This window comes from Pipra filicauda, unplaced genomic scaffold (genome assembly GCF_003945595.2).
Source record: "Pipra filicauda isolate LSUMZ 115617 unplaced genomic scaffold, ASM394559v2 scaffold291_size933811_pilon, whole genome shotgun sequence".
Classification (NCBI taxonomy): domain Eukaryota; kingdom Metazoa; phylum Chordata; class Aves; order Passeriformes; family Pipridae; genus Pipra; species Pipra filicauda.
Window position 1 is genome coordinate 286,960 of NW_024104411.1, and position 68,678 is coordinate 355,637.

At 49.0% G+C, this 68,678-nt stretch overlaps 3 protein-coding genes and 1 non-coding gene across 30 annotated transcripts; 3 read left to right on the forward strand and 1 right to left on the reverse strand.

Annotated features, from left to right (window-relative positions):
- Positions 1–11,309: 11,309 nt before the first annotated feature.
- Positions 11,310–27,277, forward strand: TPD52L2 (TPD52 like 2). 23 transcript variants are annotated; one of them, XM_027710539.2, is made up of 11 exons: positions 11,598–11,724; positions 11,845–11,984; positions 13,159–13,307; positions 14,136–14,195; positions 15,669–15,728; positions 19,581–19,682; positions 23,533–23,559; positions 23,940–23,981; positions 25,255–25,303; positions 25,385–25,433; positions 25,519–25,607. In XM_027710539.2, the coding sequence occupies exons 1-10, from the start codon at positions 11,658–11,660 to the stop codon at positions 25,418–25,420; spliced, it is 732 nt and encodes a 243-aa protein (XP_027566340.1). In that variant the 5' UTR covers positions 11,598–11,657; the 3' UTR covers positions 25,421–25,433; positions 25,519–25,607. The 23 variants fall into 23 exon arrangements, with proteins under 23 accessions (XP_027566345.1, XP_027566356.1, XP_027566337.1 ...); XM_027710536.2 differs by lacking the exons at positions 11,598–11,724; positions 25,385–25,433 and adding an exon at positions 11,311–11,429 and having other exon boundaries at positions 25,519–27,277; XM_027710541.2 differs by lacking the exons at positions 11,598–11,724; positions 25,385–25,433 and adding an exon at positions 11,311–11,429 and having other exon boundaries at positions 11,872–11,984; positions 25,519–27,277.
- A 2,635-nt stretch (positions 27,278–29,912) lies between these two features.
- On the forward strand, positions 29,913–56,390 carry DNAJC5 (DnaJ heat shock protein family (Hsp40) member C5). 5 transcript variants are annotated; one of them, XM_039382946.1, is made up of 7 exons: positions 29,913–30,008; positions 38,719–38,812; positions 46,147–46,209; positions 51,021–51,157; positions 53,477–53,690; positions 54,738–54,909; positions 55,629–56,390. In XM_039382946.1, the coding sequence occupies exons 4-7, from the start codon at positions 51,051–51,053 to the stop codon at positions 55,730–55,732; spliced, it is 597 nt and encodes a 198-aa protein (XP_039238880.1). In that variant the 5' UTR covers positions 29,913–30,008; positions 38,719–38,812; positions 46,147–46,209; positions 51,021–51,050; the 3' UTR covers positions 55,733–56,390. The 5 variants fall into 5 exon arrangements, with proteins under 5 accessions (XP_039238880.1, XP_039238881.1, XP_027566366.1 ...); XM_039382947.1 differs by having other exon boundaries at positions 38,719–38,790; XM_027710565.2 differs by lacking the exons at positions 29,913–30,008; positions 38,719–38,812 and adding an exon at positions 30,476–30,509.
- On the forward strand, positions 30,029–30,100 carry TRNAE-CUC. The gene has a single exon. It is a non-coding gene; the product is annotated as a tRNA-Glu (tRNA).
- Positions 56,391–64,208: 7,818 nt separating the features above from the next.
- On the reverse strand, positions 64,209–65,369 carry LOC113982386 (corticoliberin-like). Its single transcript, XM_027710571.2, has 2 exons — positions 65,279–65,369; positions 64,209–64,812 (listed from the first exon to the last, which is right to left on the reverse strand). Exon 2 carries the CDS (start codon positions 64,786–64,788, stop codon positions 64,396–64,398), a length of 393 nt encoding a protein of 130 aa, XP_027566372.1. The 5' UTR covers positions 64,789–64,812; positions 65,279–65,369; the 3' UTR covers positions 64,209–64,395.
- Between the last annotated feature and the right edge of the window lie 3,309 nt (positions 65,370–68,678).

Sequence of the window (68,678 nt, forward strand, 5' to 3'; positions counted from 1 at the left end):
TGACCCCCCAGGATTTATCCCAGCTGGCTCCCAGCCTAGCCAGTCTCCTCCCAGCATGTCCCAGCTAGGACAGCGCCCTTGGATCCCTCACCCCATCTGTCTTCTCCCCAGGATGGGACTCCCAGTGACTCCTGGCACCCACCACACTGCCTGCTCGGCCCATCCTGCCCAGGCAGGGGGTGCTCGGGTGGGACTTCATCCAGGGTGTCCCCCGGGACTTGGGGCGCACTCCCACCCACGGCCATGGCTTCATGCCCAGGGTTGGGTGGGGAACCACAGATCCTATTTCTGGTTTTCTGCCTGGGAGGTGCTCCAGGAGGGAGGACGGGAACACCCTGACCTGGTCCCCGAGGTCCTCGAGGTCTTGTGTCTGGAATAGGTTGAACACACCCATGCCCAGGGGACGGCTGTGCTGGGAATGGGGAAGGGAGGGATGTTCTGCACCTCTTCACTTGCCCATCCCTCCTCCCTGCGGTCGGTACCCTCCCTGTCCCCATCCCTGTGCCGGTGCCTGGCTGAAGGAACCAAGGCCCTGCAGCACTGGGAGGCTCCTTGGTGCGGGGGCATGGAGGGATGCAGGGGCACAGAGGGATGCGGGGGCATGGAGGGATGCGGAGGCCGAGCTCATCCAGGGTTACCTTGGAAACAGCGCCCGAGCCACACATCCCTGTCACCACTGAGGGACTGAGCCACCGCAGTGGTGAGGCCAAACCCCACTCACCAGCTCGGGATGACAGCAGGGATTTCAGGAATTGCGCTGACCATCCCACTCGACAGCCGGTGCCAGACAGGGGGAGAGGTGGCTGCAAAGGGGGCTGTACCCTCCCCCAGGCAGGGGAAAATGCAGGGAGAAAAGCCCCCACAAGGGTGTTTGGTGGCCAATGTCCCTCCTGGCAGCTGGATCCCTCCCCAGCAGCCAGATCCCACCCTGGCAGGTGGATCTGTCCCTGGCAGCCGGATCCCTCCTGCAGGACAGGCTCTCCCCGCAAAGATGGAGCTTTAAATAAATAACGAGTTGCCGACATCTCCTGGCTCTGCTGGCAGCACCACGCTGGGAGCACTCCCTGGCAGCCACCACACTCCAGAACACAACAGGAATGAGGACAGTGCTGCTGGAAGCTCGGCCTGGGGTGAGGTTGGTGCAGAGGATCTAGGGAAAGGGGCTAGGGGTGTCCTGGGGTGTCCCTGGCAGGGTCAGCACTGGCTGATGGCTCTCCCAACCTTCTCCTCAAAGCCTCCTGTGATGGATCATCACAGTCTTGCAGTGGGAATGCGATTTAACAACTGAGAGTTGTCTGAGGGAGAGGCCCTTGGTGCTTCCCGGGGTGCTGGGATGGATGATGTGGGGATGCAGGCAGGATGCAGTGATGCACCAGTCAGGGTGTAGGAATGCGGGCAGGGCAAGACAGGGCAAGGGGATGTGACCCATCAGTTTTTCCTTGGTGGAAGATGCTTCCTTGCAAACTGGTTTGCAGGGTGGAGCGTTCCAGAAGGCACTGCCAGCTGGGGGAGGCAGGCCAGGCACAGGCAGAGCCCGCAGGCAGGGTTCAGGCAGAGGCCAGGCAGTGCAGGCAGCGCAGGGAGGGAGCGGCCAACGAGCCAGGGAGCCTGGCAGGGCAGCACAGGCTGCAATTAGCTGAGGAGCGACAGCAGATCCTGCCTTAATTAGAGCCTCCATGCCCCACCAGTGGGCAGGGAACTGTGCCCATGGGCAGCACGTCCTGGCACCCCACGCTGCCCACACCCAGCAGCCGGCACTCGGCATCGCCTGCCGGGCCCCGGTCAGGGTGTTGAGGGGACACTGGGGATGTGAGTGGGCAGGGGGTGGCGTGGCTGGGGTGGGGGCTGCCAGGGGGCAGCGGGGCCGGACTCTGCTCCGAAAGCAGCTGAGAGGAAGGAAGAAGCAGCTAAAATAAGCAGGTGGGTGGACAGGGAGGAAATGATAGTGAGGCTGATAACGAATGGGCTGGGGAAGGGGGACAAGAACCAAAAGGTCCCCAGGAAACGGGAACCGGTCCCTGGGTAGCAGAGGGAGGTCACGACGGGCAGCAGCACAGAGGAGGCATCCTGGGGGAGGAGGAATTGAGGGAAACTGGGGGAACTGGTGGGTCTGTGCTCCAGGGTGGTGTGTGTGGGCAGGGAATGGGCAGGATCCTTCAGCAGCATGGGGAGTGCCAGTCAGGAGTGGGGTCAGTCCTGTCCCCCCATCCTGCTTTAGGCAGGAGGACAGCATCCTGGGCATTGCAGCATTCCAGGGCTCCTGCAGCATCCCAGGCACTCTTACAGAATCCCAGGGATCTCACAGCATCCTAGGGCTCCCATGGCATCCTGGGGGATCCCACAGCATCCCACCTCCCCCTGTGTAATGCAGGTGGGGAGGATGGTACTGTGGAGGGTGTGGAGACATGGGGCTGGGGTCAGGGCAAACCCAGGGGCTTGGGCAGAGGGGTCAGGGTGCTGTGGGCAGTCTGGGGGAGGCTGTAGCCCTGCTGTATAATCATGGAATGCTTTGGGTTTGACAGTAAAGTCACCTCATTCCAAATCCCTGCCATGGGCAGAGACACTTTCCACTAGACCAGGTTGCTCCAAGTCCTGTCCGACCTTGGCCATGGGGAGCAGGCAGAGGCAGTTGGCCGGAGCTGTGGCTGCTGTCCTGGGAGTTTCCACAAGAACCACACACTGTTCGCATCTGAGCCTTCTCCCCGTCCAGGGCAGCCGCTGCCGGGGGTTATTTCCTGCCCTCCGCGCTCTCCCCCCGCCGCCCCAGCCTGCCCCAGCCCGCCCCAGCCCGGCTGCTTCCTCTCGGCCGCCCCGGGGGCTTTCCATGCTGCCAGAAAATAAATCTCAGGCTATTTTTAACAGAGGGGAAAACGCCAAGGTCTCCTCCAGCCTGGGCTGCCGTGGCGCTGAGCGCGGACGGGCACCCCCGGAGAGATGAAGGAGGGAGAGGAATGTGCGGGAAGGATGTGGGCAGGCAGGGCAGCATGACCCCGCTTTCATCTCCATGCCTTCAGGCTGGATTTTGGGGAAGGCAGAGAGGAGGGCGCTGGGAAGGGGGCACTGGCTGGGTGCTGTGGGACCCCTTTCCCCCCTTTGAAGCAGAGAGCAGCCCCCACCATGCCCCCCCCAGCCCAGCACCCATAAATATCACCCATCACCCATGAAGGGAGGGAGAGGGTGATGGGGGGAGTTACCCCACATGTACTTCCCCTGTCCCATCTGAGAGGGATGGGGTGACCAGGAGCAACTGGAATGCAGTGGGACACACACCCACGCGGGGGGATGGCCACAGTGCCCACCCTGCTTCAGGTCAGTGCCAGCACCCCGCGGGAGCTGGGGACTCAGAGGGTCCCCTGGGGTCAGGGCTGGGACAGTTGCTGTTTTTAACCCCTGTAAGTGCCTTAGGGAGGCTGCGAGCGGGATCAGCTGGATAATGCTGGCGGGGGCAGAGGGGGGCTGTGGAACGGATAGAACTGATGATAACGGGGGGCACGGAGAGGTCCCCCCACCCTGCTGTGCCCCGAGGGCAGCTGTCCCCGCTACAGACTGGGACACTGCCATTCCCTGCCAGCTGTCCCCACTGTCACTCCACACACATCTTTCTGGCTGCAGCGACATGATCCAGGTGACTCGCCCTCTCCTGGGACTCCAGGAGCTGAGGATTTATTCCTTGCACAGCTTCTGCTAAAATCTCTCCACCTGCGGGACTCTCACCAGCCCCTGCACCCCCCATCCTCCCACTGGAGTGGGAGGAATTCTCCGCTCTCCTTCTCCCACCGGGAGATGTGCAAAGACCACAGCCAGCGGAAATGCGGGAAGAAAAGCAGGGAGAGAAAGAGGAGCCGTTTCCAAGCACTGGGTGGGAGGAGAGCAGAAAACAGGAGGCGGAGGTGAAAATGTCAAGCCAGCCTCCACTCCTCCCCACAGGACTGGCTGTGTGGGGACACGGTGCTCGCCGCTGGCTTTTGGTCCTTGTCCCTCTTCACCGAGAAACCTTTGCCTCCTGTCCCCAACGTGGTGGTGATGCCGGCGGCTGCCTCCCTGCCAGCACTGTGGCACGGCCATAGCTGCCAGCACCCAGGGCTCAGCCTGAGCCAGAGCTTTCAGGGAAAACCTGAGCACCACATTCCCAGCTCAGGTGCTGCTGAACACCTTTGATGCCACTTTCCTGTGACACGGAGTAGAAACCCCCAGGGCTGGCTGGGATCTGGAGGGCCTGGCCATGTCCCAGCATCACCTCAGGCTCAGGGTTTCCAGTGCCAGGGATCTGGGGCAGTGGGGCAGTCCCCATGCCGTGGGACACCCACAGAACTCTAAACTGGACTTCACCTTTACCTGCCCACATCCAGCCCACAGGGAAAACCCTGCTCTGTGCCATGGGACTGCCCAAAACATGCCTAGGGACTTCACAGAATCACAGAATGCCTTGGCTTGGAAGGGACCTTAAAGCTCATCTTGTTCCAACCCCCTGCCGTGGGCAGGGACACCTTCCACTAGACCAGGTTGCTCCAAGCCTCATCCAGCCTGACCTTGAACACTTCCAGGCAGCCATAGGTTCTCTGGGCAACCTATGCCAGGGCCTCACCACCCTCACAGGGAATAATTTCTTCTTAATATCCAATCTAACACTGTCCTCTGGCAGTGTGAAGACATTCCCCCTTGTCCTGTCACTCCAGGCCCTTGTCCAAAGTCCCTCTCCAGCTCTCTTAGAGCCCCTTGAGGTACTGGAAGGTGCTCTAAGGTCTTCCCCAAGCTGAACAGCCTCAACTCTCTCAGCCTCTCTCCATAGCAGAGGGGTTCCACTCCTTGGAGCATCTCTGTGACCTCCTCTGGACTCACTCCAGGAGTTCCGTGTACTTCTGATGTTTGGAGCCCCAGAGCTGGAGGCAGCACTGCAGGTGGGGTCTGATCAGAGTGGAGCAGGGGGGCAGAATCCTCTCCTCTCCTGCCCACGGTGCTGGGGATGTAGCCCAGGACATGGTTGGTTTCTGGGCTGCCAGTGCCCACAGCTGGGGCATGTCCAGCTTCTCACCCACTGACACCCCTAAGTCCTTCTCCCCAGGGCTGCCCTTGATCCATTGTTTCCTCAGCCTGTATTTGTGCTTGGGATTGCCCTGACCCAGGGCAGCACCTTGCACTTGTCCTTGTTGAACTTCATGAGGTTCACACAGGCCACCCTCCCTCTGGGTGCCATCCCTTCCCTCCAGCATGTCATCTGCGTCACACAGCTTGTCCTGGGAAGGGGATAACCACGATTTGGGGGCCATTCTCACCATGGGACTTGCTGGGATCACCTGGGGGGGCCTGACCCTGCCACAGGGACGGTGCCGAGGGGCTCTGTCTGTGGCCAGATGGCTCTGAGCAGCCCTAAGCTCCCCGTAATGCCCCTAATTGTCCCCTGGTGGGGGAGCAGGCAGCTCGGCCCAGCTGGTGCCTGTGTCCCCCTGCAGCCAGGGCTCTGGGACCTCTGACTATTTTTAATCCCAGGAAGCTATTTTTGAAGGGAGAGGCTATTTTCCCTGCCCGCGGCTAATCCTGTCTTGCTGTTCAACCTTACCCAGCTATTTGCCGGGGCCAGGCAATGGGCAGCTCCCTGCCCCGGGCAGTCTGCATCCAGAGGGACTGAGGGCAGGAGGGATTGGGTGGGAATTGCTGGCTAGGATAAGGTGGTCCTACACCCTGTGCCCTGCTCTGCCGGGGCTGGGGCTGCTGGGCACCTGGTCTGGCTCTGGGCAAGGGCACCACAGTGCCACGGAGGGGGGACGTTTGGGGACACACACACTGATAGTTCCCCCCAGCCCGACCCGCGGGAGCCAGGAAGGCCATCAGAGGATGGGGATGCCAGAGGTGACGGGGCCGTGTGTCCCCTGGGCGTTACGGGGACCGCGGGGTCCTGGGAGCGCCGGCGAACTGGGACTGAACTGGAAGCAGGTGTTGGGCACGTCCCGGAGGGGAGGAAGGGAGGGGGTGCAGGGCCGGGGGGAGCGGGGTGCACATCTGGCAGCGGGGGGGTGGCAGGAAGCGTCGCGCTGGCTCGGCCCCCCCGTGCTCTGCTGCCTCGGGGTCCCGGGGGGCCGCGCCGCTGCCAGATGTTGTGCAGCTGTCTCCGGCGCTTCCTCTCCCCCCATGCCCTGCATCCTCCGGGAAGCTCTCCCCTGCGCTTCCTCGGCGGGGTGAGCGGGGGGAGACTCCCCCCGACCCCCCACTCCTCCGGTCCCGGCTTCCTGAGCCGCCGGGTCTCTCTGCTCCCGCGTTCGGCTCTTTCACTCCCGGGCTCACCCCCCACATCTCCCCTCCCACCTCTCCCTGGCCCCTCGCTCCCTTTCTTCTCCTGCCAGCTGACCCCCAGCTCCCGATCCCCGGGGATCTCTCCCCTCTGCTGCCTCCCGATCCCAGGCTGCATCCTGCGCTCCAGCCTCCTGCCCTGGCTGAGAGCTCGCCCCGCTCCCAGGGCAGGGAAGGGCAGGAGGCAGCAGTGTCGGACATCACATACTGCTTTTCTTCTCGTTTCTCTCAGCATTTCCCATTTTCTCGCAGCGCAGGGACTGGGCTGGGCCGGATCCTACCCAACGCCCAACCAGCCCCAGGATCATGGGCAGGGAAAAGCCAGGAGAGCCGCAGGGAGCGTGGCCGTGGGCTGCGGGAGCGGGGGCTGCGGATGCCGGGGAGATGCTCGTTGCCGGCAGCTCACACCGACTGCGGGGCGCAGATAGGATTCGGGGATTAGAGCAGCTTAGGGAACAGGGCTCTTCCAAGCGGCAGATGGTGCTGGATGGATCCCAGGGCAGGGTTAGAGGGGTGGGAAGCAGGTCCCCGAGCAGCCTTGGGCAGGGCAGCGGGAATCAGGCAGAAGGAGGAGGAGGGGTTTTGCCCAGCCCGTTTCCGGAGTGCGAGGGAGGGCTGGAGGGACGGATCCTTCCCCCGGCTCCCAGGAATGCCAGCTGACGCCCAGAGCCGGTCACAGCCGCAGCGGTAGTAGTGTGGATGTTGCACCCCATGTCCCCAGGAAGCATCCCAGAGTGTCCCAGACAGGCTGTAGGGCTCAAGGTCCCGGTTTTGGGACGTGGCTCTGTCACCCACTGGGTCTTTCAGCTGCCCATGTCCCTTGACCCCATGAGTGCACGTGTCCCCATGGGAGTGCAGGCTCCTGGGTGTGCACATCATTCCGGGGAGTGAGTGGAAAGCCCTGGGACAAGCAGCTCCACCCCACATCCCCACATGCCCCTGCATCCCCCTGGAGAGTTCTTGGCCACAGGGATGGGGTTCATGGGCCACAGGGTGCTGGAGTGGGACAATCCCTCCTTCCCCACAGCACTGGTGGCTCCCTGGGCTCTGCTGCAACTGCAGAGATGAGCAACCTCACCCCAGCTGCTGCTGGGGGAATTCCCCGTGACGAGGGTGGAAACAAGAGGTGACGAGGTGGGGACTGGAGAGAAACCTGGGTGTCCCCAGGAGCTGCTTTGGAGCTGAGAGCAGCCAAATGAGCCAGGATAATGAAGCAGAAATTTAGGGACCCATTTCCAGGCAGAGGGGTGTGATGAGAGGCTCCAGAACTGGCCTCAAGGAGAAGAGTCTGACTTGCTCCTGCTGGAATTGGTCTCATGGCTCCTGAAGGCATTTTGGGGTGGGAGCAGGGGGACTCCAGCAGGGAAGCCCAGCCTTTGGCTGGGGAATCACCAATACTTTCCAGGAAAGAGAGGGACCTCGGCGGGAACCCCTTGGGCAGCCCATGGGTGTGTGGAGTTTTCTGTTCAGGGTAGGAAGGTGGGTATGGGGAACCCCAGGGGATGCTGTGACTCCAGCTCAGCCCAGGCTGCTCCATGGGATGCAGCCGTGTGGCCCGAGTGTCTGCACCAAGCCCCCCACACCGGCGTGAGGAAGGCAAGGTGGGTTGGGGGATGTTGGGGTGGTCTTGGCAATGAGCCAGGCATCTGCAGAGGATGCTCTGGACCCACACCTGGTGTCAGCCCCGGCAGCTGCGCCCACGTCCCCTCAGCTCATCCCCGCTCGGGAGTCCCTGTACCTTCCCCAGCAGCCACAGTGGCGTCTCAGAAAGAGGAAGTGTCACCACCGGCGTCCCCCCACCGGCATCTGGGGGCTATTTTGGGTCTGGAGAAAAGCGGAAGGCAGCAGCGGGGGGCAGGGGGTGATGCCCCACAGCATGCAGGAGCCAGTGGTGGACAGGGAAAGAGGAACCTCCCACTCCCACCTGTGGGACTGGGAAAGAGGATTTGTCTCACCTGAAGTATAAAAGGGCTTTTTGGGGGCACACAAGGGGGGCTTGGGCAGCAGGGGATCCCCTGCTCCCAGCTTGTAACTCCTGCTTTTGTTTCCCAGGATGCAGGAGTGGGTGGGAGCTGGTGCACACACTGTTTTTTAATGCTGCTTTGTGCTCTCCAGTGTGTGCTCTGCCAGTGCCCAGGTAAATGCTATCCCGTGCAGCTGCTGGTGCAGCAGTGCAGCAGTGGCAGTTCCCCAAGGGACGGTTGGGGATACAACCACCAGTGGGGGTGGACTCTGATGGGGAGATTTGGATGGACGGATGGAAGGAAGGAGGGATGGACAAATGGGTGGATGGATGGATGGACAGGACAGAAAGATAGATGCATGAATGGACAGATAGATGGACAGACAGGGTCCTGCTGCACACACACTCTGATGAAGGCCATCTAGCTGTGCTCTCTTCCCATTGCACCCCCGGGTGATGCTGCATCCCCCGTGGCAGCCCAGGCCAGGGCCGAGGGGTGGGACATGCTAGGGGTCCAATGGGAACGGGGGGCACTGTCCTAGGGGGAACAGGCTGGCCGTGGGCCATCAGCGCTGCATCTGGGCACCCATCTGCAGAGCAGAGATATCCCCACCGCCCGCCCCTCCTGCACGGGAATCGCGGAGGGCCGGGAAAAGGGCGATAGGGCTCTATCAGCCGGCGCAGGCTCGCTCCCCGCTCCCGCCGGGGCGGATGCCGCTGGCGTATGGAGCAGGAGCCCAGAGCGGATCCGAAAGCTCCACTGGGCCCCTTCCAGCCGCAAGGAGGAGCGGCGGGGGAGCAGAGCCCAGTGGCTGTGCACGGGCAGGGAAATCTAGGTCAGGGCTTGCTTTAAAAGGGGGCACCGAGCCCAGATCGCGGCGGCTTCCAGCGAAGCCACGGAGCAGCAGCGCCTGCCCGAGCCCGGCGCGGACACCGGGAACGGGCAACTGAGGAATGTCGGTACCGGCTGGAGCATCCCCATCCCGGGAGCTGCGGCGCCGAGGGCGCCCACGGGTGCTGCTTCCCGTCTGCGTGGCCCTTCACGCAATTCCTTGCTTTGCTGGGAAACAGTTATTTGTAGCTTTGGCTCTGCCAGGGCTGGAAAACAACGTGGTGCCCGGGGACATGCGCGTTCCAGAGATACGGATACCCGGGCACAGGGAGATGCCACTCACATCACAAATGAGACATCCCCCCGCCCACCAAAGTTGGCCCCTTCCCTCACCTCCGCCTCCACACGCCTGGAAGGGCATCAGCGAAGGGAACTGGCCCCAGGTCTGACATTTCAGCTTTCGCCAGCAAATGGCCAGAAAAAAAAAGTCCCAACCGAGCGAAAATCCCGGCGGCAGCAAAAGGGGAACCGGGGGGACATGGAGGGTGAAGAACTGCGGCTGTCAGGCTGAGAAAACGCCCCTGTAGACATTTTGCCCCCGAATTACTGCCCAGCCCCAGCAGAGCCATAGCAAGTCTTAAAGAAATGAACCTCCATAAAAAGAATTTTATTTTTTCCCCCTCTCCAAACGCACGATTGCTCTGCACTTCCCAACACCCTTCAAGGGCTTGGGATGGGGAATGATTAAGTTGGCAGCATGATGCATTTAATTAAAAGGCAGTGCCTGAAGGTAGAGGGAAATCAGCTGCTGGAGCAGTGGATCTTTGGAGGGCGATCCTGCGAGGCACAGCCTGATCCCTGGCTGTTCAGGGAGGTTGGACTTGGCAGTGGGCTTTGTGCCTGGCAGAGCTGGCAGAGGCCACAGCAGTCCCTGCAAGCCTCAGCCTTCCCGGCTCCTCCTGCCGCAGCCACCTCTCAGGGCCAGATTTTCAGGAATCTGGGCTCTGGTGAGCTCGGAAAAATCCAGATTTTTCACATGGGCTCAGCATTTGGCCATTCCCTGGGTTTCCACTGAGCTCAGCTTTGAAATGAGACATGCATTGAAGCTCCAAACTTCACAATAACCCCTCAAAAAATCCCCCAATAAAAAGTTGAGCTGTTAAAGGGCTCCCTGTCCTTCCCAGGCCAACCAGCCAAGCAGGCAGATGTTGGTCATGTGCTGTGCTCCAGGAAGGGCATTTCCAGCAGTGCTTGTGGGTGCAATCCCTCTGCTTGGGCGGCCGAGGTGCTGACGGGAAGGGCTCTGACAAATTCCATTTCCCCATCTATATTCGCTTCCCTTTTCACGCCTCATCCTGGGCAACTCAAAGAGACCTAAGGGAAAAGGCTCTGAAAATGAAACAAGACCTCAACCCAGCGGGGTTTCCAGGGAGGGAGGGGTTGCAAAACAAATGAAAGTGGAGCAGCCCAGGGCTTCCCCGTGCCCAGATGCAGGTCTCAAACACAGGTGGAACCGCAGCTGCGCTGCCAGGGAGTTTGGGCTCCTGCTCCACTCCCAGACCCTCCAAAGAGAATGTCACCCGGGCTGAGCTGTGCCTGCAGCAGGGACAGGCCAGACTCCCCCTCTCCTGCCACTGTTTCCCCTTCTGTGCTGCTGCAGGTGGCACCGGGGCAGGGGCAGGCAGGGCAGTCACCAGTACCCCATGCCGGTGCTGCCCGGTGTTCCATGCCGGTGCTGCCCAGAGGCTCGGGCCGTGCCCGCTCTCCTGGTGACCCTGGTATCCCATGCTGGTGCTGCCCGGTGCCCCGGGCCGTGCCCGGTAATCCCGGTGCCCCGGGCCATGCCCGGTGATCCCGGTATCCCATGGCGGTGCTGCCCGGTGCCCCGGGCCGTGCCGGGTGATCCCGGTGTCCCGGTATCCCATGGCGGTGCTGCCCGGTGCCCCGGGCCGTGCCGGGTGATCCCGGTGTCCCGGTATCCCATGGCGGTGCTGCCCGGTGCCCCGGGCCGTGCCGGGTGATCCCGGTGTCCCGGTATCCCATGGCGGTGCTGCCCCCTGCCCTCCGGCCGCGCTCACGGCACCGCCGGCACCGCCCGGCCGCGCTGCCCCCCGTGACGTCACCGCCCGTGTCCGGTGTCGCGGGGGGGGTACAGGGGACACACAGACACACACACACAGACACACACACACACACACGTGTGTCACCGTCACCGTGGCGACGCGGCGGGTGACGCGCTGTGCCCGCGGCCCTCCCCGGAACGGGCGGGCGGCGCGCGCTGAGCGCGTCACCGGGGGCGGCGGCGGCTGTGACGGGCCCGGGGCGCTGCCATGGAGAGCGCGAACCAGGGTACGGCCCGGGGAGGGCGAGGGGAAGGGGGGGGTTCGCTCCGGGACGCGGCGTCTTTGTGCCGGGGGCATCCCGGGGGCGGGAGGTGCCGCTGCCGTGATGGGGGGGCGCGGCCCCGGCGGTGGGAGCGGCCCCGGGGATGGGCAGCGGCCGGGGCTCGCTCCCCACCCCCAGACTCGTTCCCCCTTCCCCGGGACTCGTGCCCTCCCCCGGTGCCGGGCCCGCGGAATGCCCGCGGTGCTGCCCTGGATTGCGGGAGATGCCCGTGTAGGAAACTCCAGGGGAGGGCTCTCAGGTTTCTCTTCCCCTTTCCCCCCGCGGCCCCTTCCCCGCACCCCTCCCGTCCCGCCGCCCCCCTGCTTTGCATAACGCGCCGACCGCTTATTCAGTGCCCTCTGCTCCTTGTCTGCGACAGATATCAACCTTAACTCTCCCAACAAAGGTCTGCTGGCCGATGCCATGACAGATGTTCCCGTGGATAACGCGGCCCGGAGCGCTGCGCCCGAGGGATTGACCCTGGCCGAGGAGGAGGAGCTGAGGTCCGAGCTTGCCAAGGTAAGGGTTGGTCCCAGTTGTGTTCTGCTGGGAAGGAACAAACAGGAGCCACAGGAGTGGCACTGGTTGTTTTGTTTGATTGGTTTTTTGTTTGGTTGGTTGTCTGTTTGGGTTTTTTTGTTGTTTTTTTTTGTTTGGTTTTTTTTTTTGCTGTTGTTGTCTTTTTTGGTTTTTAATTTTGCAGTGTTACCTTTGGGTCTCTCAGCGAATTGTTAAAAGGCACGAAGCTGGCAGATACTTCAAACGCTCTGGTGTGTTGTTTGCTCTTTCCCAGAACAGTCTAATTTAGGGCTTGAAGGAAATAGGGCTTGAAAAGCTCACGGCTTTTGATGCCGTGAGCTTGGTGTAGGCTTTTAGCTCCACTTGAAGCAGGAAAACACTTTAGGCAAATGCTATGCAAAAGAAACTCGTTTTTCCTTAGGAAACTGACACAATGGAGCACTTAATATGCCTTTTTCCTACCTTTTTCTCTCAGATATTTACTACACTTTATAGTCACCTAAAATAGTTGCCAATATGCTTTCGAAGAGCTGAGACTTTGTCCTGTAATACCCCAAAGTCTGAGCACCTTTTTGGGTTTAAAGGTCAGTTTATAATTTCTATCTGAAACGTGGCTGAAGATAATTGCAGCTCTTTCTTTCTTGTCCTCTCCTGCATTTGAGATTCTCTTGGTGGTTCTTTGACTGGCATATTTTGGCAAGGGAGGACTTTGCTGCTCTGGGTGGTCACACAGAGCTTGGTGAGCTGCAGTTTAAGTAGAAATGAACCCTCTCTGCCTGGAAACAGCTCCAGAGTGCTTTGAAAGTGTTGCAAGAGAGATCTCTGAGGAAAAACTCCTTGCTTTGACGACATCGGAGGAAAAGAATCATAAGATAAAACCTTAATTCATAAGGTTTGGCAGCTGAATTGCATCTGCTGTTGAAATTACAACACAAAGAATGGGCTCTGTTAATCTCTGTGCCACTAAGTCACCACTCCAGTGACTCGTATGGATGTTTTCCCAGTTGAAGTTTGATCTGTAAGCCTCCCATTCCAATACAGTTCATGTCGAGTTGAATTGCTCTTCGTGCACCTGACGTTCTTCCCAATTTTTAAAATTCACGTTTACAAGTTGGCTTAATTTCCAGGGTTTTCCTAAATTGTGATTTAAGGCAAACCTCTGCCTCTCTCTAAGGTTGAAGAAGAAATTGGTACTCTCAGGCAAGTTCTGGCAGCTAAAGAGAGGCACTGTGGAGAGCTGAAGAGGAAGCTGGGTCTGACTCCCTTGGATGGGTTAAAGCAAAACCTGTCCAAAAGCTGGCACGATGTCCAGGTCTCCAACGCGTAAGTGTTGCTTGTGATCCACATGTGTTTAAATAAGACTATGTATGACACTTCCCAGCAGCGTATTTCAGAGCTCTTCCTTCTCCTCTGGTGGGTATGTAGGGTAAAAGGCACTTAAAAAAAATCATTGCTGTTTTATGTCTGCGGAAATGGAATTTTTGTATGTGTGATCTGCATAAATTGTTGCTGGATGCTCTTTCCCGTGGGGTTAGCGATCTGGATCATCACTTAAACAGTCCAGTTTGCCCATTTCTGCCCATTTTTTGAGGCAGAGGCAGCTGCTACCTTGCCCTGAACTCAGGCTCAAAGGGAAGTGCCAGGAGTTTCACAGCTGTGCTGCACAGTGCTAGTTCAGAGCGTTTCCTGGGTCAGACAGCCTGAATTAAAAGCCTGCATTTCCTAGGAAGAAAATCTGTGATATTAGTGTCCATTGCCAGAGTCATTTCTGCCTGAAGAAGGTGTGAAGTGAGACTGACTGTTCCTGAACAGGTATTAAGGGTACGGTCACTGCTGTGCTTGACAGACCCAAAAGTAGAGTCCAAGAGGTAAGTTTGACCCTGCAGTGGGTGTCAGGGACTCTGGGTGCCCATAGAGGCATCATTCAGGCTAAAAGGTCTCCTCCAACTGGGATTTGGAGTTACTGACAGTGATACTGCAGAGCAGATCATTGAGCTGTTCATCTCACTGTTTATTCTTTCCCTTTTCCTCATCTTCCCTCCTCCATCCCTGCCCCATTTCTGTTATTCCTTTGTCACTGAAATCTGTGTCATTGTCTTCTAAAAAAAAATGAATATTAAAGTTATATTCATTAACACTTTCTGTTTCTAGTTATGTGAAAACATCTGAGAAACTTGGAGAGTGGAATGACAAAGTGACACAGTCTGACTTGTGAGTGCCTCGGGTTCCTCAGCATCGCCTCCTTGCTGCCTCCCCCGATTTGTGCTGCTCCTTGTTCTCACAGGCCTCAGGGCTTGGTTGGGAGCTGGAGGCCTGCTGAAGCAGGATTGTTACTTCCAGCATGCCTGGCTTCCAGCTAGAAACATCCCTCAGTTGCAGAGGAGATGAGTAAATGTTACTGCCATCAACTCTCTCACGGTCTTGCTGTTGCAGAAGCAAAATTCCAATCAGTTACCAGACCACATTTTATCTAAAAAAAAGAGAGGGGACAAAAGTTTAACCACAGCTTCCTTTCAGCTGGTAATTGGTAGGTCAGTGTGGTGTTATCAGATGTCTTATTAGTGAACCTCTATCTTTACTGTGAAACCGTTTCTCTTCTCATCATCAGATGTGGTAGGAATCGGTTTGACTGTTGCCTTTCTGTATGGCCACCTGGGAGGGAAGGGGCTGGAGGTGTTTCCCTGGAGCTGGAAATAGGGGCTGTGCAACTGCCAGTGTGTTCATGAGCTTCTGAAATCTTCTGCATTGATGTGTGAACCTTTTCCTGGTGTCAGCACTAGAAAGCCATGAATTTTAGTCTTTTCTGTATATCCGAGCAGGTGACAAATGCAGACAAAGAGCATCTGGCTACTTCTGCTTCTGGAAGATATTCTTTAATTATATTAGACCTCTGTTCATGTTAGACACGAATCATTGATTCCTGCTTCGTAGCTGAACCTATGGGAGCCCTTTAATGTTTTCTGCACTGAAGTTTTTCTCTCTCTGTCCTCTGTTGAAGGAGATGATGATTTAGCTAAGAGGAAAATGTGGATTGGGAGCATCCCATCATTAGGCAAGGTGGCAGTGGTCTAGTTGGAGCAAGTCAATCCTGAGTGATGTGAACTGCCTGTGATATCTCACCTCTGAGCTGTCTGAGCTGGGAACAGCCACATTCTGTAGTGTTTATGTGTGTTTTGTACCCCCAGTGTTAGTTCTCACAACCCCTAAGGTACTGTTTTGTGGGTAGAGAAACATGTTTTCTAAATATTAGAAAACAAAAGTTTTGAGTGTTTGTCCAGGTCATGCTGTATTGGTAAAATAGAGCTTTGTGTGTGGCAGTCAGATTTTTTTGGCCCGGAGCTCAGTTCACTGCTCTGTGCTTTTAATACAGAGCTGCCACAGCATGTAGGAAGGGAGCAGAAGATGCAAAGTCTTTCAATTCCTGACACCTTCTGAACTGCAGGCTTTGTTTCTTTGTGCTCAGTGTTTGAACATGCTTAAATAAAAGAAACTGGGGCTTAGGTGTCTCCCTGCCTCTCAAACAGCTCTTTTCCTTCTGGCTGTAACAGAGAGGCTGAAGCTGTTGTCAGAGAAGTAAAGCCCTTGATACTGTAAGTGTAAAGAGTCACTAATAATGTGGAAAGCATCAAAAGAAGCATCTGCAGTGAATCTTGGTGCTGCCTCTAACCTCCATTGTGTTTGTAGATATCTTTCAGCCAGCAGCACACTGGAGGACTGGAATGAAAAATTAACTCAATCAGAAGCGTGAGTGTCTTAACCTTCAGCATTACCAATGCCTTCCTGACAATGCTGCCACTAACATGCTGTGCCCCTTCTCTCAGTCCTCTGCTTTCACTAGAGCTATTTAGACATTTGTCTTTCCCAGCTTTCACTTTTTTAACCCAATAAATGCCTCTTCTGGGAGAGGGAGCTTTTCTTCAAGCCAATATTCAGACTATTTCATTGTAGTCCAAGTGATACTTCACAAATTCCTGCCTGCTCCCAGGAACTAGCTGAAACCCCTGGGTAGGTGAGACCTGTGTGCCACAGGTTATACCTTGAGCTGAGAAGCTGTGGAATAACCAAACTGATCTCTTTTTGTGCTCTGCAGAAAACAGGGGATTTTTTTTTTTTTTTGCTGTGGTACCTGATGAGAACAGATAGAGCTGTAGTGTCCAGGGCAGCTCTTCTGGCACGTTGGGGCCACAAATGCACTCAACCAGCTTAAACCTCACAGCTGTTCTACTCCAGTTGTTGACTGCAAAGCTCTTTTAGCCATGTTTTTATTAAATGCCTGAAATTAAATTCTCATCTGGACTAAATTATGGAAGGATATTAAGGAAGTTGCCCTTTGTCCTTCTCGTTGTGCCTTTCCCACAGTATGTAGGGCAGTCCCTTACAGTGCTGCAGTGGGAACAGGTAGGTCATGTCACTGTTTTCTGAGCTGATTTAAACCATGGTAAGGTAGGTCTTAAGTGGGAGCCAGCTTTTCCTGTTCTCTGGAGAGGGTATGAAATGCAGTCCTTGAAGCTGGCTGGTTATCACCGTTGTGTGTGAATAGACAGTTTTCTTCCTAAGATGGTTCAAAGAGGAGCAGAGATAAAAAGTAGGAATAGCAGAAAAAACTTTCAAGTATGCAGGTCTACTTTCAACGTTCCCTGGGTGTTTTCTAGATTAAGAAGCTGTAAACTGTCAGTATTTCACTTGCTAAGTAGAATGACCTTGGTTTTTATGCTTGCTGACAGTGTGGCTGAGTCCAGGGGTGTTTAATCAGGGTTCCTCCCTGGGTGTGCCTGCTAGAATAGAAAACTTCTGGTTGTATCTGTTTCCTTGTACTTCATAAGCACCAGAAATGTGGCGGAAACGTGCTTTTGTGGAGCACTTAGGGCCTGAATAGCTGGGGCACGTTAGTTTTCCTGCTTGCTTTGGCACTAGGCAGCGACAGTCAGTGCTGGCAAGGTGGAGGCTGATTGAAATGGAGAGGTGAGGGGGATTGAAAGGTGAAATTCCAGCAGTGCTTCAGAAATCAATCAGAATTTCTGCTTCTCAGTCTGAAGTTCAGCAAGTGCAAAGAGGCAAGTTCGAGAAGCCCAAGGATGAGGTTTTATTCATACGTTTTGGGGTTTTTATGCAAATGAATCGTCTTTCCTGTTTCAGAGCTACTCTGCATTGTAACTAACAGGACTGAACTGGGACTGGGCCTAACTGCCAACCTCACAGTGCTTTCGTGTGCTGTGGAATTTCCTGGTAGTGGCAAATCCTGGCCACAGACTTGCCCTCTGCATAGACAGGGCAAAAACCATCCCAGTGTGTTCCTAGATCCGGTTTCACTGTAGCCAGGGCATGAGATGACTTAGATGGTTTGTGTCTTTAGCCAGACAGCTCAAATGGTGATTGCTGTATAAAAGCAAGTGAGAGGAAGCTGCTGTTAATGGATAAAGGAGGATTTGTGGGGGCAGGTCTTGCTCTTTCTTCCCTGTGGGGTTTATAGGAGAGGGGTGCAATGAAATGTTGAAATACCACGGGATGAATAGCACAGGGCAGAGATCTTTTCTGCAGCTTGTGCTGCAGCCAATTGCCTGTTAGTAAAGCAGGGTATTAACCAGAGCTTATATTTATTACTCACAGAGTTGGATTATTCCATTGTGCTTTGTGCTGGTGCTAAGGGAAGAAAGTGAGTGCTTGTGAATTTAAACCCATGGAAAACCTGGCCATGGTGCTTGCAGGAGAAGAGTTGCAACTTCTAGGTCAGGGCTGGGCGTAGTTAAGTTGCATTAACGTCTTGTATAAGCTGATCCCTGGCTGTCACAGATGCAGCTCCACATGTGTGGCTGGTGGCAGTTCTGGGTTAGAGCTTCTCATCCCCCTGTGCCTCCCTGGCTCTCCTCCTGCCTGGCAGTGGAGAGGTGTGTACGTGTGTGTGGGAGCTGTGGATGCAGGACTAGGCTGGCCATCTGATCCAGCTGCTGCTTTTTTGTTCTTCCAAGTTTATGTTTAATCCAGGCAGTTTCCTTGATCTAAATTGCTGTGCCAGCACAAACAGTTGTGCTGGAGGAAGGAGCAAACTGGGGCAGAAGCAGCAGCACCTGAGTGCTCCATCTTCAGTGATATAAGAAATTTTGCTGTCAGGTGTGGAAAATACAGTTGGAAAATCTCTGGTCTTTATCTGCTGAAGCTGGACATAATACCTGGAAGCTTGCAGCATGTGCATGGTGTGATGGTGTCCCTTGAGGCTATGAACCCTTCCCCAGTGCTGAGCTCTGGGACCCAAGTGCCAAACAGACCCGGAGTCAGCACTGCATACTTTGGTGAGCACGAGGTCTTCCACATTTGTTAGGCAGCTGTAAATCAAGTCCCATGACAGGGCTCAGCCAGGGAGGAGCCTGGCTGCTGAAGGCAGGTTCTTCTGGATTCAAGAGGAATTTGTCTGAAAAATATGTAGGTTATAGGAATTCTCTTTTAGGAGCAGGAAGAGAGAAGGAAAAGCTGATGCAGTTTTGCCCTGCTCTGCATAAGTCTCGTGTACATTTGTTATTCAGAAATACTCGTCTGTGGTTCTTAAAAAAAAATCCCAACAAACCATCATGTTGTAGTTGGAATTGCTCAAATCCAGTTTGGGTGCTGTGGTGCTGTCCACACACTTCTGTCTGGAGAGAAGGAGCTGTGAGTAAGTCAGCTGTCACTGTGGTGTTTGTAGCCAGGGGAGCTCAGGCATGAGAGAACTTTAGGCTGTTTATAATGCCCATCTCCTAAATGTCCTCATCAGGCAAAAAAATAATCTCAAGCTGAAGTATTTGGAATAAGAAAACGTGGCTTAAAATGTTGAACTTGTTTTCCAGCCTGAGTATTTTCTTTATAGTTTCAAGAGTGACATGAATCTAGATGTTAATCACCAACTGGGGAACAGTTTAGAGAGAAATCAGTTAATGAAAGTGGCTCAAAGAATCTTTGTTCCAGAGATTAGTCTCATCTGAGGGAAACAAAGGTTCTCAAGTGTCTGTCTTCTCCATCTCAGGTATAAGGTCAAATAATCAGCTGACAAATACAAGCTGTCAGACTTCTTACCTACTGTGGTTAATGGTAACTGATAGGAAACTTCTCTACCATTTATTTCTAAACTGCAGTTGTAGAGATAATGCTGATTCCTGCATTTCTTCTCTGTATAGTGATGCTGGTCTTGCCTCTTGCCACTTTCCTCCAAAACCTAACACAACAACAAATGCTGTAACTTCCTCAAGGCTGCAAGGATGATATGGAATAGGTTCCTAGACTTATTTTTCCCAAGAAGTCCAAAAGATAGTTGAGCTATTGGGCTACAATGCTGTGGTGTTACAGCTTCCACATGGAAAGTTGGTTTTGCTTTGCTTTTTTTGCAAATGTTTGTGTCAGATTTAAGAACATACAGTCAAAATGGTAAAGTGAGTGTATGGAAAGGTTAATCCTACACTTCCAGCTTTTTTAAAAACTTAAAATATTTGAATATATGCAAATCAGTGAAGTCAGTGCAGCTCACTAATCTAGCTTCTTTGCTTTAATACGGGGTCCTTTTTCAAAACTGGGGGGGACACTTTCAGATTCGACCCAGTAGTTCAATTTATGATGTTTTTTTCTACTTAGTTACAAGAAGACCCAGGAAACCCTTTCCCAGGCAGGACAGAAGACTTCAGCAGCCCTTTCCAATGTAGGTTCTGTTATCAGCAGGAAGCTTGGTGACATGAGGTAAGATTTCTGGTTTGCACTCCAGTGCTTTGATCTTGGTTTCAAACAGGAATGAGACTTTAGACAATGACCAGGCTTATTTTCATTTTTCTGCTTAGTTGGCAGCACACTGCTGTTGATGTACTATTCCCCTGTGTGTGGCCCTGTGCATTGTAGTTTAGGACAGATTAAACACTTATCAAAGAGTTACTGGTGATATAAAGCCTGTTCTAAGGCATTTTAAGTTTGATTTGGTTTAGGAGAACTGACTGAACATTTTTAGAAGCCTTCCCCCTTTTACTGTCATATGGTTTCTCTGCAGATTTTATGTCGTATGTACAAAACTAGTATTAAAGTTTCCCTTTTCCATTCCTTACTGGATTATGGAGGTGTGTTTTCTCAGTGTTATTTTTTCAGATTAGAGAGGGGTCATCCCTCCTGTGCTGTGTTATGATTTAAAACAGGGCAAAGTCTGGATGCTGCATTCCATGTGGTTTCCAGCCCCGTGTGTTGACATTCTGTGGAAAAGGGCAGCATGTCTTCCAGGCAGTTATATCATGTTGGTTGGAAAATACCAGTTGATTCAGAAGATTATGACAACATTAAAAATTTGTTGCTGTGGGTGGTGATTATCTCGATTCACCTTAAGCGGATGACCACTGGAGTAACCACAAATTTAAACCTCTCCAAATTGGGAAGAGAGGCTGGTTCCCCTGGCTGAGGTTCTTGTTCTGTGATATTCTCAGCTGTACAAGTTCAAGGTTAAAATTGGTGATTTACCTGCTCTTCAGGACTTTAAGCTGGAGCCCCACTAGTGGCAACATCCAAATTTTTCATGAAGAATCCCTTGACCATGTTTTCCTGGATTTGAGAGTTAATTCTGAATATACAGCCTATCAAGGTTAATAAGGAAGGATTCTTAGAGCTTGTATTTAACATGCTGTATCAGACCTTGGATTGAACGGGTAGCTGTCATTCTTTGTAGGGAATTTCCTATTCCACTGTGGCTGTGAGTATCCAAGTGGTAAGAACTTGTTGGCCTCTGATCACATAGTACTCTGTCCTCAATGAGTTGGTTACTGTGTTCCTGGAGGGTATTTTTTGGTGTTTTCAGTTGCTCACATCTAAATTTGGCAGAGGACTAGCTGGCTCCCTACCCTTTCTAGCATTCAAGTTGTAACTTTTCTTTCCTGGAAACTCCCTAGTCTGGTAGAAGAAGATATTTTCATGTAATCACAGCAGATTGCAGATACTGGCACAAGATGTGGTGGGAACACATTTTGCCAAACTGATAAGTAAATTTGGTGCCTGGCTTCTGCAGTCTGGCCAGGCTGTTGCAGCAAAGGGATGGGAACGGTGCTTTTTTGGGACCAAAGGGGGAACTCCTGAACCAGTGTTGCCATCAGCAGGAGCTGTTTTGACAGGCTTGGTCCTGCCTGGTTTCTTTTAGTTGGGAGAATGCAGGTCATGCAGCTGCAGAGATGTTTGCGCCATCCCAGGAGCAGATGATGGAGGGAGGGGACTCCGGGCTGCTCTCCTGGTGACAGAGCTGGCCTGGCACAGTCACTGTGAAAATTGGCCCTGTAATCAGCTGGCCTAGGAACGAGCCAGGCCTTTGCAGCAATGGTTTTGCACGGCATCAGTCACTAAATTAAACATCTGCATTCCTTTTTATAGCTAATACCTTGGGTGAGGTGTTATGAAATAGAGGCAGCTTCTGTCTTATCACTTGGGAATCCCTGCCAAAGTTATTTCAGCAGGATTTGTATTTGTGGCCCTGTGGGGGAACACAGTAATGATTTTTTTTTAAGACTTTCAGTTTTTCTCTGCATATATAAACAGACTTCCGTCTCCTGTGCTGCATCCAAGTCTTCCTATTTCTGATTCTGAATGAGGTTTAACTCTGAGCATAAGTTTTTGCAGGAACTGTCCCACTTTTCACCCTTGCCAGGTGAAACTCTGGTGTTCTGGTATGTGATCAGAGCTGATGAGGAGCGAAGTCTGTTGTATTGCTGTGATCACTGCTCTGAACGAGTGGGATGATTTCTGCTCCCAGAGAATCTCCATTACAGGCCTTGTAGCCTACACTGCAACCTCCATTACTGTACTCGGGGTTTTTTTTCCCCTCTTGCACTACAAATTCACTTGTAAAGCAAGTTTATTTTCCACCACTGGAAGTGTTGAGATAACAGAAGGGATTTCCTTGTTTAGTCAGCCTTCACTGGTTGATAAATGCAAGGAAGGCGTGATGAATGGGACAGAGCCTCGGCTGCACCGAGGGCGTAGGCGTAATTCCATTAAAAATGCTTGGGCCAAAATGTTCTTATATACAAGCAACGTGCCCCTGGGTTAAATCTTTAGGGTTGCTGTATTCTGGTCAAAATAATTTTAGATGTTCTGGGTGTGGATTGTAACCTTGTGAAGTTCATGTTGTAATCGTGTGCTTACTGCCTTAATGCTCTGTTGGATTGAGGGGAGAAAATGTACCTTAGTGGGTTGGATTTTTTCAAATCTTGGCCAGTTCAGCCTTTTCTGTTATCTCCACCTACAGTTAAAAAGTAAATTGGCTTTTAGACATTTTGTTCCTGCATTTTACTGATTCCAGTAAAATGCAAAATTGGAGTGTTTTCTTTTTGTTGCTGCGTGGGTTTGTGTCCACCAATGCACTTCACGTTGTCTGATGAACTTTGCTGCTGTATGTAATGCTACAAGCGAATTCATTATGAAATGTTAGCCTGATCCCAAAAGTACCTGCAAATTCCTGAATCAATGCAAACTCGAAATCCTTGTGGAAGCAGGAAAAGGGTTACTGGAAGGTCCAGGCCAAGATACTCAACAAGCGAACCAGTTGCTTGTGGTATTGCTTACAGAGCAGCTTGGTGCATGGATGTTTTATCTATGTTGTTCTCCTTTAAGCAACAGTAAGTAGAAAGTTAATTTATTTCACATGCAAAGGCAGCATTTCAAGGAGTCTGCCCTGCCAAAGAACCGACTTGGATGCATAGGGAAATGAAACCACAAAGCCCAACATCTTCACTCTGGCTGTCAGGAAAAACCCTTGTGCTCCTTTGCCAAGTACTTCACATCCAGCTTTCCATGGCTGCTTCCTGCAGCAGAGACAAAAGTTATAGTTATATTTAAGTGGAATAAAACACTGCTCTGGCAGGAGAAGCTCCTTTAGAGCATCCTGGTAATCTTACTAATAGAAGTAGAAAACCCTGGTCTGTTCTGAGGTGCTACTGCATTGCAGAATCCCAACCTAAAAATGAGCAACCAGGTTATGGAGTAAACATGATACCTTTAATCTTATCTTTATTAGGCTGCAGTGCATTCGTTCTCTGAGCTGTAACTTTATGATTTTCAGGCTTGGCAAGATAACGTGCAGGTGTCCATTGCAGGTTGCCCTTAGACAGGTTCTCATCAGAAGTCCAAGCAATGCTGTCTTTGTATGAGAGACCATGGGGGGATTCGGGGGAAGGAGGTATCTCTACCAGTTTAGCTGGTGCTTGGTAAAACCTTCAGTTTAGAAAAAAAAATGCTTAAAACAAACATGTGAAAGCAATGGATAGGAATAGGAAAAATGTTTTGTTTTGCTGTTGCACACCCACTCCTTCCCCTCCCCAGCACCCTGGCTCTTAGTTGCTGGAGGTGCTGTTATTGCTCTTTGAAAAATATCTCTGCTTGCCTTGAGTCAATGAAAAGCATTGGTTTTTTGCTTGCTTCTGTGATTTATTTTGAGAGGTTTTCTCCCGAGTAGTTGACTTTGCTGTCCCATGATTCTGTGACCGTGTCCCTGCGTTTAGTGTTTAGCTCTGCACAAGTTTCTGACTGTTGCTTCCCTTTTCTCTCTGCTGCCCGTGGCCTCTCCTAGGGCTCACTCCATCTCGCATTCCCTTAGGTAAGATACCCTTCAAGGCTCTAAAAGAGCATTTGTTTCTGTGCCAGGCCCTTGCAGACCTTAAAGGGGAAGCTGGTTATTTAAGCCTCGCCTACACTTTTGACACAGATTGAGAAATCTACCGCAGACCAATGCCCTGGGATTGACTTTTGTATCGCAGTTGCAGTTAAATACTTACTGTCCTGTATCTGGAAAACGAAATTCTGGGCTGCAACTGTTAAATAAGGGGAGAGAGGGCTGACTCTTACCACTTGGGTTGTCCACAGCAGCCTGTGTGTGGACAGTGAGTGCTTCAGACCCAGGGTTATGCTGCTTTTGCACGGTGTCAGTGTGAAATTGTCATTAACTTTTCCCTCCTTATTCCAAATGCTTCCGAGCAGCAGTTACTCCATTCGCCACTCCATAAGTATGCCAGCCATGAGGTAACGTAGCACTGTACCTGTGTCTGCTGCGTGGGGCTGGGGGGTGGTACAGCTGCCTCCATTGCTGCTGGGGTTTTTGTTCTGACTTGTACAACTGGTTCTCTTCTCGAGCAGACCCTGCTCCGAGCATGGATTAACCACAGCCTGCAGTTTGACTGTTTTAGGGGGGGTTTACCCGGTATCTCTTATGGTTAATTAGCACATGTGTTGTTCTTGAACTAAGCACAGTGTTGCACCTGTACCACAGTCTGATTGAAATTTGCAGCTTTCAGGGGTCCCTGAAGGGCAGGATTACAGTTCTCTCACAATGTACAACATGGCCATTGCTAATACCAAGATGAATCCTGACTAGAACCCTCTGTCTCCAGCCTGGGACCTCAGTGCCCTTCTCAGCCTGCCCTCGTGGTGCCTTAGGTGGTGATCTCCTTGCAGGAGAAATGACTGCCAGGGCTGGACAAGGCCCACAGAAACTCTCTCTGTTCATTCTCATTCCAGATCAAGGGAGGTTATTTTATGGCTGCAAATATAAAGCGATTCCTTGGAACAAAAATAACTGAGATGAGACGAGTCATCTCCCAGCGCTCCTGCAGCCTGGCCCGGGGGAGCAGCACTATGAGTAATTGCCTGGTCTGGAAGCTCAGTACAGAGCTCTCCCTGAAATCCTTTGCCAGAGAAAGCAGCTGGTTGGGTTGTCAAACAATTGACCTGGTTTTCTTTGCTAGAAATATGAAATGCTCTGATTAATTTATTACACTGTGGTTTTCATGAGCATTTCCTGATGTAAATGATCGCTCCTGTAGAAATAAAACTGCTGATAGGTGCAGGCACATGGCCCTTCCCGCCCACGGGATGTGATATGGGAAGCTGAAGCCTTTGTTTTAAACTCTTCTCAGCTTTCCCTTTCCATTATTAAACAAAATGTTTTTAGTTGGAAGCCTTGTAAAACTAAGAGCTGATTTCTTCTCTGCTTACCGTGCCTTGATTCCCCAGTGAACTAGGACTTGTTTCCCTCAAGATTCTAGCTTGAGCAATTGAGTGGATTGCATGTGGTGTAAATGTTTTCCTCCAGAGTTTGTATGTGGTGTTCTTGCCTGGTGTGCCCGAGAGATTTGTGCCAAAGGCTGTGAGGAGCTGGAAGTGTTCTGGGTACTGGTGTCACTGCAGGGGAACAGCCACAGAGCCCAGTCACGCTGTGCCATTTGATATGGTTAAGAACTAACTTGCCTTGATTTGTTGTTTTGATTTTTTTTTTCCCCCCTCTTCTTTCTTCAAGGAATTCTGCAACCTTCAAGTCCTTTGAAGATAGAGTTGGGACCATAAAGGTAACAGTCTGCTTTGTTTTGTAAACCCACAGTATGAAACCTTGTGCAGAAACTTTAATTTCTGCAATGTTTTTCTTGTAGACTAGTATTCGGGCAAATGGCCTCTCAGATATGTGAAGTCTTGGCTACAGTAGGTGACCTCGACAGGGGGGAATTGAGACTTGGTATTCCCAGTGCTGGTTTCTTGTTATCCTCACTCTCTTCTCTCCTTCCAGAACAGAGTGGTGGGCAGCAGGGAAAACAGCACTGACGGCCTGCACTCCCCCTCGGGAGCTGGGGACAAGTCTCCACAAGACAACGCTCCTTTCTAGACCTGGATGTGGCTTTGCACGGCTGTGCACAACTGGAAGAGCCCCCTCCCTCCCAAACCTTCACCACAGCAACAACATGCCGATCCAAGAAGGGGCTGAGAGCCAGTCAGGAGAGATCCATCCTTCATTCATAGACACTGCTGCTGGATCCAAGTCAAATAAAGAGAATGCAAAGTTTTGTACACAAATAATATTTTACACTAAAGTTTGTAGATTAAATGTATCACTGCTGTCCTTTTGGGAGAGCGTGTAAGCTGGAGTTTCCTTAAAGTAGCTCAGAAATGTAACTGCTATAGATAAAAACAGTTTCCCCTTGTCTGACATAGCTTGGAGCAGATCGTGGCCCTGAGAAGCACAAGGAGAGCAGTTACTGGAGAAGCCAAATACATGCTAAAGCACCTTAGCTTTAGCTTCTGGCTCCATTCTCTGTGTGGGACATGCCATGCAGCTACTCTGGATGCTCCCAGGCTTCTCCTGTTACTGTTTTCTCTGGCTCTCATTGGAGCAGCCTGGTAAACGGGGTAAACAGTTGATTTCTTTTTTTTTTCTGAGCTCCCAAAAGGGAAACTTCACTTAGCAGCTGCCTCGTTGTTACACTAATGCTCTAGCTTTAACAAAACTAAGAATCTTTATTTTTAAATGCAATGAACTTTAAAGAAATAAAGCTTAAAAACAGACAAAAAAAAAAAAAAGCTTTGGCATCATATTAGGGCGATGCTCCCTTGGACTCTGAAGCTGAATTGCAAGCCTTACATCACTTACGCTTTACTTGTTTATGATTTGTTTTCTGTAGAGAAGACTGCAAGGTTTCCAAAGCTGGTTGTTGAGCACTGGAGTTTTGCATCATGCAGTCATAGCAGCATGCTTATAAAGCCAGTTCTTGTGTTAAATTCAGTGGTGCACTCTGTTTCCCGAGTGTATGAAACTTGCTTCTCCCTTCTCAGCTTATGCCTTCGTTCTCGGAGGAGGAATTTTTGGAGGCTGGAATATGGATACCATTGGAGGGACTCGACTCTGCTCTCCGAGGGCTCCTCCAGCTGGTACATCTGGCTGTGACTGGATGGGTTTCTCAGTTGAAAGCCCCAGCTCTAATTTTGGTTTACATAACTGGCAGAGAGTCACGGAGCTCCCTCAGTCCCCCCAGGGACTGGATGTTTTGCTCTTTTGATGTCCAACTTCATTGCTCAGGAGCTGACAAATTCCAAGTTTTCTTCTAGAGGCCTGATCTTATTCTAGTGCCTCCACATAGAAATACCTAGAGTGAGCAAATCTGTGCCTTAGAGGCGAAGTGGGACTTACTCAGGTCTTTAGACTTATGTACATATCTGGGTAGTTTTAGTGGTTTATCACCCGGGAGGGACTGAACTGTCTCTGACCCTTTAGAGAAGCAAGTTTTGACACTGATGTGATTAATCTCCATTTCCCCCACCCCTGCTCCCCTCCCTCTGCAAACCTGGGGATGAAATGTTAGTGGGCAGATGTACTAGGCCATAGGTGGAGTGTAGAGTGTCGTTCACTGGCGCTCCTTGTTTGACTGGAACTGGCCTCCCTGCGAGGAATGGAGCCAGTGAAACGGGGACTGCGGGAGCTTGGGTATGGAACTGTTTCTCTTTAAGATAAAGATTGAGGAAACTTGTCAATAAAGGATTCCTTTGGGAGAAAACGGGGTGAATGTCGTTGTCTTCTGTCTAACAGCACCGAACTCTGCTCTTGGGTGCTTGTTCTGAACTTGTCAGGTAAATACCGACTGCCTGCAGCAGCCTGAGGCAAGAAACAACTGAAATATTCCATCCTATCCCTCTGGCTCGTTGTCTGTCAGCTCTCCAGATGCTTTCTCATGAAGGAATGTGTACTAAATAATATTTACAGTCTGATGTTTCCTTTTCAAGATGCAGGACATGGTTCCCAAGCTGGTTCCCGAGCCGTGCCTGTGCCCTGGGCCGGGGAGCTCCAAGCTCCATCACTTCGCTCCCTTTGCCACTGGTGCTGCAGGTGAACCTCGAGCTTCCTGAGCTTCCTCGAGCTTCCTGAGCTGGGAGCGTGGGACTGCAGTCCCAGCAGTAACCTTGGCAGTGGGAGCTGAGCCTGGAGAAACTTCTAATGTGGAAAAGCTGCAGCTGTGGTGCTGGCGTGGCTTCCCGGCGTGATACCTCAGGGAATCCGTCGCCTCCATGGAAGCTCTGGCAGTCAAACAACACGGCACAGGGGGAGCAGTGGATGGATGGCTGGAGCTGGGAGCTGCTCTCTCTCAAGTTTAAAAGGGCAGCGGAGAGCAGGCAACTATGTTGTGAGAGAGGTCAGCAGAGATCCTCAGTGTGCTGTTTTCAGAGGAAGGATGCCTGGCTAGGCTTGAGGCACGTGCTTGGAGGTGAGGGCTTGGGTTTGGTTTTGTGGGGTTTGGGTGTTTGTTTGTTTTGAAGGTTGGGAGTCTTTTTACTACTTGACTTTAGTAGGTAAAACTACATCTCTGCAACTGGGGTGAAGAGCAGAGGGGTTGGTACGAGATCTGATCCTGGAGGAGAGACACCGCCAGGAATGCCCAGGCTGCAGAGCTGGAGTTGTGAGAACCCCAGGGGCACAGGGATGTTTTCCACCTCCCCAGTCCCTTCCAGCAAGGAATTTCGGGTGTTTTGCAGGAAGGATAATCAAACCTTCCCTTCCTGGTTACAGGCCTGGCAGGGTTTCTGTCACTTCCTGGCTTCTAAGTGTGCTCCTGGCAGCTCTTGTGGGTGCAAACCCCTGTGTTCCTTTGTGGCTGGGAAGGAAAGGAGAGTTTGGGAAAGTCCAGTGCAGGGCACTGGAATTCCAGAGCCATCAGAAGGAAGCCTCCATCACTGTAAATGGGAGGGTGAGCACCTATGCCCAAAGATGGGACAGTTTGGGCAGAGGAGTGTGAGGTGCAGGCGCATCATCCAGAGTGTCAAAGGTGGGGGGAAGCCGTATTGCTCCATCCCACAAAGTGGGAACAAGCAAATAAACAGGAGAATCAAAAAGTAACCAATTGCAAAAATCTGGAAGGAGCCACTTTTCCCTGCTAGCACTATGTCCCGACCCTCAGCCTTAACAGCAACCAACATTTTTTAAGGAATTTGACATTTAGGCTTGTGAGAGGGGTTGCACAACCACTCCATCAGCAGGATCCTGTGCTCATCCCTGACTGTGAGCAGGTAGTGTCCAGAGCCAAGCACCAGCCCTGGGCTGCCAGCCTGGACCCAGTCGCTGTATCCCTGTTGGTGCTGGGATGGGCTCAGCATCTCTTCTTGGGCAAAGACTCCGTGCAAGGTCAGTGCTGGGGAGCCCCTCAAGTAGCTGGTGTTCCAGAAGAGGAGAGGTCACAAGAGTCCTCTGGAGCATCGGTGCTGGAGCTGGGCTAGGGATGGAGCTGGATGGAGCAAGGAGAGGGTATGGGTGCATGATTCACGGTGATGACTGTTGGCAAATGGGATCCATCGTTGTTCATTTCTTAAACATGTGAGTCAGAGGCAGCAGACGGGAAAGGCCATTAGGGCTGCACCGAGAGGCCACAAATGCCAGCAGGGCCATGCTGGAGCTACGGGAGGGATAACTGGAATGAGTATCCCTGCACTGGCACTCAGGTCACCTGCTCTGGACAGGTGGAAGTCAGGCTTTTACCCAACAGTGGGAAACAGCCCTGGGGAACAGCCAGGAGCGCCAGGAAACTTGAGCAACTGGGAGAAACAGACTCACGAGCTTAAAAAAACCTGTTTTGCTCTAATTGTAAGCACTCTTTTGTTCACTAAAGGGAACTGGCTCTGCGCTGAGCTCCTGGTGCCCGGAAGGGCCAGTGGGGTGTCAGGATGGGACCCTCTGGAGTGGGGCAGGGGGTGAAGGTGATGCCCAAACCAGATGTAGAACCAGGGGTCGGTGAGTGGGAGCTGGCCTGAGAGTCTGGTCAGCACCACAAAGGCAGTGAACCCCCAGGCCTGCAGCACACGGGCGATGTGCTGGGCACGTCCCCTGTGCCGCTGCGGGCTCCGGCCCCACCGGAGCCCCTGTGTCTCTGCTCCCAGCCCCACAAATCCCCGTGCCACCGCTCCCCGTCCCTGTACCGCCATCACCGGCTCCTGTGGTGCGTCACAGCCCCCGGTCCCTGTGTCACAGCCCCCCGACACTTTCACCGCAGCCCCCGGTCCCTGTGTCACAGAGCCCGATTCCTGTGCCGCTGTAGCCCCCAGTCCCACCGCAGCCCTCGGTTCCCGTGCCACAGCCCCTCGACCCTTGTAGCGCAGCCCCTGCCCCCGGTCCCAGCACTGCAGCCCCCGGTCCCTGTATCCCGGCTCCCGGTCCCTGTGCCGCCGTGGCTCCCGGTTCTGCCGCACTCTCGGTATCAGTGTCCATATCCAGCCGCGGCGGCAGCGTCTGAACTGCAGCGAGTAATTTATCCTCCTATCACTCCCTGGTGGTCTAGTGGTTAGGATTCGGCGCTCTCACCGCCGCGGCCCGGGTTCGATTCCCGGTCAGGGAAGCTCTTTTTTTGCCGCGTTCATCCCGCTTTTCCACCTTTCCCCCGCTCGTCATTCCCATCGGGATCCCCCTCTCGCGCGCGCTCCTCAGCCCCCCCTTCCCCCCCGCTTTCACCCCCTCCCGCCCTCCCCAAACCCGCGGGGCCGCGGCCTCGTGCCCGCGCCCGGCGGGGGCGCTGCGTGCCGGGGGCGCGCATGCGCAGTGCGCCGGCGCCGCCCCCTGCCGTGGCCGGGTCCCGGTCGGTGTCTGGCGGCGGCGGCGGCGGCACCGGCGCTGAGGGCGGAGCGCGCGCGGCCGCCGCGACCGGGCCCCGCGCGAGGCCCTCGAGGAGCCGCCCCCGCCCCCCGCGGGGCCGCCCCCGCCCTCCCGCCCCCGGGGCTGCGCGGCCCCCGCCCGCCCGCGGGCCGCAGGTGAGCGCGGCGGGGCCGGGCCGCGGGCGGAGGCCAAGATGGAGCTGGTGGTGGCGGAGGAAGGAGGGGAGGGGGGGGAAGGACTGGGGGAGGGTGGGATGTGCCCGCCGCTGTCTCCCTGCTCGCCGGTATCTCCCTGCCCGGGGGGCATCGCCCGCCGAGCATCCCCGACCCGGGAACCCCCCACCCCGTTCCCCGGTGGCGGTGCAGGGCCTGCTACCTTCCCCCCCCCCGGACTCGGAGCAGGAGGGGAAAAACCCCAAACAAAAGGCCTTGGGAAGGTGAATTCCTAATGAAAGTCATCTGTGTGTGTGGGAGCTGTGATTCACCCTGGCTCGCTCCAACAGCCGCGGTGATTTTCCCTTTCCCCTTCCTTACATTGTTCTGCCTAATTTTTGGCGAAATAATTTGTGGCCGCTCGGGTGATGAGGTGCCTAATGAATGACGTACCAGCGGCGGGGAAGCAAATCCAGCCTTTATGACGAGAAACTTGCGAAGGCAGCATAATTCAGTTTATTCGTGCGGTGTCTCCTGGCTCTCACATTAAGAATTCCGGTCAGGTAATTCTGGAGATGGGGAATGCAACTGGACAGAACGGAGACAGCAGAATTCCCTGATAGCGCCTCGCTCCTGCTTTTGTGCTGTATCAATACCTGGCTGTTACACACGGGTGACATCAAAGCCTTGAGTTTATTGCTGGAGTGGAGGCACCGATGGAGCCGGCGCTCCCTGGGGAGCGAGGTGAAGGCCACCCCGTCTGACACAGGAGGGAAAGCCAAATGTTTTTATCTTTTCTAGGTTTCGTTTTTATGGGGTTATTAATTTTCACGCACGGCGAGATGTTGCTGTTGAGCTGTCTTTGCTGCGATAAAGCTTAAAAAAAATAAAAAAAAAGGCTGTATATTTGGTACATCGTCTCAGAGCGGGGTGAAATAATCTAATTCTCCCTGCTGGTGTTTGCCTCATGCCAGCTTATCGTCAGGAAAGGGAAATGATGTGTGTGTGTGTTTGGAGACTGTCTTAGTTTGCTGCTATTGAAGCAAAAACTTGCAGGCCGCATTCACCCAGTGGCTGAGCCGAGGTGGTTCACCCATTTCTCTGGGTAAATTAAGCTCTCCAAAGTATGCAGAGCCGCAAGGATTTCCTTTGGAAATGCGTCAGGATTGGACCTATTTAAATTCTCGAATTGTAGCAGCCACCTTGAAGTGGAATTTATTCTTTTGACTGCGATTTCTGTAGAGGCGCTTTCGGGTTCTCGGGCATCTGTTGGTTTCAGGCTGCTCAGGATCAGTGTTTGCGTTTTTGTTTGCTTTTGATAGAAAATTATGGAATCGTCTGACTAAGGGATCCTGGGAAATAGATGCCAAATTCATTTGCTTTAATGAATTAGCTCTAATAAATCAAGTGTGCTATGCTCTGGGAGGGAGGAAAGATGGGAAGCAGAAGCTGGAGTGGAAGAGAAATTGACTTTAATATATGGAGTGTAGGATGAAAAGAGGTTTATTTTTATTGGGCAGCTTCCTGTGGTTTTCTTGCCATGCTCGAAGGGCTTTGGAGAAATTTGTCGTGATGCTGGCAGTGCAGAACCTGCTTTGTGGAGAACCCTGGGTTGGGAGATGGGATTTTCAGCCAAACAGCTTTCTATAAGCGTAAATAAATACTTCTTTCCCTCCTTTATTTCAGCTTGGGCATTGTCTGCAGCATTTAAATGAGAGTTGCTGCAACATGGTCATTTTCCTCCTAAATTTTGGATGTGTTGTATTGATAAATTGCAGGCTGGAGGTTCAAAGCACTGGTGGAAGATTCCCCCATTTTGCAGGGTGTCCCTGTGCTATATTTAACCATCTTTTATCAGTGAGTGTCTGAAAAAAGTAATGTTTTGGAGTGTATTTCGTCTCCCAGTGTAGACTGTAATCCATGTTGATTATTCCCAGGAAGTATAACCACTCTTTCAGTCTTTCCTGAGTGTCCAGTGATCCGCCTCCTGCTCCATCGTGGCGTGTCCCGGTTTTCAGTGGATCGCAGGCGGTTGATGTGGTTTGTGGCTGGGGTGGCACCGTCCCTGACCTGGCTGCACTGGGAAGTTTCCCAAGATGGTTGGAGCCTGCCAGAGGCTTGCTTTGCAGAGGATGATCAGAGCAGGGGCTGGAATACAGCACGGACAACCTTTTCACATCATTCTCACCATGCCGGGGGAAGGCATCCATGGAATCAGCAGGGGCGTTTGGATTGTCGTACTTTGGAAAACATGGAGCGGTCCCAAAGCATGACTTAAGGACATTCATGCTGGAGTGAGTCCAGAGGAGGCCATGGAGATGCTCTGAGGGCTGGAGCCCCTCTGCTCTGGAGACAGGCTGGGAGAGCTGGGGATGCTCAGCTTGGAGAAGAGGAGGCTCTGAGGAGACCTTAGAGCCCTTCCAGTGCCTAAAGGGCCTCCAGGAGAGCTGGAGAGGGACTTTGGACAAGGGCCTGGAGTGACAGAACGAGGGGAAATGACTTCACGCTGATAGAGGCCAGGGTAGATGGGATATTGGGAAGAAATCCTTCCCTGTGAGGGTGGGGAGGCCCTGGCAGAGGTTGCCCAGAGAACCTGTGGCCGCCTTATCCCTGGAAGTGTTCAAGGCCAGGTTGGATGTGTCTTGAAGCAACCTGGTCTAGTGGAAGGTGTCCCTGCCCAGGGACATGAGATGAGCTTTAAGGTCCCTTCCAACCCAAACCTGGCAGCATTGTCAGGTTCATGGAACCTGTCAGGTTCAGGAATGTCGATGCTGAGAGCCTTGGCCTCGCTCAGGCTGTGCATTAGGTTGGTGGTTGTCAGCAGTGATGCCATTAGGTATTGCATTTCTTCTCTTGGTGAGCTTCAAGAAGAATTTTTGTCTGTGTTTAAGGAGCGTGATAGTGAATATTAATGGAAGCCTAACCAGATTACCTAAGAAATCATGTTTTAGGTTAAATACAAAGTTGCTGAGCAACTTTGAGCTCTTTTTTTTTTTTTTTTTGAATTAATGAACTCAGTTGTGAGAATATCCTTTCTGGGAAAGTAGGCACAACTGAGGGCTGGAAGGGGCTTCAGCAAATCCTGTCTGTCCATTAAATGACTTGACTTACAATAACTGCTGTAACTGGCCTCTGGTATTTGCTGTATTTGTCTCTTTTGATCAGTTGGCCAGTTTTTCATCTTTTTTAAGTCTTGTCAATGTTGATAACCAAATCAAAATATTTTTTGGTATGTTTGGGATAGGGTTTGCAGAAATTTTCTGCAGAGCTCATACCTGGACTGAGCAGTCCAGTACCCTCCCCAGTGTGTGCAAACTGGCATCTGGTGGTGTCTTCACCGCTCTCCTGTCAAACCACAAACAGGGGGATTAATTTAAGATAGTTTTAATAAAGTAACTGATTTCCTTCACTGTTTGCTCTCGAGCTGTGCAAGTGCTCTTTGTTTGGCTTTGCCTCTGCCTGGGAAGATGTGGCTCTTCTGTCACTCTCCACTGACCTGAGGAAAAGACATTTTCCAGGAGCAGGAATGTGGTTTGGCAGTCGCTGGGTTTCTGTGAGGTGACCCCCACCTTGGCAGCAGATGGCACAGAGTCCTGCAGTGAGCCCATCCCCTGCCTCAGGTGTGGCCACCTGGGCCATGGCACAGATGGGTCGTGGCAGAATCCAGAGGGAGGGATGAGGAACATCAGTAACCCCCAGGACCCAAGTGAAGCTTTGCGCTGTTTCTTTTAGCCTGAAAAGGTTGTTCTCCAGGTGCTCCAGTAATTGAAGTAATTTGAAGTGAGCAATATTGGTTTAGAAGTGTCCATGTAAATATTTTTTTGCATATTTAACTCTCTAGCTACTTGTCCTGGCTATCAAAGCTCTTCCACACATCCAGGATGATTTAATGACTGATGGACATTTGCAAAAGAAAAGATTGGAGGATAAAAAGGAAATTGAGGAGTGACCTGGGTGTACCTGGCCAGTGTGTGCTGTCAGCAGGTGGCCAATGCTTATAATCCTTTAAAAACTGTGAATTCCTACCACTTTTAATGTGTTATTTATTCTTGTAGTTTTGTTACTATATGAACTACTCCATGTTGATGCTGGTTAATTAACCAGTGGCTGCCTTTAGTCTTGAAAGAAAGAAGTTTGAATGGTACTATATCTTAGGATTTTCTTTAGAAGCTCAGTGAAAATATTTTCTTAATCAATAAAAACAAAGCACAGTTATTGGAAAGTGCATGTTTTACCTTCAAAGGCATTTTGCTTCCTAGTCGAGGCCATGTAAACTGATAGGAAGAACTGTGTTCAAAATGAAAGTGCCTCAAAAGATTGCATGAATGTTTTTGTGAAGTGATAGTAACCATCAAAAAGGGTTACCATTTTTTGTGCATAGAATAGTTAATAATAATTATTGGCATTGATTTTAGGGTTTTAATGCATTGGTGATGCGTCATTTTTTATTGGGAGAACATGAATAAAACTATTTTAGCATATGTTCAAATTTCTTATATCTTGGCAATTCTTCCTAACTGCACTTACCATTTATCTGCATTGCACTGAAATGTGCCTTTCAAAGTCCTTTTCTGCCTCTTTCAGTAATGCTGAAGTGCTTTCAGTGCCAGTAGGGCCAAACTCAGTAAAATTTGAGTACATTTTTCTTCTGGGTGCAAGTTTCTCGTCTTCTTGTGCAAGTGTTGGAAGGAGGAAGTTGAAGGTTTGTGGTGCACAGAGGTGCAAACAGAATGGTCCTCTAGGCCAAAATTAACTTAAATTACCAGCTGCCATCTCCTCTTTCATAATGTGCTCAAGGGTTTTGTAATGAGAATAGAGTTTCTCAATGAAAGATTGAGACTTTTTTTTTATTATTATTTTTAATATACTTCAGTACTGTGATCTAAACTTTGTTGGGTGAATGGTTGTGCAAAGAAAAAACCCAGTGGCATTTGGTTACTTCTTACTAAAGCACCACTAATGAACCTTTTTTTTTTTTTTTTTTGAGTTTTGTGACATAAGTCTGTGTTCATTAACTGGTATTTTTGTGGCTTCTGACCAATGAGTGGTGCAAGTGAATAGTTCTGTGGATCTGTTTGCAACGACAGGCAGTATCTAAGATCAGTGATAGGAGAGCACAAACCAGAGATCCACCAGCACCCCATGCTTCCCCCTCCTGCCTTCTGGGCTTCCTCTTCCCTCTGAGAATATATTTTTATATATCTGCCAGGAACTGGTTTTAACTGCTTTTATGCAGTTAAAGTGCTCTACACAGTTAAATGCTCTAGGAGCACTTACACCATCCTGCTTCTGCTTTGGTCCCAAGGAGCTTCACGGTCCTTCTTTGGCTTCATCTGAGTCTTACTGAAGTTGTGTTTGGTGTCAGGGATTCTGGAACCTTTGCAACTTCTAAGGAACAACCTGCAGAAAAAGGTGAATATACAGAACCTCTGGATTGCTAATGTTTTACACTGGAGGTGGGAGAAGCCCGAAGTTTACTGATGTCATTGCACTGACCTATCACAGTTCCAAAAAGCAGAAACTCAGAGGTTTTCTTTTTGCATTTCCCCTTCTATGTCTTCAGTTTTTTTCTGTACTTCAGAGGAAAACATTCTTTTTCTCTTCCATCTGTCATTACATGTTTTATATCTTAGCAGGATTTTCTGTTGCTCTGATGGTAATATTGTAGCAGTTTAATTTATGTTGGCCTTTGCCTGGGTCCATTGTTGGAGAATTTCCCTTAAGAATCTGCTTCTCATGGCATAAGGATTTAAGGACACTTACTGGAAAAACATAATTAGGTTTCAAGCTGCTCGTAGAGAGGAGGGACTTGGAAGCCAAACTCCAGATGTTGTTGTGGGCAGTTACAAGTGACAATATCTGCAATAATCTCGAATATGCCAAATGCAGGTAATTTGTTCTACCAAGGCTGAGCCGCATCAGGTGGAATATTTATAATTTCAGGTTGCTTCCGGCATTTCCTGAGGGATTGTCGTTAAAAATATGTTAAGGAATATCTTAGTTTTTCTTTACTTCTCTGTAGTTCTGAGGTCAGCATGGAAGCTGGTGCTCCTGCTTCTGGTATTTTGACATACAAGAAGGGGGATGAGCGGACAAAATGGGACGTGCAAGATCCTGTTCAGAGTCTTAGGGAGACATGTGACGTTGTGATAAAAGTGGGTAGAAGGGGAATAAAATTAATGAGTGTTCATGTGCTTTCACACAGGGCATATGGGATCCCTGTGAAGTCATCTGGTATCTGCACAGGGAATTGAAGCACTGCTGGTTTGTTTTTTTTTTTAAGATCTGCTCTAGTTCAGGTCCACCAGGGACTGATGACAGCTTTGATCTGAAAAACTGGACCCATCCAATACACCTCACATGACTCAATGTACATGGTGTTTTGGACAGGGGACCTTGGTGGGTACTGTGAGCTCTGGAAGAGGTGTGGAGTGACTTGGGATCCTGGTTGGAGGTCCTGGATGCTACATTCTTCCCAGCACCTCCCCAAAATCTCCTCACCTGCTGCTTCTTGAGGAGGAGGGAAGGGACCACAGAACTGTCCCTCCACTGAAATCTGAGGTGACCTGTTTCTTGGAAGCTATAGCCAGAGACATTCCCGTTCTAAACTGTTTAAAAGCTGGATTCAGTTACTGCTTAGAGCAGTGAATGGATTAATTCCAGGTTCTGAGTTGCTGTTCTTTGAGAATTTTAGGAATATTTTCCATCTGATAACTGATGAGCTCTGTCACACAGGGTCCCTGTTTTCCACACGTGTACGATTCTTATGTGTGTCTTGGAGCTGTCCTGGTCTGAGTGGTGAAACAAAAATAGGGTCTGAAACTTGTCTTTTCTTCAGAAAACTTGTTTTATCTTTTTTTGGGGGTTGGTTTGACAAGTCAGTCAGTCAGACACTGGTCAGTCAGTCCTTCTTCTGAAGGCCCTAAAAGTAATGCTGGGAAATAATATTCTGGCTTGGAGCAGACCATTTTCGTCACAGAGGGAAATAAATACCTATTCAATGGAAATATTTTTGTCTGGACAGTAATTAGTGAAAATATTTGCCTTCCTTAATAGGTGTCTCACTCTTTCTTTTCCTAAAAAGTTCCTGATTTCCACACTCGCTGATTTCATTCTTCTTGCCCTTTTAAATTTTGCTTTGGCACAGCATTTGCTATTCACAATTACCTTAGGAAAACCAGGCAATCAGAGTTAATCAGAAGGTATTTGGAAGGTGCATAGTATAATTTCCCAGGCCTACCTCACTGTTTCACTGAGTGGTTTGGATAACGGGGACAGCAGCCAACATGACTTTACTCTTGGGCCTGGACTGGAATGTATTTTGGATGAAACATCCTGGATGATGAAAACCCAGCATTTTCTTTAGTTGTTTTGTAATGCACAACTCCTTACCCCGGTTTCTTAAAACCACATTTCTTCCCATGACTTATTCTGTCTGACATCTCCCTTATAAAGCCCAGGGACTCCCTCCTGCATGTTAAAAATTATCTATTATGACTTTCACTCTTCCTTGCTATTTTGAGGCTGTTTAAATGTGTGGATGTATAAAATACTATTTTAAAAAACCCTGAGTGAGGAAAGGTGTTATTTTACAACTAATTTTGTTCCTGTTAAGGGTTTCCAGGGGGACATCCTCGTGCTTTGGGGAATATGTTTAGGAATGACACTGGTTTAACATTGGACTGATGGCATCACATCAGGCAGAGAGAAGAGGCAGTCACACTCTGGTGTTGGTGAAGATCACAGGGAGGAATAAAAGTGTCACAGTCACAAAAACTATGGGGTTTGTGACATTATTCTCACTTATTTAGCTGGGAAAAGACCTAAATGTGATAATTCTATACTTTGTGCTGGAACTGAAGGGCCTTGGGAATGGCAGTGATTAAATTATGCCCCAGCGTAATAGTGGCCTTTTTGTTCTAAGCTGTCTGAAATGTGATTCCTGTCTGAAAACTAAGGGTATAAAAACGATATGTCTTCTATTTCTCACCCAATTATGTTAGAAAACTCAGTTACAATTAAAGTCTAGAACATGGTTTTTCCTGAAGCGTCAGGTTTGCAAACTAAGTCCATGGTCTGAAATTCAAGCCGTGTCTTTTCTTGTTAAATCACTAGTGAGTTAGTGGGGAAATCAGTAGGACAAATACATTCTTAGTTGCCTTATTATTTCTAAATTATAGACTGCCTTTTTTTTTTTTTCTTTTTTAAGCAGCCATGAAATACTGTTGCCAGACTGAATGGAGGAACTGAGGACATACTTCATCAGGCAGTCTGCAGATTAAATGTATGCAGAGTGAGAGAACAGGGTAAATAAACGTCGTTATGGTTTGTGGAGGAGTAGTATGAAATAAATCTTTTTGTTGGTGAAACCACGCTGTATACTTGGAAAATACCAAAGAGTTTGTCTCCTGTAAGAAAATGCCAGTTTAAATTAAAACCGCTTTTAATCCAGCCCTGGGATTTGTTTGGGTATTTGTAGCCAGAAGAGCTGAGTCCAACATATGGGATGTGTACTGGGTAATGCATTCTGGGGACATTGTAAGAGTACTGTGACATTAGCAGTGCATTCATAGTGGCTTTCCTCAAAACTTCGGGATCACTAGGGAATAAATGTGTTCTCTATCCCAAGGTGCCCCCTGGACATGGGCTCTGGTTTAATTCACCTGTGAAGGAACAGAAATATTTGCAGTGAAGGCATCACTGCCAGCATTACCCAGCCTTCAAAAGGAACTCAGTTGTATTTTCCTGCCAAAACAAGTAAAAGCTGAGCTGGTCAGTTGAGATTTTATGGTGGAATTCTGAAGTCTTAACTCCTTTCATGCTTCTGAATGCCCAGGGGCCAGGGCTTTGAGTGGGGCAGGTTTGAAACTCATCTCCTTGTGGCTTTTAAACCATTTCCTGTAACACCTGACACCATCCAGGGAGAAGGAATCTGTGGTATGAAAAGTGTCTTCCATGTCCAAAATACATATATATTTGTTTGCATCAATTAGTTTAGTAAATCTAAACTAAATGATGACTTGCCATTTCACTTGCAGTTTTTAGGCCTGCTCTGCTGCTCCATGTGCAGGGATATTTGTGATTTGCAGGATTGTGGGGTACGTGGTGAGGTCCTAGTGATTGCTGGGGGAGTGTTGTCCTTGATTCAGGCCATGGAAAAAGCAATTCCTGCTTTCTGTGTCAGCTGAGTTCTGGGCAGGTGTTCACCTGGAGCCTGGAGATGGTCTCAGGGGGGACTTGGTGTGTTTGAGTTTGTGCTCCCCCCTCGCAGTGGTTTTGTCTGTGCCCCCTTTGTAGTCAGGGCACCACTTACTCCTGGTGGCCTTTTGTTGGGTTTGTTTTTATTTGGGGTCTTTGGCTGTTTTTCTCAAGCCTAAAATATCTTTTCCAGCACTGATTACGTGTCCTGGTGTATTTTTCTCAGCTGCAGGAGTGGTGTCCTGCTGTGTTTGTGGCGTTTGACCAACAGGGGATGGTGACAATCAGTGCTTTGGACCTTCAGGAGGGACTGTGCCAGTGGGAACCTCTTGGATAGAGCAGGTTGTGATTAAAGCTCCTAGTTATTGGTGCAGGGATGTCCTTACTAGGCATGACCACTGGCACAGTGGTTGGTCACCAGTACAGCTCTCCTGCAGCACTTTATGATGTAATAAAGGAGGTATGTTAGAAGCCCATGTTTTCTGGTGGTTTTTTTTTTTTTGACAGAAGGAAACGAAAATGTTCTTTTTTTCTGTCAGTTTCTGTGAGGAAGTGAAATAATGAAATAGTGAAGTCTCCTCCCCACCCTCCACAAAAACTGGGGAAATACAGTTGAGCCATTAGGAGAAGAGAGGATCTTTAGTTACACTTAATTTTTTAACTTCGCAAAAGAAATAATCTCTGGAACTAAAGCCTTCGGAATTTAACTGAGAAGATACAAGTGTTGATTGAATAATTATCCATCATCTTAGGCTGGGAGGACCTGATTGGATACATGAGGTAATAGTGAATCGGGGGAAAAGTCTACTTTCTGCCTGTATTAATAAATAGATAAGCTTAATTTTTAGAGTAAAATATATATTTTAGATTACTAAAACTTAATTACCCTGTGAAATGGAAAAGCTCTGACGTTACAGAGGCAGTGACATGGGGTTCCTGGTAGGTTTTAACTTCTCTGTTCCTGAGCTGGGTGGGTGGTTGTTTCTGGAAAATACAAATTCATTATAAGTTCTGCTTATTTTGCCTTTTTATTCATAACTTTTTAAGCAAAAGATTTGTGTGCTTGGTGGGGCAAGAGACAACCCTTTAACAACTGAATGACAGAGATTAATAACTCGAAAACAGGTGAAGTTTCTCAAAAGGGAAACACCAGAGTGGATCATTTTAGATCGGAGTGGGTGTCTGTGCATTGACTTCTGCTGTTGGTACAACCTGCTCTTCCCTTTTGCTTTTTTTACCCATTAAAATAAACTCTTCATTTCAAAGTCTTTGCCAAAACCTGTTCATGATTGAAACTGCCAAGAGTGTTTATTTGACAACACAGCAATTTCAACACCAAATAGGTATAAAATAGTTTTAGTCTGTTTTGCAGTTTGTAAATCCATAGCGTTACATTATTTAAATTTTGAGGAGGGGAAAACCCTCATTTACCTTTTCATTTGCCTCACAACTGATAGGAAAAGAAAAACAGGACTGAATTTCTTCCCCCTCCATCTCCTGCTGCTGTTGATGAGCACAGAGGGAACCACCTTCCCCTGCCCTTCTGAGTTAATTTCGGATAAATCATCTTGCCCTTTGCCAACCAACTTGTAATTTGAAAGATGTGTTCCTGCCTGTTCCTTTTGCCTCTCAGACTGCTTATCTGGCTTTTTTTAGTTGTACTCTGTAACCTCACCTTTATTCCTTCTTTTCTGCCAGGCAAGAGCTGCCTGTGCTGTAAAAAGGGGCAGCTTGGACCGGCGTTGTCTCTCAAATTCTCTATTTGTGACAGGCTGCCAAGAGGTTCTCATTTTGACAATTGATCCAGTTTTCTCAACCTTTTGTCACAAGAGACAATAGACATTTTTTTCTTTTATTTCTGTCTAAAAGCCTTTAGTTGTCTTAGCTACAGGTGTGACATAATAGCATAAATCCTGGTTTTATGTGAGCAAACCCAAATGCTTGTTCCAAGACCTTTTCTATATTTTAAAGGTTAGACTGTATCGGTGTAACCATTATCAATATGATTTTTTTAAAATTGATCCAGTTTATAAAACACACCTGGCACAAATGGAGCTTTATGTCTGCCCTGGTGCTTTTGAAGAAGTTTAAAATATTTCTTCTCCAGAAGAATTGGCATCAGCATTACTTTACCCACAGCAGGGAATGTTGTGGGTTTGCTGATTTATTCTAGTGAACTTGCTGTGAGTAGTTACAGCGATTCAAACACAATTTATAGAGAGGAAAAATTAAGAGTAATAATGAGCCAAGGAAACAGAACTGCTGATTTTTTCTAAATTTTTAAATAACTGAGTAAGCAGACACAAGTTTTTTATAGCCATGTGCAGTTTGTGACAGTGCAGTTGCACTTACTGTAATGCCATAAACAATAATTTAAATTGCTGAAGGATTAAATAGGAGCAATGAAATCCTAAGTAGGGAATCCACTAAACCCCCCAGGTTTTTAGAGTAATTATTTTAGTTGACGAGAGAGGATAGAAAATGCAAATCTAATACTTCACATTTTTCACCCCTAATATGGAAAACTTCCTTTAGCAGGCTTGAATCTTACTCTGGTATAGGGTACAAGGTCACAAGTCTTTGTAACAGGCTGGTCAATCAGACTTAAATGGCCACATTTTAATCTGCTAAGCTCATTAGAGAAACAACACTGTGTCACTGTAGTTAAGTTTGTCACAAATTTCAGTGTAACCTCTCTCACACTTATCAGTGGTGGAGGTTACGTCAATTTAGGCTTGAATTTATCAGAAAAATGATATTGTTCCAGATTTCATTTATTCAAAAGCTCTGTCTTTCTATTTTTTAAAAACCCCTCATGCTTACGAGAATTTAATAAAGTTTTTACTTTCACTTTTGGAAACCTGTCCTCTCTTCCCAAGGCAGATGGATTTGGACATAGTGAAATTCTTTTTTATTTCTGAGAGAAAGATCTATGCACTTAATTTAATTCCCTGGATACTCAGTTAGCTTTCCATCAGGGCTTATATGTTAAAACAATGTTTTTATGGATATGAAATTTCTCACGTGACCTTTAGTGAAAAGGCCACAAACTGAACAGCAAAATGTAGCTGAAAGGCTTTTGTGCTGTGATATAAAAATATAAGCAACACCAAAACACACTCTTGGATGCTTTAACAAAATAGTAAATGTTAGTGATTCAATTAATAAGTTAAAAATCACTATTTCAAGACAGCTACAGGGAGAAGAAAGGTGCTTTGAAGCAGTAGTGATTTTCTGCAAGCACTTTTGTTAGCCAGGTTGCTTTGCCTTCAGCTTTGTCCTGTTGTTTTTCCAATGCTGATTCATTTTGCAAGTGATGTGAGCAGGTAAGGATGTGAAAATAAACACTTGGGAGTTCCTGTTTTGTATATTGATTTATTTTATTTGCCTTAATTGCAGCAGCATTTGTTTAAATATTTGCTAACTGTGATACAGCTCCTGTACATGGCAGAGATGGATTATGAGGGAAAGTATCCTGAAGGTGCTTCTCTCTGTCTGTTAACAACATATGGAGCAGGATGAGGACAGTTCTGTCACTGGAATTATTCAATAAAAATGGTTCTCCAGCATCTGTCAGGTTTGGGGAGACAAGAAACACACTTTTGGTCAAATAGGTCTGAGAACATGTCTGATTTCTGGAAGGAAAAGGGAGAATCTGTCTCTTGGTTATGGGAGGGAAAGGTGCTGAGCACTATTTATGGTTCCAGTGTGCAGGGAAAATACAGTATTAGATAAATTGGATTCAAATTTGCAGGAGAAATAAGGGTGGAAGAGCTGGTTTTGGTCTGAGCAAAATGGTTGCAAGAACACGCAGCCTTCCTAAGCGAATTTCTTCGTTGGTGTTTCAAAACTTACCACAGTTTTAATGTGTGGCTGAATTTAATTTGCATTTGTGTAGCTTTGCTTGTGTTTGTTATCTTATCTTCATCATTCTTTAATCTTTTTCTTCTCATTTTTGTGCTTACATCTGCGTTTTCTGCTTGAACAATTGTGTGTTCCCTTTCCCAGACTTTTTTCCTGTGTGTGTGTGTTGTTGAACTGGGTGCCATGCACTTGATGTTGATTTTGAATGCTTCCCTTTCTTTTCCCTCATCTGCCCTTTCATTTTCTCTGCTTTTATTTGGGTTGTGAATATCATGTAATAAGGAGGGGGGATATTTACAAGTAATTAGGAGCAGGGTATTATGTAGAGCTCTGGGTCAGTGGATCTGGCCTCCTGAATAATGAGATTGGATGGGGAGATCAAAACATTCCTGAGTCACTAAATTGGAATTGCCAGTTGCAACAGAAAGCAAGGGAGTGAACCCTGGGGATGAAGTGCTGGGCTGGCTCAGAGCTGGCAGGGAGGATGCGCTGGGGAAGGCAGGATGTGGAGTAGCTGGCATGGGTTTCTCGTGTACTTCGATTTTGTAAGAAATAGTTTCCTTTGGAGTTTATTTTTGTCTTGTTTGATTATTTTCAGCTGTAAATCAGGCTGCCTGCTTTTAGAGAAATGTATTGGCATAGCTGAAAGACTGAAGAAGTATGGCTGCTTGCATCCAGATTAAGATAATACTTTGCTATATATATCTTGAGTTCTGTATGTGGATGGTTATTATATATGTATATGTGCTGTAAAAAACGATCTTTTCTGCTGATGGAGTTTTGATGAGGCCTGGGCCAGAATCTTGTGTTTGAACCTTCTGTTCACAGATCATTGTATGTTATTTATGCTATTACATGCCAAATTCTGACTTTAGTAGGATAGCTCATTTTGTCAAAGTATATTTGTCTCCTAAGTACATTTGAACTTTGATTTTTTTCTTCTGTTCCACTCCTATATTTCTATCTGTGTACATCCATAAATTGAACATAATTTAGCTGGTTCTCAGTTTGGCTGTCAAACATCTAAGGTTGCTGTTTGAAACAGAATCAGTGGTACAATTAAAGATGTTCTTCATCTAAGTATGAAGCCGTAATTCTGGTTGCCAACCCCATTAACCATCTGCAGCTTTCTGTAGATGCTTAAAAAATATTCCTTTTGTGGATTGTTTTGCAGTGAAGGAAGCAGCGGGCAGGAAACATGGGAGCTTTTATAGCTTCACAAAACAGGTTGTTTTTCCTTGGAGAGGTAGTCCACCCTCCAGTACTGCACACACTCTGAGTGGGGAATTTTAACTCTCTGCCTTTCGTTTTTCAGGAAAGATCCTTTGCCAGTACCTATAAAGGAACTAAACAGATCCATTAACAGTAAGCTGATTATTGAGTTGTTGGTTGGTTCATTCATACCCACTTAGTGATGTGCTGCTGGATCAAGCAGCTTCTTACAGATGGCACCAAACAACTGCTGTGGGCAGCAATGCCAGCAGCTCACTGGGTGTATTCCCAACATCTCTGTTCACCACACTAAAACCTTCCAGTGTGTGAAAGGCCTAATTATTAATTCAATGGGGAGTTTATTTCTCGAGTGCATTCAGAACTTGTTGTTTGGAAGCTGTTGAAAGGGTTTAGATGATGATGAAGTGATGACTTGCCAGGAAAAAGCTGCTCTGAAGTTCCACTCATGAGGTTTATTGTTCAGCCATCCAATGCACAATTGACTTTGGGATTGATGGTGAGGGTTAGATGTGTCCTGTACCTGCTTAATAGGAAAGATATTTTAATCTATTGCAGTGATTTTTCCTTAATTTTTTTCCACAGCATCATATAGCATTTCCTAGGCTCCTCTTCTCCACGTACTCTCTTATTTCCATGTGATCACTGATCTGAAGTGATCTGTCTGACTTTGCCTTGACCGCTGAAAGACTGAGCATGTGTTGTTGGGTCATCTCAGGTTCTCTCCCTCCTTGTACATTGAAATGAGACTTGTTTCTGCCTTGAGTGATCTGCTTCAGGATGGGGGAATGTGAATGGAATGAAACCTCTGTTTTCTTGATGGAAATTTGTCCTGGCAGAAGGAGCTGGTGCTGCTCCTCAGAGCAGGCTCTGTACGGGCTGCTCCAGTGCCAGAGCTTGGGGTCTGCTGTGTGAGCTAAGCTGCTTTAGCAGTCCCTCTCTAACATGACACGTTGTCAAGACTTGAAAAACATGCCTCTGTTGTTCCCAGCACAGGTATTTCACAAAGGCCTAAGTTGAAAAAGCCCAAGGTCTTAAACCGATAATGTTTATTAGATTTTCTGTGCACCTGGATAAGTGTGTTTCTTTCAAGTGGTGAAAAATTGGGGAAAAGAGACTGAAGCTACAGATAAAAGCATAGAGCCCTCTAATCTATGCTTTTAAATATTTGTCACTGGCAGTTAGTCAGTTCTAAAGACAAGTATTTACATTGTGGGGACTTACTGTTTATAAATATTGATGAAACACTTGTGTGTTTTTACTGTCCAGTAATGTGATGATAATTTTTCAATGAACCCTCAGCCTAAGAGTTGGTGAACAATTTACTTTGCTTTTGTTTTGTCTTTAGGAGATTCAGTTTTAGAAGTGTGTGAAGGCTGTTACCACTTAGAATACTCGAACTAGACACCAGGTAAGTTCTGGATTTCTTTATTTCTTGTAGCTTCTCATTTAAATGCAAAATATTGCTGAGGAAACAAAGTTCACAGTTTCCTATAGAAATCTCTTAGTACCTCAGGAAGCCAAACCTAAAACACCTCATATTTTTAGTGGTAACACAATCTTGTATATGCTTCTCTCCTCTCCCCTTTACAAATGTTTTTTTTCACCCTTGAAAAATACCAGATTGTGAGAACGACTCTAAATGACTCTGAGACAGATGGACAGGATGTGGAGGCCAGTGGTGCTTTTTCCTTTTTTGTGATAAATCAATATTTACTGAAGTGTTTTCTGGCTCAGTGTTTTTATTTAGAATTTTACTAATGAATACTGGTTGAGATAGAATAATTCAGTTAAAGATTAATGCCTGTAGTTAATTTTCTGCACTGCAAATCTTCGAAAAGCTGGAATCACAACTTTAACTGACATTATATTTTACCACATAGTCAGTTAGCAGCAAGGCTTTGTGGAATACAAATCTTTCCTAAAATACTCCAGTGCTTCCTAAAGTTCTAAAATAAAGCATCAACTAGACATAATTTTTGTAAGAGCTGGCAAAACATCGTTTCCAAGCTGGACTCTTTAATCATCTGCTGATATGCTCTTAAAGCTGTAATTGCAGAGGGTTTGACAGCATTACTGGTAGTTTGTGTTACAGACACGTGCAGGGCTGAAAAGCCACCTCCTCCTGCCCAGCACTCCCAGCAGGGCTTTGAGTCTGTGTCATTTCTCCTGCTTCTTATATGTCCCTTTTGGGGATTTCTTTATTCTCTATGTTACTGGTGATGTTTTGGAAGACTGGGAGGCTGTTTTGTTCTGGGTTCAACCAAACTCCTTTGCAAAGGAGAATATCCATTAACGTTAATGACCTCCCCTTATCCTGTGTCCTGTGGGTGAGTATCACTTACCTTGTCAGGAGGAGGTGGATTTTCTCCTTTACAGTGGGATTTCACTTTCTGGAACAGCTGTTGACAGCCAGATTCCCCACACTGAGGATAGTTCACTGCAATGCTGTGAACAGCACATGTGTACAGGTCTGTGCATTGGCACAGACATTCATGGTGTGATTTTATTTGGTTTTTTAGGAATTTAGACTGATGAATATACAGACATTAAAAAAATTAGAATTCTGGTGAAGAGTATGTACCAATGTCCTGCTCTAGTAGTATTTTTAAAGTTCACAATTGTTTGGTTTCCTCTGCCCCTTCTGATTTTGATCAGTGGAGCTGAGCAGCCACAACTCCTTCCTGAAGCAGTCATTCCTCCAGCGAGGAAATTCAAGGGAGCTGCTGTGCCTGTGTGACTTACACGGGTGGAGGTGGGAAAAGTGGTATTTCAGGCAATGTGGTACTTCACAGTTTCCAGAGGTTTGTTGCTCAATGCTTCAGCCTTGGAGTGAAATGAGAAGTACTGCTGTTAGTCTGCTTCCAGAGGCTAATGGCACTGAAATATTGTGGATGTTGTTCATGGAATTAGCCCTCCATCCCTTTATTTCAGGGTAGTTCTTCCCAGCAGAGATTTAACAGTGGCTGTTCGGTGTTGTTTCAAGCAAATTCTCCCTTGAGTGACCAGTGCTGGTACCTCCACCCACAGCCCTGTTGCACAGCTCCACATGTTTTCTTGGAAAAATCGATATCCCCCTTGCTGCCTCCTTCCAATGAAATTCTTTGCAGCATCTTGTAGCAGGTCAGGTGGAGTTTTAGTCCTCCCTCTCTTCTTCTGGCCACTGGATCTGTTGTCACCCTTTTCAGTGCAGGCATTCTTTGGGATGCTCTGTGAGTATTTAATTCCCTAAACTGGTAGAGAACTGTTCATTTTTTTTTCTTGGCTGTAGTAACACTTTGCCATTTTAATGAGTTAAATACAACTTCCAGAAGAGTCAGCAGTCTTGGCAGAAACTAAAGTATTACTGGTTTCATGAACCTTGATGGGATCCTTTTGGGAAGCTGAAAAGAAAATTAGTCTTTGTAAGATTGAACTGACATAGATGTATTTAGAATGTTAAGGCTGGCTTCCATAAAAACCTCTCAGGTTTAACCTGAGTCTTCTCAGTGAGGTAGTACCAGTTATATTTACCTGGTCCTGCTGTGGAAGCAGCTGCCTGTTGTGGTAAAGCTGACTAAGGCAGGATATTTTGGTACACAGATAGTTAAACACTCTGCTGGTTAATCCAGGAGATTACCTTTCTCCAGAGCCTTCCCAGAGAAGCCTCTTCAGGGCATCCAGCTTGGTTAGAATACAGAGCAGGGAGCAGATGGCTTCTTGCTGCTGAACACAACTGTTTTTAAAAGCACAGGGCAGCTTTCAGGATTGTGAATTAGAGCCACGTGTGAAAACAGCAGGAGAGATGATACCCCAGGTTATGAAGCACTCGGAACTTAAATAACTTGCACCTTTGTTGTCTGTTTCGTATTTAAAAAAGCCAAAGGTTGCATTCCTAGTAATAATACTCTTCTGTTCCCTTAAATAACAAGCTTCCCAGATGAATTCCCATCACCACCTTGTCCTCCACTCTTCTGCCAAGCTCGAGGTGTGCATTTCACACCAGTTTGGAGAAATAAGTGCTAACACCCCGTTACACCGAGCTGTGGATCCCCTGGACTGTTCAGATGGAAGCAATTAAGGATGCAGCAGTGTGGAATTGTATTCCTGTGCCTGCAGACTGATAGATACCACCTGGGTCAAACTGAATTCATTTTTATTAAACAAATTTGCCCTAATTTAGCAGTGGAGATTTTGTTAATCGGAACAGGGTGTATGGCTGTGATCTGCAGCTTCTGTCACCAAGGGCATGTTGGATTGATGTTACAGGAAGCTTGTTGTGCTTAAACAGAGCTGCAGACTTTAAACAGCGCAAATGCTGTAATGCCCTGGAAGCTCCCATTTGAAGCAATATCTTCTTTGGGAGAGCTAACTAACATGTAAGATTCCAATCAGGATGCTTTTTTCCCTTCCTTCAGGGGTCCCCGTCCAAGAGCAGTAGTGACAGACACTCCTTGGCTGGGAGCTGCTGGTGGGGGACTGGTGTGGTGGAGCTGCGGGGAGGTGCCCAGGAGGGTGTGAAGTGATGGTCATGGAGCAGCAGGAGCTGTGCAGGGAGCCAGGACAGCAGTGGGAGCAGGCTGGTGTGATTAGATAGATTACCAGAGAGATGTCAGGATCATCGGTCTTTGACCTCAGCTCCAGGATGGAGGGGGCTGGGAGGCTCCCAGTGGGAAAGGCTGGCCTGGAGGGTTGTGCCTGCTGTGTGCCCAGGTGTGGGGTTTCGTTCCTGAAATATGTTTTTCCTTTCACTGAATCAGATTATGCCTGAATAAGTGAGTTGTTTGTATTGTGTCTTGCAGCACTCAGTAATTTTCCTCCCATACGGAGAGCTTTTGGTACTGAACAGTGTCCTTGAAAAGAAAATTCTCTCCTTATCCACACATTCACCTTCCAGGTTTGGGGTGCAGTTTGAATTCTTAGCCAGAGCATTAGAGTTTAGACCTTTTATTATCAATAGTAATAATTTATATCTTCCTATTAGGCTGGTTTGTATTAAACTTGGTAGAATTGCCAAAGACTTCTTGAAGGAGATTAGATGAGAGTTTGGTTTAGGTGGTGTATTCCAGTTAAAACAATTGGACGTGGAGCAGAGTGTTAAATGAATGTGGAGTTAGAGAGGCCAAATGTGGGAGAGAATGAGCAGCAGGGTCTGAGCCGAACAAGACAGTGGTAACATGTCTGTCCACATCCTTGTCACCTGGTCACCCTTGTGTGGGTGAGACAATTCCCATGTGTTGGTAGAAGCAGAGCTGTGGTTCTGTGAGGTGTGAGGTCACAGCTCCACCCAGGCAGCACAGGGGGGGATGCCTGAGAGCGTTGCTTTCAGCCAGCCTTGGGAAAGCTGGAGTTATTAAGTTTGTTATATAAGACATAGGGTTAATTTAGAAAAGTCTGGTGCTTTAAATATCTTTTTCAAAGGCTACATAATCTGGTGTAGGCTAATTGTAATGACATAATCCAAAAATAGCCAATAGTCTTTTCTTGGATGCTCATCCTGGCTGCAGTTCTGCAGCTAAAGAACAGCAAAGCTGATCTCCTCAGGATGGGAGGGGACATAACCAGGTCTGTCCCTGCCATGGCACAGGGGACACCTCTGGGGTCTGCTGTGTTTGGATGTAGAGCAGGAGGTTAATCCATGTTCAAGTAGCATGAGTTTAACTAGAATGCATGTTAAATATTGGATCCTGAACTTTAAATTACAAGAGGGGAGATCTCCATCTTTCCTCGTGGGATGCACAGGCCTGGGCACACTGGACTTGTCCTAAGGATTCTGTTTGACCTGGTGTCAGTGATAAGATGGGGGATTGGAGTTTGGGAGGTGTGGGGAGGTTTGGGTTTTTTTGTTAAAATGTAATTCATTGTTTTTATAGATATTACCACAAATAATCTTCTTTCTTAATCTGAATATTAAGAAGTATCTTTAGGGATGTGTTATGCAGTACATAGCTATAACTGTACCTCAGCTGTTGATTTGGGCTTTTTGGAAAGAAGAGTTGAATATACACAGTGTTGATTCGGGATGCCTGGTGTTGTGCTGAAAATGTAGTAGTTGTTTTCACTGGTAATTCACTGAGTTTTGTAACTTTTTACCTTCCACATGTATGAAGAGCCATTCAGAGCACATTTAAACCTTATAAAAGCTGAATTTTCACATGCAAACCCTGGTTTTAAGGATGTTTTGATTCATGAGATCTGTTTTATTCTTTGTTTAAGCATTTTTTAATCTTACTGTTTTGGCAGGGGCCGGTTCTCTCCTCAGGTTAGCTCAAGATGGCAGACCAGAGGCAACGCTCGCTCTCTACCTCTGGGGAATCCCTATACCACGTGCTGGGGCTGGACAAAAATGCCACTTCAGATGATATCAAAAAGTCTTACAGGTAAAAGTTTGAGTTTTACACCTGTCCCAGTAGCACAGATGGCTTTATTTCAGTATTCAACAGATGGTCTATTTACACAGGGGCCTGAGCTGGTATATTTAGACCTTTTGCAAGAAAAATATGTTAGAAAAACAGGTGAAAACTTGGTTGCTTCTTGCAAAACTTGGCGTGAAAATGTGCTTAGGCTTTTAAATTTTTCCATCTAAATTCTCAATTTCCATCTAAATTTCCGAGCTAAATTCTCAAATATGCAGTGTCATTCTGAAAGGTCTTTGTTTAAAGTTGAATAGAATTTTAAGACAGTGTGGTCAGAGTTAAACTCTTCCTGTTAGGCAGCCTTGTGTCTGGTTTAGAGGGAGCACAGATGGGCAGAACTGCCTTTTTGTCCATCATTTCCACTTGAGTGAGGTATAGATTAAAGATGCAAATAAGGATGTAAACCGAGTAGCAACACTTACTTTTTCCTAAAATTCCTTTCAAAATTCCCTCTTCTTTGTGGAGTTACTAGTTTAAAAGAGGATTTTTTTCTTTATTTCTTTTCGTAAAGAGTTGGACACATGAAATGGCTTCATATTGATCAGCTAATAACAGAAAAAGTGTTCTGCAACATCCTCCCTTTCCATATTCCCTGACCAAATAAAAACAACAAAAAAAAAAGAGTTCTGTAACATCCTCGCATTCCACATTCCCAAAAAATCTACTTAAATGCAGTTGCTGCTCTGTGACAAGTGGCAATGTGGATGGAATGACACTAGGGGTCAGCATCACCTTTCCATGAGGATATTCTTTAGCAAAATTGTTTTCTTTTAGTCTTCAACTTTTACCAAAACGTCTTCCCTTTCAAAGTTACATTTGTAATACCAATGGCAATGACATAGTGAAGTCTAAGAATAAGCTGGGTCCCCAGATTCTCAAAAATTAGCTGTATGTTCCTAAAAATTTCAAGTGGAAGTTTGAATCAAGCAACTGGAAAATAATCTTACCTTCTTGGGGGAAAGACTGCAAGTTTTTCCTTTGGAGGAACAGCCCCACGAGGTCCTGGGGTGAACTGTAGCTGCTTCATACTTACCTGAACCTTCATCTCGTCTCGTTTCCTCTGCTGCTCCTTTACAATGTTCAGTCTGAACATCCTTTGCCGGCCTGGGGGCTCTGGGGTTTGTGTATGTGTAGGAAATGGGAAATGAAAATTATTTATCTATTGCAGCCTGATTAAACCCTTTCCAGGTTTATAGAAGTTCCCTGTAATTATAAAAACTGTGATTATTTCAGCCCTCCCTGAGGCTGGGGCACAAGTGGCAGCCATGGACGTTATTCCCCTGAGCAGCATCGTGTGCAGTGGGAGTGTTCCAGGGGCCATTCAGTTTTTCACATGCTGTGAGATACTTGCAGGCACATCCAAGGGCTTGCACACATCTTTATTTTATGTTCTGTCTAAACATTGCCCCACTGCAAAGCTGGTGTGGAATCCTCTGCAGGCTCCTCTTGTGTTTCTCAAAGGTGTGACTTTGTGGTCATTTTCTGTACAAGAACCTTTTGTGGTGGAGAAGAGGCAGCCCAGAGTTCCGTGTCATTTTTGTACCGGGGAGCACATATTTTCTGTTTCTAAGGAGGTGCTTGCCCAGTAATTTCTGCTGGTTTCTGTAAATAGTCTGGGCCATGTGAGAACTAGCACATTTATCAATGCTTAATCTGATTTTTTTGTTAGTTGTAAGAGATCTGGCCTGATTAGGGGAGGTGTACGTTGTGATTTCCTGATATCTTGAAACTCTGAAGCGTTTTCTATTCTAGCAAACCTTGAACTGAAAAGTACTTTGTTCCTGCACAGGAATTGGTGAATTAACCACAAGTGATCGTCTGTTCTATTTTTGTGTTCAGACACTGCAGAAGCAGCAGTTCAGACACTGTTCAAGCAGCTTCTATTTACTCTTTGGTGCTATACCTTAGATTTGTGGTGTGTTTTTTTGCTGTAGCAGGAGCAAAACTTAGTGGTGGAAATTGCTGGAGCTGAGGGTAAAAAAAAAAGCACAACTACTTTTCTTCAGTGTCTTTTTTTTTTCTGTTGGATTTCTGAGGGTCAAATCCAACAGTCTGAAGTCAATCCTGTGAGCTAAGCTAGACACTGCTGTAGCCTTTTGTTATCATCTAAGGAAGAATCATCAGGGAAGTTGAATCACAGATGAAGGAAACATGAAAGTCTCCCTTGCGTGGCAGGCTACGGAATTAAAAAAAAAAACTAACTAAAAAAAAAAAACAGGAACCCAAATCCCAGTTTTTAATCTATAACGATCTCTCTTTTTTTTTTTTTTTTCTTTTCTGCAGGAAACTGGCATTGAAATATCATCCTGATAAAAACCCTGATAACCCAGAGGCGGCGGAAAAATTTAAAGAGATCAATAATGCCCACGCAATATTGACCGATGCCACAAAGAGGAACATTTACGATAAGTATGGGTCTCTGGGGCTCTATGTAGCAGAGCAGTTTGGTGAAGAGAATGTGAACACATACTTCGTGCTGTCCAGCTGGTGGGCAAAGGTAAATAAAAGGGCAGGGAAGTTATTCTGGGTTGGCATTGAAAGCTCTGTAAGAGCAACATTTGATAACTGGTTTTGGTTTTTGGAAATTTGCTGCGTTTCTGACACCTGGTAATTAACCCTCTTCCTGCGTTGTGATCTCTGGTCACCAGCAAGTCAGAGGTCACCAGTGTTTTTCTATGATCTTTTGGTGATGCAGGCCTAATACAAAGACTTATGTTACTAATTGAAGCTGGATCTGGGAGGGTATTCTCTGGTAACATCTGCAAAATAGTTTTGCAAAATGAGTCCTGACTGTGAACTTGAGCTCACACAGGAGAAGTCTGCTTACATTTCATTGCATGGGTGCATTTTTCTACCCTTTGCCAGCATTGACTCCCTCTCTTGATTCCCCTAAGTAAGGGAATAGTTATATCACTGTGCTGGTTTGTTATCTGTAAAATCATTTTTTTCAAACAATTGTACAGTGACCTACAGGGAGACTTTAATTTAGCCCCGTTGTCACTGTGATAAGCACCCGGCAGACCCGGCTCTCTTGGAGCTGCCTTGCTCATACTGGGAGCATCAAACCTCAGTGCCCTGAGCTCCCAGCCACATCCACAGCCTTGGGCTGGTCCAAGTCCCTGCTGAAGGTACATCATGACCTGTGCATCAGCCAGCACAGGTCAGTCTGTGTCAGGGATATTAATGCAAGCTACAGTCTGTTCTGAACTGTTGTGCCTCTGGGTTTTAATACAGATACAGTCTTAGACCTGTATGTTCTTCCAGATGCAGCAGAATAAATAGTCCACTTAATCTAAATTGTAGGAATTCTTCAAGCAAACCAGGTTGTCAGTATTCACCTCCATGTAAAATGGGGAGAGCCATAGTTTTGCACATAGTTTTAAATCTTTCTTGTTGATGAGGTAATAAAGCTATAGCTGGTGAGTTCTGTCTCTGCACTGCTGTGTTTTTGCTCTCTGGTTCCATATCCAAGTCTCACAGACTCCATGGTCACGGTGCAGTAGGCACAGGTTATGACTGTCTCTGTGTTTTCTATCCCTTGCAGGCCTTGTTTGTGTTCTGTGGGCTCATCACAGCCTGCTACTGCTGCTGCTGTCTGTGCTGCTGCTGTAATTGTTGCTGTGGGAAGTGTAAACCGAAACCTCCCGAAGGCGAAGAGCAGGAATACTATGTCTCTCCAGAGGACTTGGAGGCACAGTTGCAGTCAGATGAAAGGGGTAGGTGAAAACTGCTGCTGGATGTCTGAGATAAGCATCAGTCCCTGCCAGTCCCATCAGTGAGCTGGTGGAGGGATCAGCACAGGTCTTGGGGTGTGGGTGATGAGCAGGGAGTGTTTGTGGCACTATGTGGGTGACGCTGACACCGGATATAGAGTTGCTGAAAACTCCCAGAGGGTCTTCACTGAACTTGATGGGATCAACTTCAGAGCAGTCAGTGACCATCATTCATCTTCCTTCCACATCTCTGGGGGTAACATATGGGCCAGATGTGTGATTGCAGAAAGGGGCTCTTGTACCTCGAAGGTTGGGGGTGTCAAGGCAGCTTGAACTGCGTCAGGTGTAAAGGAGCTGGCACTGCTGCCCCAGTAGCTCTGTCTGATACTGTTCATGAAGCTATAAAGCTCTTTCTGTAGAATTAAACCAATAGTTAAAAAAAATTGTAGAGCCTTGTGTAAGCTCTGATGACATTTTTAATGGGCACTGCTGAAGGTGGGTGAGGGTCAGCTGCCCTTACAGGGAGAAGGAAATATGATAAATATTCCACGTGTAGACTTGAGTCGAACGCTGTGTGTGCACTGAAAATCAGGGAATTAACATCACACTCTCAGAGCAACGTGAAACTGTGTTATCAGAGCGTTGCAGGGAGATGTGACTTGTGCTTACCAAGTGCTGTGTTTGTTCCTTGGTGTCCTAAGCCTTTTGTCTTCCCTTTTCAGAGGCCTCAGACGCACCTATTGTGATACAGCCAGCATCAGCCACAGAGACAACCCAGCTCACAGCTGACTCTCACCCCAGCTACCACACTGATGGATTTAATTAAGTTAAGGAAACACTGTCATTAGAATGGATAAAAAAAAAAAAATAAATACATGGCCAACTCAACACTAGAATCATGAACATTAGAAGTAGAGAATGGGGAGGGGGAATAATTCTGCCACAGTAAGAAGGCAGCTTTCCAACCTGCCGAAAATATTTTGTAATCCCTTCAGCCTTTTGTCACCTTTCAGTGTCGTATCTCGATGATACGTGAAGTGCTGTAGCATGCAGTATTTAAAGCAGTTTAGCTACGGTCTTATTTGTTTTCCTTTCTTTTGGTTTTTATTTTCCCTGTTTTTTTTTTTTTTTGTATAGCATGTAAGGAGTTATGTTCGATGTCTGTGGTGTAAAGTATTGAGTTGTCACAATATCAGTGCGATGGAGACATTCTGCATTTTAAGCAGCAGTACTGGCCTAAAAATTAGGTTCAAAAACCGTCACAGAAGTCACTGTTCTTCTGTACAGCTGAGCTCTCAAAGACCTTTAAAAGTTGAGGATTTTCATTTGAGTGCAACAAACCGAGTCTTTCATTCCTCCTATTCCTGCGTTTTTATCTAAGCAAGTTTACAAAGCCAAGAACCAAAAAATGCCAGTCCTGCAGAGCTGGAGTCCTCTCTAATGCTGGTTTTCAGCTTAAATAAATCTACCTTGAAACATAAAAAGGGAGAGATGCCAATCTTTGAACAGTAAATTGAACAGCTCACTGTGCGTGAGGCGATCTCCGGTGACAATGGAACCAAAACCAACTGGGAATGGGCTCCTGTGGTGGTGGCAGTGAGATTTTAACTCCAAGCACAATTCTGTTTTGGTTTGAGTTCAGTTGTTTTCCTGAAATGCTAAAGACCAAATAGTGCAGCTTTGTTTCTGAATGCATGAGAATCTTAAAGTGAAACTGGTTAATTGGCTCTCACTGAGGAAGTGAGTAAAATGCAGGCGACATCAGAAGTGTTTTAAAAAATTGGTTTGTAAAAATTTGTTCTGATAATTTGAGATTTTAGTAGACAAATGGGGTATTACCTGTCTTTTTTTAAAGCTTTTATAATACACTAACCCTTTAATTTTCTCATGAACACCTTTGTGGAGTACTTAAATGGATTTTTAAGAACAAGCCACCTTTCTTTGTGTTTATATTGTATAATTTGCACATTGTCTTGCATTTAGATTTGTTTACACCAGTGTTTTTCTTTTCCTCAGAACAACTATGTGGAAACCACTGAAAGGTTTCCTGTTCTATTTTGAAACCAAATCAAGTCCAAATTCTGCTCTAGTAAACCATGGTTTATTGAATTTAACTGTTAAAAAGGTATTTTAGGCAGCTGCTGAGTTGCTGGTGTATTTTGTTGTCAGTAATCCTGCTTTAGAGGATACAGAATCAGGATCTAGAACAGCTACAGAGAACCCACACTTGGCACTTTGAGCGGGTAATTACGGCCTCGTTAGTTTTTATCATTCTGCTTTTTATCACTCTGCTGTCCTTTGCACCCCCGTTTCTCTATTTTGTTTTTCCCCCTCTTTCTGTGGAGGGGCTGTTGGCACCTTCCCGCTGTATCTGCTGCTCCAGGGGTTACTTGGGAGAGAACCTGCCAGAGAACCATTTGGAATATATTTTCCCTCTGTCTTTGCATGAGCAGCAGTGATGTAACCCATAAAATCCACCGTGAAACCCTGTTAAACAAGCTGGATAGGAGAAAATGTTCTTAACACGGTCTCAGTGCTCAGTGAGGGATGTTTGCACACCCAGACTTCGCTGTAGCTGCTGGTAGAAGCACGTTTGCCTGCATGGGAGCTTGGTGCAGATCAACATGCTTTTAGCACCACATCAGGCCCCCAAAATTCCGAAAAAAACCCCATGACTTTTAACTAATGGCTTGATTTCAGTAGCACACTCCTTAAGTAATTTCTTCTTTGCCCGAGGTCCTTTTAGACCTGAAATGTGGTAGTTTACTGCAAGATACTTTTAACTTTTTCTGTCTTAGGTGGCCTTGAGGACATTTGAGTATGATTTGGCTTGAGGTCCTTATTTAATTAATGTCTTTGTTTGACCCCATGGAAGGAAAAGCAGTTTTTAGGCTTACACCCAACTTTTGATGGTCCTTGTAGATTTTGCCTGAAGCCTGTTCTTGATGTAGAATCGCAGGCTGGAATATGCTTGGATATCTGTAGGCTTTGTCCCTAAACACTCGCTGGTTAAAATCGCCCTTGACCGTGCAAATTGTGTTCTTGGTAAAAAAAACTAAGGTGTTGGGGATTTTTGGCTTTGTAAATGAGTGTGGCTGATTGGAGAGAGCTGGTGAATGGGGAAGGGAGTTACAGTCCCTGTCCCCGCGTTCATCTCGGCGGTAACACAAAGCTGGTTGTTGTGGAGCAGCTTTGCCCCTTGTGCTGGGGGCTGGTTGTTGCTGTTAATTTGGAATAATCCTCTTATTTCTTAACCCCTCTGGGCTGTTTCCGTTGTGGGAGGTGTGGGACACACCTGGAGTTGCTCTGCAGGCTCCTGATGAACCAAAGTGTGGGCAGCACGTGAGGACCAGAGGCAGCACCATTATCCATGGGGAAAGATGACATCCAAGATAAATCTACAGTTTTAGTTCTTTGCTTAGCAAGGGATGAGTTTGGAGAGAGACTGCTTTCCTGTCAGTTGTCTGTGGGTGGTGTGTGAACAGGAAATTAGTCTGTTACGTGCCAGAGCGATGTTAGATGCTCCAAGGGAAACTACCCTGAGATCCCAGTTACAGAGAATGATGGAAAAACATAATTCTGCATGAATATTCATGGGTTTTGAAGCTGTTTAAAGTTCGCCAGTGTTACTGTCTAATCTCTCGACTTTAGGATTGTTGTGTATTAATGAAGTTCTTGAACTATGTAAGGAAGTGATTTAAACATTCCTCCTTTAAAGCCAAAATCATGTAATTGGAAGATAAGTAGATTAATGCCCACTTTTCCCCTCTTGGAGGGAAGGTACGAGAGTACCCTGGGCTCTAACATGAGTTACACTTAAAAATGACCAAATGGAATCCTAGTAAATGTAAAGTTATATTGGGAATCATGTTTTAAAATCTGGTGGAGCAGCTCAGACAGGAGGTCTGAGCTTGGGCAGGTGGAGCTGCAGTGTCCCAGCACTGCATCCCTGACCTGGCTTAGTGCAGAATGTTTCCCTCCAAAATCAAACCTGAGCACTGTCCATCTCTGTCCAACATCTTGCCAGAATCAAAACTTGAGCTTGGATTTTATTTATTTATTTGTTTCTTTAAAGTTGTATCATTTGTACGAGTTGCCTGAGCCCTCTGTTTTCAGTCGTTCAGCCAGCTCCGTCCAGCTCCTCCAACCTCTCCAGCACTGATTTCCTTAGCACTTGTAGCTCCATCAGGATGAATCCTATCTGGAGAGCTGGTGTTCAGGACCACTGACTTTATCCCTGAGCTGTGTTGCATGGAGAGTCATTCCTAGCTTAGGCTGAGGAGGGAAAGCTGCTGCCGAGAGCACTCGGGTGCTGTCTGCCCTTCCCGGTGTGTGGAACTGCTGGAGAAGGAGGTGCTGGATCTGCCCTGCCCGTCCTCCCTGGGGATGGAGGCATCCCCAATGCACTGTACTGGAGGGGCATTGCAGCCCTTAAATGCCAGTCTCATTTTGTTAGTGATTTTTGTAGGAAATTCTTAAATATTTATCTGTATATAAATTTATGTGAGCCTCGGTGGCGTCCCGTAGGGTGTCGGTTTCTGCTGGTCCCATGCAGTGACGTTTTAGAGAAATGTTCCCTTTTTAGTCTTCTTTTTAGATTTGTAAGCTTTTTAAACTGCTTTAGATATTAGCACTCCTAGTGTTCTTACAGTGGGATGCTCTTGGAGGTTTGGAGGAGCAGAACTGAGGAGTGCTTGGGCACAGAAACACCCAGTCCTGCAGCAGGGCTGCGGTCAGGGCAGTGCAACTCTCCAACCCCCATCCTGTCAGCCTGGAAACACCCTCACACAGGTGTAACCAGGGCAGGAGCCTGATGGAAAAGCTATTCCTGTCCCATCCACGAGACGATTGTGTGGTGTGGCGGGACACCAGTGCACTTTGGGAGGCTGTACCAGGGCGTTTGTACCACACACACTCCGTGAGAGAGGCACCTGCTTCTCTCACCTACTTTGTGCCCTTCGTCTGTCCCTGTGCCCTTCAGTCTTTTGCCATTTCTGGATAATTTAGGAGATTTGTGCTGCAGGTTTTTTGTACCCAGTGTACCTGTATCTTGGCATCATGTTTAACAGGTGACCCCAGCAGGGTGGTCAGGGCGGCATTTGCAGCCCCCACCTCGTGTTAATAATTTCGGATGGTGTTTAAATGCGCGTTAATCTCGGAGCACTGAGCTGTAACCCCCCAGTACTCGTGTTTGTAGTGTCAGGTTGGTATAAACTTCACATGCTTCATCATCTGGTGCCGCTTCTCTGTGTTCTAGTGGAAATCATCTAGTTTGTAGTGTCTCATTGCACCAACAGCTGCTTAAAATCTCTCAAAAGAATCATAACCGGTAGCTCACCAGGTGGCAGGAAATTTGTCAGTGTTCAGCTCCCACAAGATCTGTTGTCTGCTCCATGAACTGCCTTGGGAGACTGACTGGGACTATCTGGGACTCGGCAAGACTGCAATTCCCGTGTCCTCCTAAGAAGACGCTTTCTTTACGAGGAGAAGCCGCGGGAGGGAACCTGGCTGTCCTTGACGTTTGCACAAGCCAAATGCCAGAAATCTGGAAGACAAACTTTCATTATGCCAATGTTACATGCACAGTTGATTTTGGTGTTAAAAGGATAGATGCTGGAAATTTCTGGTGGTTATATATATATATATATATATGTATATGTATATGTATAGAGGAAGCTCTTATATAAACTGGCTGTTCATTCCCGAGTGCCATTGTCTTCTCTGCTCCCTCTCCCCACAGCCAGCCCTGTGGGTGTGCTCTTGCAGTCTGTGAGCGGTTGCTTGTCAAACCATTCCAAAAATTTAACAATCTGTTTGAATTCCATGAGCTGCCCCTTGTACTGGCCCCCTTTGCCTGCTCCAGCTTTCCTTTGGAGGAGAGAAGGGAGACCTGGCAGAGGGCACAGGGGCAGCTCTGGAGTGACTTGGACTCGTGCAACTGGTCCGTGGGGCGTTCAGATGTGGTCGATGTGCTCATCACTGGAGCTGAGATAGAACACATTGATTTGGGGTTTTTCCCTAGTTTTCACCATGTTGGACTCCCTGGAGCGGGGCTGGGTGAGCTCACAGAGCAAGGTCCACCCTGTGCTGAGGGCTGTGGGCTGCAGCATCACGCGTGTGTATGTATGTATATATGCACATATGTATATATTTATACAACAGGTGTGCACCTAGGACTTGCTGCTGGTTTTAATTTGGTGATAAAAATGTGAAATTTGGCTCAAAGTACTGCTCTGAACTCAGCCAGACAAGTGGAAGGTGTGTTCCTCTTTTGTGCTTCTTTCCTCTCAGCTGCAGGAAAACCCAAACCAGACCCATAGGGTCAAGGGACTGCTGAGGACACGGAGCCTGTTGTATAAATAAATGGGTCACACAAGTGGGAGAAGCACCTTCTGCTCCCCACGCTCTGCTCGGGTGAGTTCCCACGTGAGCAGTGTGGTGTGTTTGCACGGCCGGGCGCAGTCCCTCCGCTTGCACGTTGGTTCTGTAAGGACTTGAGTTACTGAAATTCCTAAACCTGAAGCTGGCAGTGATCCATGTGAAGGCACAACAGTTGTGGCCAATGTACCTGTGAGTCCCACCACGTCCCCTCTACACATGCTGGGTGGAGCTGCTGCCGCCCTCCTCCTCTTCCTCCTCCTCCTCAGGCCGTTCCTTCCAGGGGCTGTTCCTGGCATGCAGCACACCGGGGGTTCCTGCTTCACAGCAGAAATGGGGGAATACTGGGGAGATTTTTACTGCTGGCACCTCTGAAGTTCTGTTTGTGTCCATCATGGTTGATGAACTCCGAGTTTGCCAATTCCAAACGCGCTGTTTCCTTGCTGGATGCTGAGCCGATCGCTGTCATTCCTTCCTCCCTCTCATCCCACTGTCGCCCGCCAGGCTGGGGCGGGGTGTGGATGGGTTGGTTGGTGTCACTGCTGACATCCCAGGCGGTTTATGTTCATTTTGCATGTGAGCAAGGCCCTGAACTGTGTAATTCCTCATGGGGTTTGGTTGTCCCGGCCTCCTTACGGAGCCGGCGGGAGCTGAGGGCGCCGGGAGAGGCGCGTCTGCGTTTGCACTGCACTTCAACTCGGGTGGGGGGTGGGGGTAGGGGGAGCCCATCTTTAAAAAAGGAAAAAATAGTAAAAAAAAACCAACAAAAAAACCCAAACCCACCACAATCGAAGTATAAATGCATCTGAGAAGCAATTATAATATAGACATATATCTATTTTGTTATGTTACTAAAGGACCATACTTTGAGTTGTCTGTAAGTAGACGTGGCTGTCTGAACTTTGTGGATTGTAACACTCGATACTACTGAGCTCCTGTACATACCCGCAGCGACGGCAGAAGGAATTATTTTCTGTTTTAGCATGGTAATTTGTGTCTTGTATGTCCAAATATAAACTAAAATAAAGATTGCTAAGTTATCGGAAACCACTGTTGTAAAATAAATGTTTTCAATGCAGAAATGCCCACCAGCTTTTTCTTTACACATCTGCACCCTGGAAGTTGGTGCGAGAGGGAGGGACTGTGGGACACGGAAGGGCTGGAGGGGAGATGGGAGAGGCCACCTGTCCCTGGGACGGGCACACTGTGTGGGGTTGGGTGCAGGGTCCCTGGGGCAGGGAGTGCAGTTGCTCCCCTCTGCCCCTCCTGCACCTGCCATAGGGTCCCAGCTGGTTCTGAGCCTTAAAAGCCAAAGATCTTCATGTTGGTGCAGGAGTCTGGCAGGTATTTGGGGTATAAGTGCAGGTTAGAGTTGTCAGGTGGGGTGGGAAATTGTTTCAGGGCTGGGGAAGGGGACAGGAGATGTCTGACTGACTGCGGTAAAAATACCCTTTTTTGGAGAAGCTCAGGTTATTGGACAGTGGTTTTGCTCCTGGTGTCACCAGCAGAGAGACTGAAGCAAAGATGAGCAGAAGATGTGCTGAGGGTGCTACAAGACTGATGGAAGCCAAGGTGGGAGCCAAGGCAGCACAGACCCATCCAGCCACCCAGGCCTGGGGGAATGCAGGGCTGCTCCTGCTGGGGGTGGCACCAGCATCTATTCTGACCTGCACAGCTTCACTACGATCATTCATTTTGGAAAGATGAGTTCCACGTTTGATGGAGGTGAGCAAAAAATCATCCTGTTTAAGTTTGGGGTTGTCTGGTCGGATGGGTCTAGTGGAGGGTTCCATGGCAGGGTGATGGAATGAGATGAGCTTTAAGGTTCTTTCCAACCCAAACCATTCTGGGATTCTGTGACATTGTGCTCTTGGGGATCACGGGAGCAAAATTTCGCCTGGAGGTGCTAAGGAAGTGCATGATGCAGTGGGTGGAGGATGCTGGAGCGGTCCAGCCAGTGTTTGGCTCATTGGCTGTGAGCTGCTGTGGCCTCACTTGGAAAAGGTGCTGGGGCAGAGCAGCCCCTCTGGAGAGGCAGGTGTGGGGTGCAGGGTCAGGCCAGATTGGTGTCACAAAGCCAAGCCCAAGCTGCTCAACTTAGGCATGTGCTCCTTCCCGCTTCCCTGTGCTCCCATCTTGGCATGGTCTGATCCTTATGATTTCTGTCCTAACCCCACAAGTCTCCACTCCCTCACTGTCCCCTCTCCAATAACCCCAGGGTGGCAGAGGTCCTGTGCATCCCTGTGCCCACCCCAGTAAGTCAGCCAGGGCTGGGATGGCCGAGCTGGCCGTGGAGAGGGGATGTCGAGCTACCCCGTTTGCAGAGGGTCCCAGGACACTTTCCCTCCTTCCACAGTGACGGTCAGTGCCTGGGAGCCCTCCCAGACCCCTTCAGCCCTGTCGTGCCCAGCAGCAGCCCCTGCACAGGCTGGGGTGGGAACAGCCGCTCCGAGCACGGGGCTGTGATTGCGGGAGGGGGATTGAGACGCTGGGGGGGGGGGGTGTGTCCGTGCCCCAGAGAGGACACAGAGTGGGGAGGGAGGGGACAAGGACCCCTTGGGGGGCCTGCAATGCTCTTGCATTCATGTAAAGCCGATGCTTTACATGAATGCTCATCTTCCTCTGAGTGCTGCCAACCTCAAACCTTGTCCCAAATCCCCAGCTGCGACACGGCAAGGTGCAGACCTGCTGCGAAGCCGGGAAGCGGCGGCTCTCTGAGCCGTTCACAGGTATACTGGAGGAGGAGAAGCCCTGGCTGGGTCCCGGGGTGCAGCTCCCAGCCGGGGAGGCACAAGCCGCACCGCTCGGAGCTCTTTATGCTGTTGCTTTTCACCCAGGGATACATCTGGGATTGCTCCGGTGTTTGGGGGGAGACCTGGTTTGGTTCATGACGGGAGGAGGATGCATAAAAGTACAACAGCAGGGCAGGTACGAGGGTGACTTTAATGCACAACAGTGACACGCGGGACGCAGTGACAGGGACCCTGCCAGGCAAGGTTGGGGCTCCCCGGGCACGGCTGCAGCCCTCGGCATTCCCCCCGTTCTCTGCTGTGCCGTGGCGACTCGCTGTGGGGTCGATCTCCTTCATTCCCCCCCTTCAGCGACCGTCCCTCATTTTCCTATACTTTGCAGCAAGAGCTTATTGCTGAGTGCCTTCTGGGCCAGTCTCTCCTCCCGGGACATCTCCAGGAACTCGCGCAGGAGGTGGAAGGTGAGATCCAACGAATTGGGTTTGCCGTCTCGCCTCTTGCCGGTTTGCAGCGCCCGCGGGGCTCGGGGGGCCGGGGTGGGCTCTGCCCCGTGGAGCTGACACAGTCTTTGGGGCAGGGGATGGGCGGCAGGGACCGAGGGTCGCGGGGCGCCCATCCAGGGCTCCCAGGTGGCTTGGGGGGCCAGGGTCAGCCTGCGGGATGGACCCCGGGGCCACTGCAGGGGTGAGCAGGTCTCCGAGGGCAGGAAGAGCAGGACGAGGACGGAGGCAGCCGAAATCATCCTGACCCGCATCGCAGCCACTCCGGGGCCAGATGCCTGTAAGGGCAGCCCCCCCACACCCCGGACCCCCACATCCCCCTGCTGCGGTTAGGGGTCACTCCAGGGGCTTCACCCCATGGGGGACCCCCGCCCCAGGGATGAGATCCCCTGGGGATGGAGCCCCCCGGGACGGGACCCCCACCCCCTCCGATGGGAACTCCGCCCCTCGTCGCTGGGACAGGACCCTTCTGGGGACACGACCCCCACGCAGGCTGGGGCCCACCCACCTGGGGACGGGACACCCTTTCTCCCGGGATGGGACACCCCTCCAGGCATGAGACACACGCGGCAGCTGGGATGGGACCCCCCAGGACCTGCGAACCCCCTGCGACGGGACACCCTCCCCCACCCCGAGATGGGACCGTCCTCTCCTCGAGACTGGACATTCCCGGGGTCGGGACCCTCCTCCTCAGGCCGGGGCTCCCGGGGCGGTGGCTGTCCCGGTTCCCGGTGCGTGTCTCACCGCTCTCCTCCGCTCCGCTCCTCCCGCAGGACGCGCCGCTCCGCGCCGCCCGCACCCGCGCTATATAGGGGCGGTGGGAGCCACGTGATGGGAGCGGGGCCGGGATCTGTCCGCGGTGCTGAACGGGGGGACAGTCGGGGGGACACGGGGGGACAGTCGGGGGGACACGGGGGGCAGTCGGGCATGCGGGGGGTGGAGGGGCGGAGAGTCTGGGGGAGCAGTTGGGGGTACACAGGAGTGCGTGGGGGTGAGAGTCTGGGGGGACACGGGGATACGTGGGATGAAGAGAGAGAGAGTCTGGGAGAGGGACACGGGTGTTCATGGGCGTGTGAGTCTGGGGGTGCGTGGGGTGATTGTTTTGGGGGGTCGTGCGGGTGTGTGGGGTGTGCATGCAAGAGGGTACAAATGGTCTGAGGGGTGTTGCTGTGCGTGTCGGCGGTTGGGGGGGGTGGGGTTCAGGAGGTGGGAGGGGAGCCCGGGGGCATGGGAGAGGTGGGGGGTTATGTGTGTGAGTACATGTGTGTGCATGACAGACCCTCTGTGTGCGACAGGGGCGACTGGGGGTGCAGCAGGACCAGCTGGCTGAGCCCCACGCTCCCACATAGCACCAGGATGTGTTTCCTGGCACTTGGACCCTGGACACCCCCATGGAGACCCCTGGTCCCCTCAGGGTTACGTGTGCCCACGGCAGAGGGGCACGCTGGGGCACAGCCGTGTGTGTGGGCTCGGCCTTGAGCTCTACAGCCTTTCATGTCGCAGGGAAAGTTTTCCTGATGGCTCCTCTGGAAGTTGTTTGGGAAAGGCAGCTCTGACTCCTTCCTGGCTCCTCCCAGTGATCCCTCTCTAGCTCTCACAGGGATGAAAACTTCACTGCAGAAGTGAAATGCACTTCTGGAGCACAATTGCCCCTCTTTGGCACAGCACAAAGGCATGTTCTTCCCCTTGGCCTGATCCCATCACAGACACACACTTTGGGATGCCTCCCAGAATCCAAGGGAACTACACGAGGGTTTCATTTGCCTTTCCCTCCCTCCCTGACGGCACCTCCATCACCTGGCCCTCGGAGCTCAGAAATCACTTCTCTTTGCAGAAGCACTGTTGTATCTAAAATTAAAGTCCCCTCATGGGGAACAAACATTTCAAGAGTAGGGGAAAAAAACCAAACAAGCCCACATTAAGTAGAACTTGAATGAATGGCAAGAACCCCCCCATCCTTCTCCATGGCAGGAACCACCCAAGAAAACAAGGGCTCTGCCACGTTCTGAGGGTCACTGGGAAGGGCTCAGGGGCTCTGTGGATGTGGCAAGTGGGGGGCCCCCCTGTGCCCCCCCAATTGCAGAATAACTCCCAGCAGCAGCAGAGCGAGCGCTGGGAGGGAAGGGGGTGGGGGAGCAGCTGCCTCCCGCTGGCTTTGTGAGCTTTGTGAGCTTTGTCAGTCCTTTTCTTCACTGAATCATTGAGATCCGCTGTCATTTCCAGTGTTCCACCTGAGCCCACTTCTCCCCCCTGCCCCCCACGCCTGACCCCGTGCTGCCCCCCACCCTGACACCGGTGCTGAGCCTGGCCCTGCTCTCCCGCCAGGAGCTCCCCTGCCTGCAGCTCCCAGGGCATCCCCCAGACCCTCTGGGGGCTGAGGGCAAATGAGACCCCCAAAATCCCAGGAGGAGAAGGAACTCCAGGAGAAGGCTCCGCCAGCGGCTGGATCCCAGCGCAGGGGAATGGAGCTGCCTTCCCTGTGCTGCCCAGCTGCTCATGGGGGCTCCTGGAATGGTTTTGAATCACCTTGAAGTCAGGTCAGGACTTGGTGGGTGCTGGTGCTCCCCTGCCTGGAATCACCTGTGGGGCTTTGGGGGCCACCTTGGTTTGAAAGGAGTGAGCCAGTGGCTGTAGGCAGGGATTGCTGCTCCTGCACTGGCATCCACATGGCCAGGAGCAGACACAGAGGGAGGCAGCTCAGTTCATCCCTTACCCCATGGCCTGCACTGGGGCTGGTAACTCTTCAGACCATTTATCTTTAGGATTAATCATTTCATTGTAGGAAAGACTGATTGCGACAAGTGTGTCTTGTACTCGTGTTTTATTTAGGAAGCTCAACTTGGAAAATTAAAAAAAAAAAGCTATATTTTTGTGCTCCCTTCATAAATTACTGACACATCCAGCACTGACAGGCCCTGTGTGCTGCCTGGGGATTCATTATCGTCACTTTTGGGGCTGTAACTGTCTCTTCCTCTAGTCAGGAGTGTGAGGGGCGACGTGTTAATGATGCTTTCAGGGATGCCAAACTCACCCCTGGGCTGTGCTCACTGGTGCACAGAGGCACAGATCGGGGTGGGAATCGAAGAGGTTCCTAATTAGGTATTTTTAATACTCGGAGCCTTCTCTCTCATGAACAGCAACTCGCACGTGGCAGCTGCTGTGTCACCGACTGTGACAGCTTTGGCACTAACGTGCGGCCGAGCTTCCAGCAGCTTTTCCTGAGGAACAGGTGGGATTTGCTGGCCACTTTCCTCCCTTTTCTCCCTGGGGAGCTGGCACGAGCCCCGGTCCTTCCCCATCCTCACAAACAGCCGTGCCAGGGTGCAGATGAAGCTCTGGTGCCTCCCTGCTCCCTGCTGCGCTTCCACATGTGCTTCCCCATGAGCAGCCACGGGGCCGATGGGGGCCGGCGCTGCAGGTCCCGCTCTGGAGAAGGCATCTCATGGGCTGACGAACCTGAGATTGACCCTGATGTTTCACCATTCTCAGGTTAGACAGTCCTCGAGGTGCCCCTCGCTGAGGCAGCTGCCAAACCCCCAGCCATGTGCCTTGTGCCCCGCACTGTGTACTTGCCCAGACCTTCCAGTCTCTGAGGGATTTGGAGGAGACAGCAGAGAAGCAGCCCCTTGACTCTGGTTTTATGGTGGTGTTATCTGTGGGACCTACCCAATCCTCCTCATATTGCCCCGCATGCTCCCATGGAATCACGGAATCACAGAACCCTTTGGGTTGGAAAAGCCCTTTAAGATCACTGAGTTCAACCATTCCCCCAGCACTGCCAAGCCCACCACTAAACCATGTCCTAAAGTGCCACATCCACACTTTTAAATCCCTCTAGGGATGGTGACCCCACCACTGCTCTGGGCAGGTCCAGCCCTCTTCCAGTGTTGGATGACTGCTTTGGTGAAGAAATGTCTGTAATATCCAAGCTAAACCTTGGCAAGCGCAATTTAAGGCTGTTTCTTCTTGTCCTGTCACTTTTTTCCCTGGAGAAGACACCGACCCCCACCTGGCTACAACCTCCTTTCAGGGAGTTGTATGGAAAAATGAGTGTTAAAAGCCCATCAATCAAAATGAGTGCACTAAGTAGAAAATCAAAAGGAAAGGTTTTCCCAGTTCGTCACTGACAAGCTACATGCAAGGA

Coding starts and splice junctions, on each gene's coding strand:
- DNAJC5 (XM_039382946.1), top strand. CDS start 51,051: ATGGCAGACCAGAGGCAACGCTCGCTCTCTACCTCTGGGGAATCCCTA. Junction 53,691..54,737: donor TGTCCAGCTGGTGGGCAAAG/GTAAATAAAAGG, acceptor TATCCCTTGCAG/GCCTTGTTTGTGTTCTGTGG. Junction 54,910..55,628: donor GTTGCAGTCAGATGAAAGGG/GTAGGTGAAAAC, acceptor TTCCCTTTTCAG/AGGCCTCAGACGCACCTATT.
- TPD52L2 (XM_027710534.2), top strand. CDS start 11,658: ATGCCCGCGGTGCTGCCCTGGATTGCGGGAGATGCCCGTGTAGGAAAC. Junction 11,985..13,158: donor TGAGGTCCGAGCTTGCCAAG/GTAAGGGTTGGT, acceptor CCTCTCTCTAAG/GTTGAAGAAGAAATTGGTAC. Junction 23,560..23,939: donor TCCATCTCGCATTCCCTTAG/GTAAGATACCCT, acceptor GCTTCCGAGCAG/CAGTTACTCCATTCGCCACT.
- LOC113982386 (XM_027710571.2), bottom strand. CDS start 64,788: ATGCGGGTCAGGATGATTTCGGCTGCCTCCGTCCTCGTCCTGCTCTTC.